Below are 69,499 nucleotides of genomic sequence, written 5' to 3' on the forward strand. Positions count from 1 at the left end.
TGCAGATTGAGATGTACATGGGCATTGAATTTCCAAGATGGATGCTTGATTTGACGCTCTCCCGTCTTGTGTCTGTGACTCTTTCACTGTGTCACAATTGTAGTCACTTGCCTACATTTGGACAGCTGCCCTCTCTCAAGTATCTGAGAGTGAGCAGCATGCACGCAGTGAGATACATAGGCCAAGAGTTCTATGGGGGAAATATGTCCAACAGTGCTTTCCCAAAGTTGCAGAAATTCATCATTGAAGATTTTCCTGTCTTGGAGAAGTGGTTAGAAGCTGAGAAAGCAATGCCACTGCTGCTCAAATTGAAGATTGCATCTGTCCCAAACTTGAAGTTTTTCCCGTTCTCATGCCTACCATCATTGAGGAAATTGAGTTTGGAAGCTTCATGCTTGGGGATGTTGGAGTCCTTACCTGACCTCCCCAACTTAGTTCACTTAAGTATAGGTGGCATTGAAGACCTGATATCACTCCCAAGTGGGCTTGCAAGATTTGAAACTATCAAAGAATTGGTGGTGGAACGGTGTTATATGTTGAGGTCCTTAAATGAAGACATGTTGATAAACCTCACACGATTGGTTGATCTGTCGATTATGGATTGCCCAGACTTGGCATCCCTTCCAAACTGCGTAGGAAGCCTGAGAATGCTTCAGTCATTACAGATAACAAGTTGCCCTGGGTTGAAAGAGAGGTGCTTTAAGGTGGCCGGGAAGGATTGGCACAAGATTGCCCACATACCAAGAATTGTCATCAACGGGCAAGTAATTCAAGGATAGCTTGCAAATTTCTACAATTCGCGTGTAAATACGCATATGTGGAGAAAGGATTGATGATAACAACCATCCTTTTCGTGAAAAGATCAGGTGCAATATGATTGCACAAATATTTGTGCATTAAGCACCTGATCAGCCTTCATCTTGGGGAAAGGCCTGATGGAGGGCGATCGGGTGCTTAATGCACAAAATTTGTGCAATCATATTGCACCCGATCCGGACTCATCCTTTTCTATGTTCTGATCTTGCTATCGTACAAATTATCAGACCATTTACATCCGATTCCCTGTAATGAGCTACCTAATGTTTTGCATTGAATTTCTACTGGATGATTAATAGATATTCTTCTTGACCGTCGCTTGTTTGATGTTCTGCGGCTGCGCGCATTAACATGTCAAATAATAGCATTACCAGAAACCTGGTTATACACCATCCGATCTCGTAGGACCCTCTGTATGGAGAGAGTAACGTTTTAAAGAGTAACTTTGCTTAATTCTACTCGCTTCTTGCTTGAAGAATCAACGTCGTGATCCATAAGGACCGAGGATATCAATGGGGATTTGATGATATGATCCAGGAGTTTACGTTTAATCTCACTGAACTTTCAGAAGGGATCCCCAAGCAGACCCTGGAAATGAACAAGACGAGTCAATCAACAAGACATGATTTCAATCGGTTTTTGGGAACAACTTAATAAGCATAGCAATCTTTTGCCCTGCAATTCAATCGGTTTAAGTTCATCAGATATGCACCATTCTTTCAGAAACATGATCCCCAGATCTCGGACGAAAGCTATTAAGGGAGAGGTCTTGCCGTCTTTTTATTGAACAGCTGCCACCGTATTGCCAATAGTTGTTTGGCAAACGCTCATCTGAGTCAACTCCAGAGCCTAGCAGGCATACGGCCAGTCAGTTGCAAATTCACCAGCACCAAACTAACACAGCTCTGAATTACACAAGCATCGACAATCTGAACCTAAAGGATAGAAACAGATCATTTTTCCCAAATGTGGTATGATACCAAAATGCATAAGCTGGCGGAGTGAAAACAAGATAAAAGAATCTAATACATATAGAGGAGAAACAAATGGTTCTTGTTACAACGTTTTCATTCCCTTCCATAAACCACTCGTATGTCCAATCTCAACACAACAAAATCTAATTGCTTAAAACAAGCTACAGAACTACCAAACAAAAATATCAGTCACTTTGCTGTTTGCTCACTCATTGCTCACTAGGAATGCTTTTGATGATATCAGAGTCACCTGAAACAGAGATGGCACAGAAGTGAGGACCACTACCTTACACCTACAGCAGAATGGGAAAAACATTATGAAACGGTATCCACCTGGATCTGTGATGCTGAGACAGCACACTCGGTAGTATTTACCACATGCTGTACCCAAATCCACATTATCTGAAAAGATTTAAAAAAAGAGTCAAACATGGGATTTTCATCGTCTACAGAGATCAAAGGAAACAATTGGGGCACTAGAGTGACGGTTAATGACATAAATTAGCAACTAGTTGTGAATGCACGTGCATGCACAAGTTCACACACAGGTTATTTAAACAATGTTTCAAAAAGAATACTACGAACAGGAGAGTCAATTCTTTAATGAAGGAAACTAAATAGAACATATGCATTTGATGCAGTCAATACAATGTTAAGAGTTTCCTATGGATAAAATCATGTTCTAAAGTTCATATTTGGTAAGTTGTGGGGCATGTGACACTCATATGTACATGAAAGAGTTCTTAGAGTGACACGGAAAGAGGATTTCCACATTTTATGATCCATAAACATTCTGTTTTCTTTTGTGGTAAAACTTGACGAAAGCAGTATGAGGTGTGCTTCACTGGAAAGAACTTACCATTGGCCATCACATCTAAGACATCTCATACCCTTTCCAATTTCACATTCTATGCAATCTCATTCTGACAGTGTGATAACCAGTACTACTATTTGATGTTACAACATGATCCATGGATCAATGATAACACACTTGCTACTTGCATTTCATTTACTTCTTTTCTTACAAAATGAAGTAAGCCTCTTTCTCATTCACAGCCAAATAACAGATTCAAATACACTATGATACCATAGCTGAGAATGTATGGTTTATCTTTCTCTTAATAAACAGGAGTTCTAGATCAACCATCAGTCATTACACATTAATCATAAAGGAATGAGATCACGAAGCATGAATAACAAACACCATCAAAAGCAACAGTAAGCCATTAAATTGTGGGAGTCCATGAATGCTAATAAGGCATCCTCCCCCTCGCCCACTCCCATCTTTCTATTTAATTATCAACACAAGAAGGATATGCTCTCTGACTATGTTTACAATATCTTACATGTTCATACACAGGGGGAACCATGAGGTCCCTAAGCTTTTCAGAGGCGGTCTTCTTGAACAAAGCTCTATAATAGGAAAACAATATTCTTATTCAGCATGCTTCCTTCACCAGCTTCCTCCACTATCTTGGAAACCATCAATTTTTCAATAGCATCCAAAGATTAAACCAAGCTATACTGCCTGATAATATACCAGTTAAGTCTGGTCAACTTTAAAATTATGTAATCCTAAACCAAACTTACATGGACAGATCTGAACCAAGCTAAACATGTAAAGAACTAAAAATACCACAACCTGTATTCTCGTAAAATCATCTGTTCTACAGAAGCATCAGGGCCTAATACAATAAAATTAATCTCTCTAACAACTTTGGAAGCATTCAGGATTCTGAAAAGGGTCCACAAACACAAAAGAATCAACAAAGTCTTGTTTTGACCACAAGGGAGACCATCTGTTATCAACTTCTTATTCATGCCCAACATTAAGAAGCACAGGACCATACACATAAAGATAAAACCACCAGGTCTACAGATTGACTCTAAGACAGAACTTTTCAGAACATAACAAATAGTCAGTGCAGTAAAAACAGATGTTAGCTTAACCATGACGATCCAATATTAACAAGTCAAAACTACCTAACAGCAACAATGCCAGATTATAGAGGTTCCATTCCACATTACAAATCAAACAATCCCTTCCAGTTTACCACTTTCAGGAACTAAGAGCTACTTACGTGGGAGACATGCAAGATCACTCATATGTGCAAATGCAACTTCAAAGCACAAGATTGCAAAATAACTACAAATTGAACAGAACCCGACAAAATCAGGCACCTTACAGACTCGAAAACAAGACGCAAAAAGCAAAGAAAAATAGATAGTAGAAGCACCAGTGAAAGAATCCTTTTCGTAATAGAGAACACATTGAGCAACAATTAAAACCAAATATCTAGTAAACAGCGATAAACAACTCCATAAAAAAATAACCAACGTAAATTGGGACATGTTGATAAACTTACTCCCATTGAAATGGTGAACCCCAACTTTCGAAAGCATGGCATAGTACTCGATTTCAGACTTCCTGAGAGGCGGGCAGTTGTTCGAAATGATGATCAACTTTGCTGCCATCAACAACACAAAATCATCCTATAAGTTTGGTCCAAGGCAACATAATACTTCTTTTTTTGGATAAACCATCTAGGGTTAGACTAGACAGACTCCTTATCTGAACAAGAACACAAACATAATTTACATGCTAATTATGTCAACATCAGATACACACTGAAAATATATAAACAGCTATGGACTGACTGGATATGTCCACCTATCCAAACCAAATGGTATAACTACGGATATCGCATCCCGTCACAACACAATATCGAACCTCATCCTACTTCTCCGGAAAATAGTTTCTAAAGCCATCGTATTTGCACATTCAAACACGATAATGATAAAACACAAGGGATAATTGGAAACCAAATCAGGACCCAAAAAGACGTAACGAACATAGAGCTTCATCCTCACATAAACCAGATCTGATCAAACTATTCTACGACAGAGATTGAGATTTTTATCAGTCCAGGCCAATTCATTGTTCGCCAAAAAAGAAATAATGAAAACGAGATAATCGCGGAGACTTCGCCCCAGAAACACGAAATAAATCACGATTCTCAGCAGAACAGACACGATCGACGGGTACCTTTAGATCCCCTGAGGGATCTGAGGACGGTCTTGTAGCCGAGGGTGTACTTCCCGCTCTTCATCACGAGAGCGAGACGATTGTTGATGCTCTCGTGGGTCTTCTTCTGAAGAAGAGGAATCGGAAACGCTCGGAATTAGATCGGAAAGAAGGGGAAGGAGAAGGCGAGAGGGAGGGAGAGAGACTCACCGTCTTCTTGGTGGACGCCATCGCTGCCGCTCCTCCGGAACAAACGCTCGAAAACGAAACCCTAGCGAAGGATATCCGACTGGCGCCAAGAAAACCCTAACCCACACGTAATTTAGCTTCATATAAGGAGCCCTGGGGTTTAGCAAACGAAGGGAAATATCAAATATCCCAAAAAAAAACCTGGCTCTTTCCCTTTTAGTACTATACGGTGGTCAGAATTTATTCGAAATTACTGAAGGGTCCCTTGATCGTGTATGGGTCGGATCTTGCTCGACCCGATGTTACATCCGAAAAATACCGGTTACGGGTTCCATTCCGTTCTCAAAATGGAAACAGCGATTCGGATACGATCTGGAAATCTGCCGTGGTCCATTCTGCGAGAACGGATCAACTCCGTTGGCTTCTATGTGAAATGGGTTGAGATAATATATGTTTTGTTGTTTCTATAGATGGATCCAGAAGAGAACCAAATGCTCTTGGATATCTACGATCTGTATCCAACAATGTGTGTGCCGGGCCCAAACTCCAACCGATTTGCATCACTACTATTAGGTCTGTCAACAGGTCGGGTACCGAACCCCCTCAAATAACAAAGCGTCAGGTTCGGGTTCGAATTTTATTGGGGTCACAAAAATGAAATCCCAAACCTGGATTCTTTAATTTTAGAAGTTTACTTTTTACTTAAAATACATATAAAACACTCGGGTCAGCTTGGGTACCCAGCAAAAAGAACTGACTCGGATTAAGTACTCAGAAAAAATCATGTCCCAAAACGGGCCCACATACTGGGTCAATGTTCAGGTCAACCCAAATATTATTCGGGTTAGCACTTTATAAGCCTATATCCGGGAATTCGAGGTTAGGTCGGGTTGAATACCCACTGCAAACCCGACTCATTGAGAGACCTAACCACTATTTTGTATGGTTCCCATATAAAAGTTGGATGGATCGGACTCGGAGTTTGCTTGAGTTCAGTTAAAGCACAAGAAGACACAAGGCTTCTTGATGTGCAGAAATAAGTGAACTTTAAGTATAGGTCAAATGGGGTCCGGACCTAATTGGTCAGGTCCTAGTCTTGGCCAAGTCAGCCCTATTACTATTGTGCCATACTGATTTTGTTACCATGGTATTCCGGTCGGTCAAACTGGTCTTGGGCTCGCGGCTAAGTCCTCTGGTTAGTCTATCAGAAAGAGGGTTTCTTAAAGTTCCTTTTTTTAGCTAGTCCAAGCCAAAACCCTTTATCACGACCTCCTTGCCCACCAGGTTTCTTAAGTTCTAACAGTGAGCTGAACCAACAGAAACGATAATTTCTAAGAATATTGGATCCAGTGGAGTCTCAAATTGAGACCGGCCTGAATTCATGAAGCTCAAACTTGGTGAAGGCCCCAGGGAGGTCTTGCCAAATGTGGTCCATATACGAAGTCCAGATTCGTATAGTTGGACCTTGACCTATGAAGTTCACTAGTTCCTAGTTATCGAACCAAGGATTCTAGTTGGCCTCTACCGGGCTCGAGGCATACTGGTTTCAATGCCAGAAACACCAATATTTTAAGGGTACATGACTATTATGGAGTGTACCCTTCGAGAGGAATATTGAGTTGGGATAATGTTGCATATTTGGTATAGTCGGGTTTGATCCAGGTGGGTTCGGGTCAGGGTCCAGTTTTAAGATTATGGTTGCAATCATATTAACTTGCAATCTCTTTTTTACACCCCAAAATCACATGTAAAAGGACTGATGTGGCCATCTCGTAACTCAGAGGTCACTAAATTAAAGGGTTAATATTTTGTGCTATTGAAGGAACAAAACTATCCAGTATAAATCACCTTATTTTCATGGTTTTTTTTGTAGATTTGATTAGGGGTGGGCATTGAGCCTTGGGAAAACCCTGGCCCACGGCCCCCCCCCGTTAGCTCCATAGGCCTAATCAAGCCGGGCTGGACCAAAAGCCTGGTTAGGGCTGAGCTTGGGCTTAATTTATAGACCCAAGCCCGGCTTGTGGTGGGCTGGCCCGGCTTGTGGCGGGCTGGCCCGGCCCAATGCCCACCCATAGATTTGACCTCATGAATATGATCTACAAGGTTTATTTAGTAGAAAATGGGTTTTGAATAATCTCATCGTAGCATGAATGCAAGTTTTTGAAAGGCTTAAAAAATCAACGGCACACAATGCACTAAAATTTCACGATTGAAAAAATCACATCTTTAATTAGATTGAAATATCCCTAGCAGACAAACCATGCTGAAACACATCTATGTGGTCAGATTTAGTTGATAACACTTGAACCTATGAAGCTCAATAGTTCAGTGAATATTAACCCATGCCTTTTTTTTTTTTTGAGAAGGGAATATTAACCCATACTTAAATTAGTGTTTGCATTTGGTACTAATGAAAGCACAGCTGAAAATCATAGGTCCAAGCTGCATCAATTAAAACCAACCACATAGATGTTGAATATGGTTTTTTTGCTAATGAACAAATCTTGTATCATGTTTTTGCAATGTAAAAATATGATACTTTTAGTCATGAAATTTTGGTAAATTGTGAACCCTTGATTTTTAAAGTCATTCAAAAACTTTTTTACATGTCATAATCACACATGTTTCTAAATTCATATTTAAACAAACCTTGTAGATCGCATCAATAGGTCCAATATTAAAAAAGAAAATCCCAAAAATATGAAAAGAAGGTGATTTCTAGTCAATAGTCCTATACCTTCATTAGGACCAAATATTTGCTCATTAAATTAAACTATAAGAATAGTTCAACAATTGTAAAACCTCAATCCAAAATTCACATTTTGCCATTTATTTATGATAGGGTGAACAAATCCGCCAACAGCATGGAGAACATATTCCCTGACCCAATTAATGCATATATCCACAGTCTGTTTGGCAGTGATGTGAACATTTTCGAACATCATTTGATTTCTTATTTGCCACATTCTCCATGAGACAACCTTGGAAGTCAATATCCATCACTGGCTCCATAATTCTTGTTCAACTGCTTGACACGCAACAATAAATTTTTTGCAGGGCTTAGCAAAAGTGAGTCTTAATGGATGATTTACTCGTGTGCGGGTATGTGTGTGTAAATCTAACTTTAAACCCTTTATATTAACATTAACAACATTCAATTAACTGAAATGACAAAAACACCTTCAAAAGTAGTGAAACTTTTAAAATAAGCACACACAAACAAGAGAGAGAGAGAGAGAGAGAGAGAGAGAGAGAGAGAGAGACTTTTGTGTGTATGTGCATATCATATGTTTGGTATCAATGAGTAGTCTCATTACTCATGCATTTTTTAGTAAATCTGACTGCAAATGGATTTATCATGGTTCAATTATTTTAGAATACTTGATTGAACAAATGAATTTAGATATTAAGCTATATTTTTAGGAAGAACAAAAATGAATGATTCAAATTGCACCAAAATGCAACAATTAAAAGAAACTTTTCACATCCAAATTGTTGGATGAAAAATATGACTTGTACTTAGTGAACCACCCAAACCCATCTGTATGGTCTGATCTACTTAAGAATACATAGCTGGTGAACTTCCACTCTTGGGTCTGTCTTTGACAGAACCAGCAGGGAAGGGCCATGGAGGAAAGAATTTCGGCAAATAAATCTTTTTCCTTTTTCTTGAAATGTTTATTTATATGTTAACTCTTGTTGGAAATTTGTTATTGGAAAAAAAAAGAAACTGTTGTTGGAAATTCTTGGCTTGGATACAGTAAAAAACATAATCATGTATGGGCTAAATAGTTGCATCACATTTTTGGAACGCAGTAAATATAAGATGATATGCCACAGTAAATGTTTGTATTTTGGTAAGTTGCCCAAACCACTACTCAAATTCTCAACTGAAGCAGATAGCCTTGTTTCAAGGATTTGGATCATCTTCGTTCTCCAGAAAAATGAATTTTAAGTCCTCATTGTCTCTGTAAACTTGAACCAGAGCAGCAGCTTTGTATGCAAACATTCCAACCATTGCTGGGGCCAGCTGTGAAAAAAAATGGTACCTTAATTGCGAACATAATTTTGAATAGTTAGAAAACAAAACGATATGCAGTTGATGCAGACATGATGATCAAACCCTAAACAACCCCTTGAAATTAGCATCAATAGCTTGTTTATATAAGGGGGTATAGCATATATAACTCTTACAAACATTCACAAGTACTAGTTTAAAATTATGGGAGCATAAATTTCACATCCAGGAAATATGATCAGAAAAAGTAGGATTGCTACAATCCCTCAAAAGCCCAACCACTTAGACAAGTTGCAGGATCAGCAATCACTTAACATAATAGAGGTGAAAACTCAATGATGTTGAACAAGCAGTTAACAAGTGATAACTGTAATTAAAAGTCTAAACAATCAACTGTTTCTGAGTTGTTTGGTTATATACATTAAAGAAATAAATGAGCATCCTAACAACCATTTCAGACTTTGCAGAAGAAACATAAAATGACGATGCTTCAGAAAGTGTCTGCTCACAAATTATGTTAGCTTTTTTTTCCTTTATTTTTCTTTTATTTTTTTGGCTAAAGAGGGCTAGCAAGAAATTCAGTAAATTTTTACCTGAAAATCAAAGGAATCATTGAAAAAATGGTGCAATATGCCCCAGAGTCCATAAATGGCCACAGGAATCACAAGCCTAGGAGATGACAAGGCCAAGGTGCTTCCATTCAACACTCTTTGAAAGGAATCCTTCAGATCATCACTTCGAATTCCAATCCTGGTCCACATAACCTTGTTATTAAGAAGGTTGAATTTTCAAGATTCAAAATTGTAAATTCATGGAAACGTTTTTTTTTCACCTTTTCAATAGGGAAATCATAGAAAGTTCGCTAGGAAAACAAACAAACTAGAAGTCTAGATCAATGCCACAATACTCACTTCTTGAATTTCTTTTGCATAAAAATCTGGGGCACAGTTTCCCTTGAGATGTTATCCGCATGATTATAGAGGAGCTGAAGATACAAGCAGCTGCAACCCATGGAAATTCCACATTAATAACAGGCGACGTCTAACCAAACCAAGTCTTATTAGTTGACTAAGAAATACTTGGTCATGAAAAGGATTAGATGTCTAGACTACTCATTCTTGAAGATTGACTGCAGCCATTTATTTGCACAACAGAACCAGAATAAGATTGGGGAGCTAAATCCAGCTCAAAGATCCTCAAAATAAATTAATGAAGAATTTTCCACACATACTAATAAGTATAATGTTGGTCAAAAGTCAATAAAAAAATTAGTGTGCTTTCCAAATGACAATCATAATGATACCAATATTTGTTTATTTTTCTTGGCATGCACAAAGAGACAACGATATGTTCTCTTCATCAGAACAATAGGATGCCTATTAACATTATTCATGCTGTAAGGTTTGAACTTTGAACTATTGTGACAATAAAATATCTCTGTGATTCCTTGAAAGAAGCAGAAGAATTTTCCTCTTCAAGATGTTTTAGAAGTTTCCATAAAATGATTAACCAACCTGAAGAGAATTCCTGATGCATAACTGATAGCAGCCTGTTTGCACCAATTGGAAGTTCATTAGTGCACAAGTAATTAAGACATTCATAATGTGTTATCCAAGCATATCCACTCAGCGATATAAAATATAATGATAACAATTCATGATTATATCTATCATGGTTGTGCAAAAAAAAAAGAAAGATGCTAATCCACATTCTTACAAAGGAATGATACCTGGAAAGACAAGGTTAACAAACAATATCCACTGCAAGCAGCTCCTATAACAACAGTTAAAAGCATTAATTCCCGCTTCAGCTGGTCATAAGAGTCAGCACAAGCATCAGTTCCTATTTTTTTTCCCAGTCTATCATACAGACAAGTGCTAAGCATAAGAAAATCAGCTTCTTCTCCAGCCAACACACATGCACACCCACACTTGTTACTTTAGATACAAGAGAACATGAACTCAACAGGTTAGTGAATATGTTTAGTATAAGATGCATTTTCGATTTGTGGCTAAAAAGCTTGTTGGTGCATTTGTGGCTAAGGAGCTTGCTAGTGCAAGGGCAAGTTACATACAGCATCATATTTCAGCAGGCCAAGTCTCTTTCTTCTTTCACTGTCATTCTGCCGTTCCTGTCATCATCAAAATAGGAGTTTTAGTCCACAAGTTTACTGCCATTGGTAAAACATGATTTTTCTAAATATTACAGGCAAATTAAAATATATTCCCGAAAAGGAACAAACAGAGTTGTTTCCATCTTTTTTTCATTTTTTTATTATTGTGATCATAGTTCTGCTACATGATTTTTGTCTAAGGACCAGCTATTGCCGGCTATCAGCCCATTTGTCTAAGAACAAGCTGCCTTTCACACTCTACCATATACATGTTTAATTGTATATTTCAAGAATTCCCCAAATCCAATCAAACAAAGTGAATTAACTCAATACAGAAAAAGTTTGTTCTGTGTGAAGCCATTTTGGTTGTTTGGCCAAAGTTAGTATCTTATAATGAAGAAAATATAATAATAAGAAACATATCATTTAATTAGTTGCAAACATAACAATTTAAATCAAACCTTAACAACTGCTTTCTTGTTGAAAGGTGCAATCATGTCACCTGCAACCCACTCTTGAGTTTTTGTGAGCTTGAGAAATCCACCAACATTTTCATCATTGCTGGCCTGAGAAATCACAAGTTATAACATAAACAAGCAAGCTCAAGAATATTTGCAACAAATAGGACTAAGGAATGTAAGAAAACAACCAAATCAGAGAAATTTATAATTAATACCACTAGACCTTGTCCAAGAAAATATGTAAGCCATAGTTCTATTCGCATTAAACTGACTTTTACAAAATGAAGAAAGAATAAACAAGATATTCGAAGATTGTTCTTTTGAATAGAAAACAGTTCCACTACTTGCAGATATCAACTATTGAACTTCTTATACTAACTCTGCTAACCTCTTGAAATTGTTGACTGTTCTCAGCTGTTACGCTAGCTTCTGATTCATCTGGTCTCAGCACATCCCTGCCCCAGAGTATATCAGAAACTTTTGATATGAAGTCTCCATTCAATTTTCTCTCCCTTAAAAACAATTCCAAAATTTCTTCTGACACAAGGTCACCGCCTGGCAGTGTAAATCGCTTAATCATTTAGACCAAAATCAGAAGATGAATATGCAAAGCCGAACTTACATTTCAAACAGAATACTAGTAGACACAGGATTCTACATTCAAAACACAAAATGCTTTCGGAAATGTGTACATTTAGCTGCTTAATCTTTGTATTTTTTCAGATGGGATCTACTGTTGGTTAAAAATCAATTCTATAACCTAACTGGTTAGGTACCGATGCGACTAGTAAAATTGATGGTTACAAAGTTTTTTTTATAGAAGTTTGCAAAAATATAGTTGGAAATATACAACTGAATCATGTAAATGCATGAAAAAGGCATCCGGCATCTAGAAAATGCAACTGTCAAATACACCAAAAAATTAGTGGAACATTTTTGTTACTTATTTGGCATTTGTGCTTAACTGAGAGATGGTCAAGCACATGACAGAGGAATGTGAAACAACCTTGCCCATTCTAACTAAGTACATTTCGTTTTGACTACATTGTCTTGATTAAAAGATGATGGTATCTGCAAACAGAGCTATCTTTACAATGAGAATTTCATATATACTCTCCGGGCCTGTTTTCAGCATGAAATTTATCATTTCCTTGTGAAGGCCAATCCTCCGCCACCTCGGACTAACATCAGCAAAAAAGGCTAGTGTATAAGTAGCAATTCCCAAATATATTTAGAGGCAAACCCGGCTAGTTCAAGAGATCGGTTCCACATTACCAGAATTATACATCAGACCTATTAACCACTCATTCATTTCCTGATTTTTCTATCAGAAATCGTCGAAGGCATTTTTCTTGTCACTTGAGCATCTTCTTTTTCTTTTTTCTTGGTTCTCATAAATCAGCAAACCGCATTATTGGTTAGTGACATTTACAGCAGCATCACTATTGAAACTTCACAAAACACATAGTGACAGATGGGTTTCATCACGCAACTCATAAAGAAAAAAAAACTAAACCCATCTAGAGAAAGCAGAAATTGTGGAAGAATTATCCATGAATTTGCACCATCTCCAGATCAAATCTATCCCCACCAAATTTTCAGCAATACCAACAAAGCTTTCGTGCCAAAAAATTGAAATAATATCAAAGACAATTGGTGGGCCTCAACCATAACATACAACGGAAATATGGGCACTCAAAAACAGGGAGAGAGAAGCGAGGAATGTAGCGAATGCATACCGGGATCGGAGTTCCTGGCATATGCAAATCTGAGCCATTTCCTCGAAGTTGGTTCGGCATGAAACGATGGGATTCTTGGATTTAGAGGCCTTCTGCTCCCTAGTTCGACAGAGCCAACGTTCAGATGGCCAAACCTGAGACTCCCCATTCACTCCCTCATATGATAATGATAAGAATCACTCTTTTGTTGGTCAGGAGAGCGGACACAGCATCATGTTTGGGATGGTTTCCTTAGCTGATGAGATATGAAGAATGTGAGTGGCAGTGCAGATGGTCCTAGAGCGTCATTCAATCCCCACAAAATATCTATGAACTCTGCCCAAACTCCAAAGTGACCAAAAGTTTAAAACGGCAAAATATCGCCAGCCAAAAACTAGCGAAAATTAGGATTTTTGTTAAAAATTCCATATTTTTTGGCAAAATATCGGCAATAATGAATAAATTAAAACAATGTTAAAACTAAATTTTTATGAAAAAATACAAAAAAGTATTTTAAAAAAATCATGATAAATAGTCGTTTAGAAACATAAATAATGTGTTTAAAATGTGATAGTTATGTTTTTACCAAATCACAAATATCAAGAGAAATTACAGTTTAAAACTTTGGGTAATTTATGGTAATATTAGTTATACTGTCTCTTAAGGAGGATCCAACATTTGGTAACGAAGGGATCCCATAGTTGTTTAGTTGCATCAGATGGTTTGTTAGAATTAATATGCATGATGTATTCATGCAAGCAAATTAAGAGATAAATATAATGTCTTATTATTTAGTTCGTGCATTAGAACAACCAATTAGTGGTAGAAGCGATCATGTAGACAACAAAAAATTAAATGATGATGATGGTGTCAAACAAAAGATGACATGAAAGTCAAACCTTGATATGTTATATAAGCTATATAAGCAATTATTGGACAATAGAATTGAATTTTTTACTAACAAGACATGATTGCATACATTCTCGTTATGTGGATTCTCATAAAAGGAAGAACAATTAAAAATCATTACAATAGACATTTAAAATGGTTGATGAACTACGTAACGAAAAACTTAATGATCGAAAATCTTTTCAGTAGCTAACAACAAAATCAAACGATGAAGACATTATTGCTGGCAAATGTTTAATGATTTAAAGCATTGTCGTGAATTTTTAAAAAATCATGTGATTAGGTATAACTATAAAACAAAATTCTTAAAGAGTTCTCATAATAAAGTGGCTTTTGTATGCAAGAGAAAAAACCTATAAACTATGATTGATTATTTTTGAAAGATCCATAAAAAAGAGAGTATATATGTAGTGGTTCATTTGACAACCTTTGAGTAAAAAAAGTCTATTTCGTGTAGATTGCAGGTGTTATTCGTAAATGCATGCATGATAACTTAAAGATAACGGTAAAAAAAATCATTAAAGACATCAATCACAAGAAAAATATAAAACATAGTTACAAACAAGCATGACGTGGACGAGAATACAAGAAGGAATTGTTATATGGTACATATGAAAAGTCTTTTAAAATGCTTTATGCTTATTTGGATCATTTGATGAAGACAACCCCAAGAATTCTATAAGCCATTGAGACAAATAAGAAAGATTGATTTAAGTGTATATTTTTATCTTTTCTTTCATGCATTAATCTTTTTAAAAGAGTGTCCTTATGGTAGATGACACATTCCTAAGAGAAAAATGCATGAATATATCGTTGTCAATGCATAATATTAATCATTCTGGTATGATGTTTCCTCTGACATTTGCAGTAGTAGATAAGGAATTTAAGAAGTTATGGTCATGATTTCTAGAGTATTTAAAATAATAACTCATAAGCTACAATGAGTTTAGATAGAAAACACAATTGACAAGTATCTCATATAAGCACTCGGGGCTATTGTATATTGTTCTCTAGACATGTTGGATATTGCATAATGCACTTATAAAAAATTTTGCTAAAAAAAATGGTGCACCACTGAGTGCACTTTGGTGGAGCGTAGCTCAAGTTGTTATGCGACAATAGTGTACATATTTTCTTAAAAAAAAAACTAAGAATAAGATCAAGCCGCATATGATTATATTGCCAAGTAATACCCTTTTCTTTGTAATATAACTCACTATTTTATTTGTCAAAAACATGCACTAACAACCATCATATAAAAGAGAGGTCCAACCTATTGCATCATTCACCATCCTTCTCAACAAACATTGAGGCCGCATTAGTTGCAATCACATTACACAAAAGAAATGTGGCGTTGCACTTGATCATTATCCATATGAGCAAAATGCAAAGATGTAAACAAAAGCATTGACAAGTCAACTACTAGATTTTTTTTTTACGGCAGATCAGGTGCAATCACATTGCACACTTTAGTGTGCCGCTTCACCTGATTCACCCTCTTTTGTTGGGCCCTGCAGCTTACATGCTGCACCCTAGAGATAGAGGGCAGTCATGTGCAACAACAAACTCAAAGTGTGCAATGTGATTGCACCTAATCCGCCCTCTTTTTGTGGCTATCCTTGGCCAGCTGGACAATTAAACTCCACTAATAATGGCAGTCGTGGTTCCGATGGACCTAGATTGCCTAGGTTTTCACCTACTTTTATGACCCAGTGAGCTCAATCCTAAGCCTACGCTTAAGCCTAATAATATAAGATAAATAGGGTGCTTTAAGCTCTAACCTAGGCATTGGGCATGTTAAAAGTTTTCTTTGTGCAAATATAAATGTGAGTGAAACACAAGGTTACTAGAACACTATAAGAAGATGAGACATGCTTATTGAGAAACTTACACTGAATTTTTTAAACATTTAGAGCTCCTTTGTTTCATTCCCCACGTAAAAGCGAGACTTTACATGGTAACAGCATCTATTTCTCAAAAAATCTTGAGTTTGATTTGATTAAAAGATTGGTTTACCCAGCAAAGTGTTGAATGGAGTTGCCTAGTTAAAACTTGAGTCTTTGGTTTGAATGAGAGGTCAGTTCACCCAGCAAAGTCTTGCTTGAATCTATTAAATCTTGAAACCAATTGAATTGGAATGCCCAACCATGTTTTCGTGGGACTTACCAATCTTGCTCTACTCGAGGAAACTGCGGTTAAAGTCTTAGTATCATAGGGACCAGCGCGAGAATTGGCTAATGAGATTAAAACCCCAATACTTGATCAGAAAGTTCAGCAGGTGAAGTTTGTGGCCCTCTTTCCAGCCAGGCTGGTCACCGCAAGTTGTCACTGGATTAGAATTAATTGGACAATTTTTCAATAAATATCTGTGAAAGATGTCAACATTTAATCCTATTATAACTACGATTACAGCAGCAGCGAATTAGAATAGCACAAACATGATGTTTGAGTGTAGACGCACTGTTCTGCCCCAAAGCAAGACACATTGATTTCTTAAACCTAAACAAAATAGTCCAGGATAGTAGGTCTCCATACAACACTAAAGCCCATCCCAGTAACAAAGCAACTTTCATGATATTTTTCAAGGTACCCAGGGCATGTTCAACTCTAAGACAAACCTACACTATTGGAAAATGTAACACGTCTTTTATCATATGATAGTAACTTTCTTAACAAAAATAAATTTCAACACCGCCTTTTCTTTTCTTTTGTTTTTTGGTAAGACCACGACTGTCTTCAGTTGCTTGACTATGCATACAACCAATGGGCATGCTATGATTTGGCACTTGCAGATTCATGCATGCGCTCTAATAAACCATGCTTAGAACCAGAAAACAAGCATATATTCTTCCAGACATTTCCTCTTTTCTGACTTTGAGCTTCCATGAACCACATTCCCATCCTACTCGTCTTTTTTTTTTTGGATCATGTTCTTACTCCTGCTTGAGTGATAATTAGAGTGAGAAAATGCATCTAGAATATATAATCTGCAAAACCCTTTTCAGACAACTTGATGATATTTGCACTAAATTCCTTTAAAGTGGGAAATAAAGAAGATAATAGTGACAGGCTTGGCATCATGGACATCCATCCACCACCTTGATAGGGCACATTGTAGAATATTATATACGTTCATCTCTTTCATTTGTATTGATAGGACATTGATAACCTTTCTCATTTGTTCAAGGTACATCTGTTATTTTCCATTAGAAGCCCTAATCAGCACAGAGTTTTACACTCCCTTCAACTTTCACACTCCCCGCTCTTCTGCTCACAATTTTAATTGTTCCAAAGCTTTCAAAAGTAGTAACACAAACATCTGACTCCATAATTGTTCTATTTATTTATGAGAATCAAAATGCACAATCTTTTCTAATGAATCATAATGATGGTAGGATGGTTTATTCATTATACAAACAAATTGCGAAGATGAATCAAAATGGTAGAGAATTTAATCAGCCAGATATGTACATGAATATCATAGCTTGTGGAATCATTATCTCCTCTGAATCAAACTTGAAAGAACTTGTTGTGCTCTGTTGTTAGCCTTCTCTCTTAGGTGATTTCTCCTTCTGATATGCTATTTGTGTTTCCTATATCCACATTCAATGTGCAATTCACCTGAAACAGTTGTTTCCACTCTTGAACATACATGACATGACATTATATTTTGAAAGTAAAATAATAATGTGCCATATGATGATACTAGATACCAAACTTGAAACTATTAAAATTATTACCAGTTTCAAGAACATCATTTGAATGGCAATATCTGTAAACCTCACTTTGCACTCCTCTACTAACCTCAGGTAGAGAAGATGAGATCAACTTATCACCCTGAATATAATGTGAAAACATGGAGATGAACCAAAAGATAAGCTGATTGCAAAGGGAAAATGACAAATGCATCTCACTAGGTTTGGCTGAACTCTTTCCCAGGAACACGACTAATGTGTGTTGGTGAACTGCTGTATTATTTACTGAATGTGCAGAGCTGTCAAAGCAGTACATTGAACAGCTGGAACCTGAGAGGGAAGATTGAAAGCATCTATTAGATACCCTCGTGTTTACAAGTATGGCTTGAACCAAAGAGACTAATGAATCATGATTGTAACAATGTGATTGTATGGGATGGAGACAGTAGGGATTGGCCTGGATCTTCGGGATGCAGGTTTTACTGCATGTTTAGCCAAGTTTGATGTTACATGTCTCTTTACATCCACAAATCCCTCCGAGCTAGTAAATGGCAAAACTCCATGCCTGGTACAAAAGGTACAGGTAATGCAAAATAAATGGTATCATACAGCAGAGGATTCTGCAAGACTATTGAAGAAGAAAAAGGAGAGATGGCAACAACAAAAGACCACTCTAATATTATGGAGCATGCTTCCAAAGTGCAATGACATAAAAGGGTGAGCATAAAACTTTACTTTTGGACAAATATCATAGTGCATATGGCAATACCAAATGAAGGTTGAACAGTAAAAAAGGAAGGAAAATACTATTGAGAATGTAGCAAACATCACAGATCTTTTGCTAAAAATTATTTAAAAAAGCCACACAGAATTTTCTCTTGCACAGCTTTGCCACAAAACCAATACTGTTCCATGGCACTTGGAAGGGTTCTACCTTCTGTTGAACTAATATATAAAACCATACTTTAATGTATTACTCACTCGAGCATAGAGACCGCCTGCTAGAGTTGATAAGTACTAAGGTGTCAAAGGCTAAAGGCTAACAGCAATTGTTGCCAACATGCTACATCCCAATATTTTCAGAAAGCTACCATTTTTTTTTTTTGCATTTAAAAGTTGTACAGAATCTTTTAGGATATTTTGAGTGTTTGTACCTACAGGGGCTCTGCTTGTCTCGTAGGAGCAGCTAGTGCACGTCACCTTGTGTTGGGACGTTGCAAGTTCAAATCCTAATGGTATCGTATAACTGGTAGGGGTCTGCCTAACCCCAGCTTGCCTTTCAAAAAAATATTAATTTTTTGAGTGTTTGTAAGCCAAGATTGTTGTTGTCCATTTGTAGTTGACCAACCTACTAATAGGACTGATTATGCATTTCCTGCCAAGGGTATATATGTAATATGCGTTACTTGTGAAAGGTTAGATTGGTTGATGAAAGACCAAGACCTCTCACTCAAAGACTCCTCTTCTACCTATCATTCTTAGCTCCCTACTCTTCTTCTAATCACCCTTCCAATTACAAGAAGCATCACCAAGACCCTAGACCAACTGGCTGATCGGTAAGGAGTTTTAAGAAGCATATGATCATAGGTTGCATATTATGGTGAAACACTTTTAACAAAAAAGTAATGATATGGATGCCCAAAATATTGTATAACATATTATTGACAATCTAAAATTATAGAGTATAACATAAAATCACAACAATGGTATGATATATAGTAATAGGTTATTGCATAGATGCTTTAACATTGCAGCAACAAACATGCAACAATGCAACTCAAAAAATCAGATGTTAACCATTCTATAGATGCTCCTAAAAGTTCAGTTTATTAACCATTCTATAGATGCATCCAGAAGTTAAGCATGTGATTGTCTTTCTGATGACCTCGCCATGAAGACAGCCAAGGAAGATGCAACCAAGAGAATTCCAATTTTAATAAATTATAGACAACAATATCTCTATATTGGAATGATGAGAAATGAACAAAGTATGGTATTTAGCCAATATCTACAAATTGGAAATGATGACAAAAGAAACGAACAATGGTACCCTTCACAGAACCAGCAACACTGATCTTGAAAGGAGTGCCTGCCAGTCCATGTTGGGCGTCCAATGCCAAACATCAAACCAGAACCTTTGCACCCTGGGCACTTAATAAATCCATTCCTTCTTTCACTGAATACCAATTCAAGAATCTGACAAGCATTGAGGAACACCTTCCACTACAAAACAGTTTAACAGCACCAACATTAGTGGGACTAGGATCACACAACCATGGAGAACTGTTAAAAAGAAAACATCAAGTAGTCACAAACTTGGTCTTATACAAGTCACAGGTATAAATATATGTTATATATCAGCAATCTATTAAAAAGTGGTCCTAGTCATACCAACAGTGAAAAGAGCTTCCTTGTCAATAAGCTCACTCCAATTACAAACCAAACCAAAGAATTATGGCTCAAATTTATAAGAAGCACCATCCTAGCAATATAGATGTCTTCTGCAAGAAGAGCTCATTCTCCAATGAAACATAGAGAACAGTCCATTCATATTTGATACACCACCTGAAGGTGTTGGGCTTGAAACCCTCCTCTCCACTGCACAGCCCATCATAGAAAAAAGGGGATTTCTAAGCTTGTTGGTGCATTGAGATAAAACATTGGCACCATAGAAAACACCTAGCTTAATTTAGCCACCGCCCCAACAACGGAAGGCTGATGTATGCACAAAACTATGAACCTATGGGCTCCATCATCCGCTTCATGGAAGCTTCACATGCCGAGCGACTAATCTATTGAAGGCACCAAATTATATGGAACTATTGAGATGAAAATCATAGGTTTTAGAATTTTTTGTAAATTAAATCTTATGGATGTGATCTACAATGTTTGTTTAATGGGAAATGAGTTTTGAATCATAAGATTGTGACACATAAGCAGGTTTTTTAAGAGCTTTTAAAATTAATGGTCCACAATGCAATGAAATTTTATCATTCAAAAAATCATATTTTGGGATCAAAATAACACGATCCAAGGTTTGATCCTTAGCAAACAAACCTTCCTGAACACATCCATGTGGTCAGATTGAGTTGATAAAGCTTGAACCCAATGTTGTAAGTGTTAATATATATATATATATATATATATATATGTGTGTGTGTGTGTGTGTGTGTGTGTGTGTAGGAATGCACACCGAACCAAGCCGGCTCGGCTCGGGTTCGTCCGCTTTGTAAATGAGTCCAGCTTGAACTGATGTATGAAGCTTGGATGAGCTATCGAGGAATAACTTAAATGGGGAATAAAGATTTGCACCACAAAAGAGAGAAGGAATCACCAACAACACGACAGCGGGATAAGTAAATCGCGTTTCGAAGGAAAAGTTGAGGAAAACCATTAAATATTTTGCGTTCGAAAATAAATCAATGAATCAGAACAATCGAACCAGATGAGAATTAGCGTAAGCAATACGAAGATGAAGGTCAAGAAAAGGGTACCATTTTCTCTAGAGGATCCCAATAACTGCCCGAAATTGCAGAGAGAGAGAAGCGAATTTGGGGTCTTCCAGCTATGAACCCCAAGCGGGCGCATCAAAGTGCGTTTGGATCACACTCCAGAACGACCGAGTTCTTGAACTACAACATCTCCAGCGTGTTCCTGATTCCAAACGCACTTGAAGAGGCCTACAAGGGTTCCGCTCATCTGGTAGGGGCGACTTGTGAATGTTGGCGGGACGTCACAAGTTCGAAACCCACGGAGTTGTACTTTCCGGTGGACAGGAGAGACCTCAAGGGTGGGTTTTACCAACCTAAGGCCAGCCAATGTGCAATCGGTGATGTTTTTTTTCCTTGCTTTTTCCAACAAAAAAAAAAAAAAACGCACTCATGAACAAAAGGCCTTGGCTTGTCAACTTGAGATCGTGAAATAGGGCATTCCGGCTCCTCGATGGGCACTTAAAGTTCTTGAACTTAGTTGTAAAGTTCTTGTAGTGTTCTCTCCAATAACCCTCTTACAGTTTCATATTTTATATTGTAGTGTTCTCTGAAATCTTCAATGGTTTACTTTTTCATTAAGTCAACAAAACAACTTCAAGTTAAACTAAGTTTTTTTTAGAAGATGTAAGTGGGTTGAACTAACCGAGCTTGAAGTGTTCAAGATTGGCTCATTCTTATGGCGAGCCACATCTAATTCTCTCCACTAACCCTCTTACAGTTTCATATTTGATCTTGTAGTGTTCTTTAAAGTCTTTAATGGTTTACTTTTTCATTGTCAACGAAACAACTTTTAGATAAATGTAAGGGTTTTTTTAGAAGACATAAGTAGGGCTGGTAAAAAAAAGTTGAACTCAAGCTTGGTTCATTCTTGTGGAGAGCCAACTCGAGTTTGTGCTCATAATGAGGCCGAGTTTGAGCTAACTTGTCTATAAAAAAAATCATCATTTTAAAGTTAAGATAAGTAAGATTAAAAAAAATACATGTAAAATATGTAGGAACTTGGATGCTCGAATGCAAAATTGTAACGGGGGTGAAGAACACGTTGTTACACTCAAAATCGCCAGGGAGGTCCACACTCTCAACTCCTTCATAGTTTGAATGATTTTCTGTAATTGTAACCGTTATTTTTCTGTGTATGTGTATCGCACAATTTCACTGCATTTATAGTTGTGTAAAGAGTTCAAGTTTGGCATGCTATATAACAAATAGAGTTCTTATTAGGCTCTTATTAAATAAAACTTCTTATGAATTATTCTATGACAGAACTCCAAGAATAAACTACTTTAAAGTCTTTGGGTGTAAATGTTTTATCCTTAACACAAAAGATAGCCTTGATAAATTTGATCATAAATCTGTTGAAGGCATATTCTTAGGATATTCAAGTCATAGTAAAGCATATAGAGTTTTCAATAAGAGTTCAAATACTATTGAAGAATCTATGCATGTCAGTTTTTGTAAATCTATTAATCAATTTGTTCATAAGACTAATAATGATGATGTTGAAAGTATAAATTTATTCTTAGATAACACAACTAAATCTAATGAAGATGATCATCAAAGAACATTTGCCGAAATCAGAGATCAACCTCAAAAGCAGATTTTGGGGGACTTGACCAAGGGGGTTCAAACTAGAGCTCAGCTAGAACGGATTGCAAACATGGCATTCATTTCTCAACTTGAACCAAAGAAGATTGATGAAGCCATCATCGATGAGTTCTGGATGCTAGTCATGACTGAAGAACTTAATCAATTCCAAAGAAATAATGTTTGAGATCTTGTACCAAGACCAAAGGATCATCAGATCATTGGGACAAGATGGATCTTCATAAACAAGCTAGATGAAACATGTAATGTTATAAGAAACAAGGCAAGACTAGTAGCTCAAGGATACAACCAGGAGGAAGGTATTGACTTTGATGAAACATTTGTTCCTGTTGCTAGACTTGAATGTAACATTATATGCAAGATATAATGTTAAAATAGATGATGCATATGAGAAAGTGATGTGATATGTATTACAAAATGTATTTTACTAACTCGAATATGCTTCCTCATCACTTGTTTGACTTTCATATTCTTCTTCTTCCTCTTCATCTTCGTCTTCTTCTTCATTGGGCGGCCATTCACTTGGTATATCATTTAGATTACATTCTTCCATATGTTTGCTATTGGATAATAAAGATGTGGCATGCAGACCATGTGTGACATCGTGACTATAAGAAAAGTCATACATATCATCTGATTGATAGTAATCACCATTTTCAACAATCTTGTCTTCCTGTAATCGATCATACTCGGGGTATAGTTTAGACTTCACCTTGCAAACCGCCCACCATTCATTTATATTTGACTTACTTGCATTCAAATATAAAGTATAGTAAACTTGTTGAGTTTGCGATGTTAATATGAATGGTTCATATGTTCCAAACCTTGATTTATGATTCACCACCACAATGCTTGAGGCTTTGTCGACTCTTGTTGTGGGATCAAACCAATACCACTTGAATAAAGTTACTGTATTATTTATGCCTAAGTAAGTCAACTCCATTATTTCTTCAATAACACAGTAGTAGTCAAGTTCATTTTCACCGTAACTGCTACACTTGACACACACGCCATTATTCATCATTGACTTGTCTACACCGTAGTCTTCTATATGGAATTGATAACCATTTATGATATACCTGTTGTAACATTGCATAACTTTGGTCGGACCATTTTGTAAATTACATATTCCTTGGTCATTAACATCACCATGACAGACCTACAAGCATAAACAATTACTGTAAACACGATCAATTAAGTAACATATTGTTGTTTACACGAAAATAATGCATGTCATTGTCCTTACCAACTCTTTCAACCATGCCCCAAACTTATTTTCACATTCTTTCTGTACTTCTGAATCAGTGAGATATAAAAGTTCTCTTCGCAACTCCAGATTAAATCGTCTGCACTTAACAAATAATTATATCATCGAACCACCTACGTAGAGAACTTAGTGTAATATATTATATATACTTACTCGATGTAGGGGTTGATCTCTAAGTAATTAAAAATGATATAGATTTGTGCTGCGTCTTGCTCTCGATCTTCCAAGAGTCTTGACCGGCAACTGCTAAAGGCATTTCCAAATGGTTTAAATATTGATAGTTTGTCGGCCACAATAACTTGTTGTCCATTATCATTACGAGGTGGGCAAGTGTAACGTGTTGGAATGTGAGACTCAAAGTATATAAATGAAAATTTTGAAATATCTTCTAAAGTGTATGCCTCACAAATTGAACCCTCCACTCTTGCTTTATTTCAAACCTTTTTTTTGAGGTCAAACATGCATCTATCAACAATATACAACTCATAATATAATAAATTCTCAATAGCATTATACCGGAAAATATAAATAAAAATATACCTTTCAAATGGGTACATCCACCGATATTGCACATGATCACCAACCCTAAGTTCGTATGGCAAGTGTATGATCACATGTTCCATAATGTCGAAAGATACTGGCGAAAATAGCTTCTCTAGCTGACAAATAGTAGTGACGACAGAATCATTGAAATTCTTTACCTTAGTTACTACAACTTTTGATGCACACAATGTTCTAAAAAATCGACTCAACTTTGATAATACCCCTTATAGGTTTGTCTAACATATCATGGAATACTAGGGGAATCAACCGTTGCATAATGACATGACAATCATGGCGCTTCAACCCATATAATTGTCCCTCATCTATCTTCACAACCCGAGCAATGTTAAAGACGTATCCATATGGAAATCTCAACTGTCTCAACCACTGACATACCTGCTTTACTTGATCTGATCCAAGCACGTACCTTGCCTTTGGTTTCAGTACTTTGTCATTGTACTCTTGGGGTTCAAATTTTGACCTTTTACACATTACTTTTAAATCCATACGGGCCATTAAAATATCCTTCATTTTCCCTTTGACATTCATTACCGTATAGAACACATTATCAAACACATTTTTCTTCATATGCATCACATCCAAATTATGTCGTATCAATAAGGTCGGCTAATATGACAGTTCTCAAAATATAGATTTCTTTGTCCAATTGTGATCCTTCTCAAATCTAAGGAAAGGCGTCGCACTACGGGCATCTGTCAGTCCATATGTAAAGTATCACAATCGTCTTAAAATCTCTATGCCGGACAACCGTGTAGATAGACCTTCTATTTCAGTTGTGTCTGCTCAAAACACATTCATTTGTCGTCATAACAGATGGTCGCTGGGTAAAATCGATGGTGACAATCAAACCAACACAACTTCCTTCTATGCGTTAATCTAAAAGATTTTATATCTTCCATGCAGTACAAACATGTCAACCTCTCATGTGTGCACCAACCAGATAACATACCATGTGCAGGAAAGTCACTAATTGTTCATAGAACAACAACCTTCATATTGAAGTTTTGTTTCTTGTGAGCATCGTACGTGAGAATACTTTCATCCCATAATATTTTCAATTTATCAACAATGACCTTAAATATACATCAAGATTTTGGCTCGGAGACATCAAATCAAAGATCAATAAAGATAATTAAAGATTTTTACACTTTATACACAAGCTTGAAGAAAGGTTGTATGGGGTGACAAATACCAGTCAACATGAGTATGAGGTTGATCTACCTCTAAATGGATTAAATCCATCTGTACATAAACCAAGCCTAACATTTCTCACTTCCATTGCGAAGGTCTGATGAGTACAGTCAAAGTGCTTCCAAGCTTTCGCATCAACAGGATGCGTAATCTTGTCTTCATCATGTCAAACTTTATTTGCATGTCATTTCATGTGTTTAGCTGTCCTTCAAGACATATACAGTCGTTGCAACCTAGGGGTGAGAAGGAAGTAGCAGAGTGACTTGTATGACACTTTTTTTGACCTCGTGCTAGCATTGTCCCTTGTCTTTGGCTTGAACCGAGGATGCCCACATGACGAACATGATCTGTTGTTTTCTTGATCTTTGAAATACATGCAGTGATTTGGACAAACATTTATCTTTTGACACCCCATACTTAGAGCGTTGACCATAACCTTCGCATGGTAGAAATTTTGTGACAATTTCTCATCTTTGGGCAACATACTCTTCGCAATAAAGCATAAACGATCAAAACATGATTGACTCAAATTATACTCTGACTTCAAATTCAGTAGTTGAAGAACTACAAACAAGATAGTGTGACTCTCGTAACCATTCCACAGTGACTTATCAACATCTCTAAGTAGGTCATAAAATCTACTAGCTGCATCGTTTATTGCTTCTTCCTCTACCTCAGTTGGTACATCACTAGGACCCATAGCAGAACCCAGTTATGGTCCTGCGACATCAAATATCAAATCCACATATGGATTATTGTGCACCACATCCACCCGTGAGTCAAAATTGTTTTAAAATTTTCACCATAAAGCGTCTAATTCTGATAACCATTGACAAAACCTTTCATGTATAGGTGATGTCTAACGCCATGAGGTTCTACAAATCAATTATTCTTACACATCATGCATGGGCACCTGATCCGACCGGTGGGATCCACTGTACTGACACTTGCCATTGCAAATTCAATAAAACCGTTAACACCATCCATATATTCCACTGTACTGACACTTGCCATTGCAAATTCAATAAAACTGTTAACACCATCCATATATTCAAGCGACACCTCATTATCAACTATCCTTCAGTACATGATATTCACGGCTTGCAGCCATTTTGTCTTATGATGTTACATATATTATCTTAATCAGTTAAAAGAGAATCATAATAATGCTATGATGAAGAAAATATCTAATTTATCATGCATTGATGGTGGATGTAATGATTTGATATATATAGATATTACATACACACGATACATTCATTTTAAACATGTTTTCATGATATAATTTCATATGAAATGCATAATCAAATCGAAAATAACTTCATGCAAGCATGGATAGTCATGTCAAACACTGTAATACATTCAATCATTCATACCACAACAATGTCAAACATGTACATGCAACAAACACACTCCAATATCCCGCTAACTACAATCATGACTAGCATGGTCTCCGAACTACAAAAATAAGAGCACTTCTATTCCCATACATTCAAATCATGCTCAACATGATCTTCAAACTCCAACAAAACAATCTTAGATATCCACAACTAAGTGAATATGAACAGAAAAGTGTTGCATCCAAAAAAGTAAATAACATGTGATGCACTTGTATCACTTACTCACCACGAGTATTTACCCAATTTGCATTTTTCTTATTTTTTTTGCATGGTATTTTAAACTGCATGCGATGCTTAGCATTAAGCATCGCGCATTTTGCTCTACAACGCACCTGCAATGCACATTACTTTTGTCGGCAAAAGACAAAGACACAGAGAGAAGCAAAAAAAAGCAAACTGCCGGTCAAAGACAAAGACACAGGCAAGAGGCTTCGCCCCGCCTTGCCTGACGAAAGGGGAACACGACAGGGGGTAGAGCCCCCTCCCCCTGTCGGCAAAAGAACCACTCAGGTATTTGCTCTCCTTGCTCAATAAGAAAAGACAACGGCAGGGAGGCAAAGCCCCTACCAGCCAAAGAAACAAAGCGGACAGGGGGCAGAGGGGCTCTACCCCCTGCCGATTGAAAGAACCAAGGACATAGGGCTCTGTCCCCTGCCGATCGAATGAAACAAAGACGGGGGCTCAACCCCCCACCGAGAAGCAACAACGACAGGGGGCGAAGTCCCCCTGCTAGCCAAAAGAGAACAAAGGCAGGGGGCTGACCCCCCTATCGACTAAACGAAAACAAAGGCAAGATGCGGAGCCCCCTGCCAGCCGACCAAACACAAAGGCAAGGGGTGGACCCCCCTAATGTGTTGCTTAAACAAGGGCAGGGGGGCGGAGCCCCCTGCCGGAAAGGACCAACGGCAGGGGGCGGGGGCCCCTGTCGGAAAGGACCAGCGGCAGGGGGTGGGGGCCCCTGCCACATGTTGGAAAGAGGGACAGGGGGAGGAGCGACGGTACGAGAGGCAGTGAACAGGTGAGCTCACGAGCGTGGTCGCTGGTAGACTTCGACTGAGTTGATGGAACGGGAGGAACAAACGGTGGGTTGCCGGTGGGGTCGCTGAGGGAACAAGGGGAGATGACAGTGATCAAAGAGGGGGTGGCCGACGGTCAGTGGTCGTCGGTGGCAACAGGGAAGAAGGAGACAATGGTGCTGTTCGGAGGGGTGGCCAACGGCTTCTGTCGTTGGCGTTTGCTCGAAGGATGGGAGGCGACAGAGGGGGATGGAGCGAGGGAGGAGAAAGAGAAGTGGATCGATAGAAGATGGGAGCGAGAGCAGTGAGAGAATTTCACGCCCTAGATGAGCCGATTTACATAAAAAAGTAACGACGACTTAGTGACGGATAAATTATGTCTAAAATTTTTGTCGCTAATTAGCGACAAAAAATTCTGTCGCTCATTCGTCGTGAAGTTGCAAAGGAGTTTGAGACAAAATTTTCTATCATTAATTAGCGATGGATTTTGAGATAAAATTTTTTCATCGCTGTTTCCACAACTAATTCTGTTTTTAGGGACGACTAGTTTTCTCTAACTAATCCGTCGCAAATTTATGATAGATTATTTCCGTCGTAAAATTTTCTAGCTAATTAATTTTTTTTTTTTACGTAATTACAATCGTTACTTTCCTGTGTATGTATGTATATGATACCCTTTAAATGCATTTATAGTTATCTAAAGAGTTCAAATTTAGGACACATTTATAAAAGAAATCCTTTCATCTCTCAAACGACAAGTCTTTTTGTATTTGAGTATTGTGACTGTTGAAATAACCCCCATCAGTGACATATAACCTTACAATATATGACTAAAATATATTTGTTAGTAGTCGAGTACCATTTTTCATGTTCAGCTTTTCAAGTCTATTTTAAGAGTTTGAGCAAAACTCTTTAACAACCCCAATATGAGCATCTCGGCTTATTTCCTAATATTAGATGCAAGTATTAAAAATCGAAAACTCTTTGTTGCCACCTTTCAAAATAAGGACGACTTCTCCCAAGAATTTCCCATAGTTTTCATCAGAACCCCATAGACTATAGTGCCTCTGACGTTGCATAACTGGCAGCAAGCTGTGCATGAGCTTGATTTTTGAGTATTTTTAAGAGTATCGCAAGGAAACCAACAATCCAGAGAGAGAGAGAGAATCCAGCGATTGAAGTAGACGAAGGGTGAGTTCTTCTCTCTCTCTCATCTTGGGGTTCCCTCTCCCTTCGTGTTCGATGGCGTCGGAGATGGACGCCGCTCTCTCCGCCGTTTCAGCTCCACCGGACGCTACCACCATGTAATGTCCTTTTCTCCTCTCTCTGGCTTCGCCTTCTTCATTGATTGGTTCCATAGTTGCCATCCATTGACTGGCAGAGAACTAATCGGTTTCTTCATTAGTTGTTCCATTTCTCCTTTTTGGAAATCGAAGGTTTGGCTTCTGTTGGTCGTAGCTTAGAAGGATACGTTCGCTCCCGATCGTTTCCTTTGGCGCTCTTCCTTGGTTAGTTTTATATTCTCCTTGAGAAATGATTCGTCCGTTGTTCTTAGTGGGTGATTGCACAGATTCCTTGGGGACGTCATATGTATCCTGAGCGTGTTTGTATCGTTGATTGGTTCCGATTGAGGGATAGAGTTTCTAGGCATCAGTTTCTTGTTGTTGCCTCGTTTCAGGTGTTGCTGATACTCGAAACCACGATAAACGCTAGAACGTTTGTGGGGCGATGTTTCTTTCCTTTCCCCCCGTTTGGTTTTGCTGTTGGTTGTACCTGAGGCTTTTTTAGATAGGTATTGAGATGGTTTTCTCAAGGTTACCAGACTAGGAAGTGGAACCGGGATCTAGAAGCAAAGTATTTTAAAATTTATAAGAAGTGGGAAGCGAGAAATCAATTTTAAAGCAAAAATAGGAATGGAAAAGGAAATGATATGAGATCGAATGGAAGCGAAATACTAATCGAACGGCGAGAGAATAAAAATTAAAATAAAAGTTAGGATTCTTAAATTTCATGATTTTGTATTGTAAGAATTAAATTCTTCTCAAAATCTACAGTGATGATTGCTAAGTTAGAGAATGTACACAAGAAGTGATTGAGAAGCATGAAAGAAAGCACATGGAAAACATGAAAATAATCATGACAGAAGCGTCGGAAGCGAAGGGCACTGCGCTTCGGAAGTGAATTTCTGAAAAGCATGCTGCCCACCTATCTATGAAGCTTCCGATAACTCCAGGTTTTCTGCCTTTAGGCTGATAAGTTATACCTGAAGAATGCTTGTGTTCATTGTTAAGTGCATCACTGGGGGCCTTGCAATGCCGTCATCCATTAACAACGGTGCCTGATTTGTAAGCACCCCAGAAAGCTGCTTGCTGGTTGAAAAAATTCCTGTTTATTATAATCCTCTCCTGATCTTAAGTGGAAGATCTCTTTGTTGTGATTTGTTGTATTGAAATGCATATTACGAAGAGAACAACTGTTTGATTTCACTTTAAAAGGTAATAACTTTCATGGGGACAAAAGAGCTACATGGAGACTGGACAATGTGAGCCCATGTTTTGCATTTACACATCAGATTGTTTTTTAGGTGCTCCCAGCCCGAGTTACTACGGTATATAGTTTGTGGTTTTTTCTTTCTTCCCTTGCTTTTTCATTGAACCTCCTATTCTTCACATAAATGGTGGCTCTTAGGATGTTTTACGAAGTTTAAAATATTATTCCCGTTGTCTTCAAATTTGAACATGAAAACTGAAGTTTTTTGCAATTTTATAGGTTGCTGACTTTTTCTTCTTTGAATTTGAAATATGGCAATGAGGGTTCTGTTATTATTTTCTTTTGTGAAGATTTGATTAATTTTAGCTGAAATTTCCTGTTTTCAGATTTGACAAGATATTGAAGAAGGAAATTCCAAGTACTGCTGTATACGAGGATGATAAGGTACATTGGTCTTTGCACATTTTCCTGTCATCAAAACAAGGTGGCCTCCATGCATGCCATTAGTGGGAGTCTTGTCAATCTCTCTGCTTTAGTCTCTCTGACACCCCTCTTTTTTTCTTTTTTCGTGGTCAATGAAGTGATCATATTTTAGCATCTGAATCTGCTGTTTTTATGGTGACTGCCACCTTCAAACTACACACTTCCTCATAATCCATCTTATGATATTTGTCACTGAGTCTGAGATCATGACCGTCACAATCCATGGGTGCAATCTACTTTTGAATCGCTAGAAATTACTAGAAAAAGTAAAAACATATTGTTAACATTCAAGTACAGAGATTCTATTTTTATATCTATATTCTATGATGCAACTTTATTTTTGGTAATGTTCCAACAAATTTAGTGGTTGTTTATTACCAGTAAAATCATAAGCAGAGTCTAGCTAAAGCTCATTCCAAGTTTAATTTTGTTAGAATGTTGGGAATTGGTGAGATTTAGATTGATTTTCATGACCTAAGAAGCCTTTTAATCACAAATTCGTCCCTTATTCTCGAATGAAATTTGAACTCCAATATGGATTGAGTGATGTTCTAGGTGGAGCCCTCTCAACAACATTGTGCCTTATTTCACCAAAGGGCTTAATGTGGCTAATTTCATGGTCCTTTGGTGGGAGGTAAGGCCACAATTTTGTAGATGGCTCCACTCAAAACACCCTTCAATATATATATATATATATATATATATATATATATATATATAGGAAAGGGGAACCGTCCTACCAAAGGAAGGTTCAAAATCTACAACCAGTGACGATAAGATGGCTCCCCTTCTCCAATGAGCATCTCATCGATCGAACCTCATATATTTATTCTTTATAATTTATTTAGTAAGAAATATGCTTCACATGAAGACTTTAAGACATATAGGCATATTTTTTGAACGATGGCTCACAATACATTTAAAACTTTACAATGCAAAGTATTGTGGGACATTGATTTTTAGTGCTGTCAAAACACATATAAACATTGAAAATTCACAATCCAAAACATACCGCTCACTAAATGAATGGTAAAAATCCAATATGTAAAGTCCGGTCGATAAAAACCTGATCGTTAGAGAAGGAACACCATTGATTATCATTAGTAGTAGATTTTGGACCTTCTCTTGGTTGGACAATCCCCTTTCCATATACATAATATATATATATATATATATATATATATATATATATATATATATATATATATATATATATATATATATATATATATATAAAGGAAACTGAAATATGCTTACCGGCAAAACATGTTTGCTGGTATGAACTAGGCATTTCCGATGTTTTTTTTTTTTGCAAATCTAACCCAACAAATGCATTCAGCCTAGTCCATTTGCTAGGAACCGATTGTTGGATCATCATAATCGGATCAAGAAATGTGATTTTTTATGCTTGAATATTTATGAAAATTATGAGCCATTGATTTTCTTGCCTTAAAAGATCCTTCTTATACATGGTAATCGGATGATCCAAGAGTCTATTTGATGCAGAGCATCCTGAAGATCCGAGCTTTGAAGATGAATTAGATCCAAATCCAATCCAAGATGCGATCCAGGGCAGATCCAATCGTGCAGGACTATCAGGGTCTAATTGGATCTCTGCCAACCCAGACCCATTTTGATTATCGTGCTACAATATCTGAGATATTTTGCAGCTTTCTTTTCTCAGAGATTGTATTTTTATTATTCGATTCCATTGTGGCATGTGAGGAATCACGTTAAATATACAACAAACAACAACAACTACGCCTTCATCCCAAAACAATTGGGGTCAGCGATATGAACCAAAAAAGAAATTCATTTTGGGTCTTCCACATGAATCCTTTTCCTCCAATCATTTCTATCCAACGCCATGTCCTCGGTGAGGTTCAAAGCATTCATATCCTTTCCTATCATCTCCATCCAAGTCTTCCTAGGCCTACCCCGACCTCTTTTAACTAATATATTTTCCCATTTCTCCAACCTTCTAACTGGAGCATCATTAGGCCTTCGCCGAATATGTCCAAACCACCGTAAACGATTCTCTCGCATCTTATTTTCAATGGGTGCAACACCTACCTTCTTACGTATCTCTTCGTTCCGAATCTTATCTTTTATTGTATTTCCACACATCCATCTAAGCATCCGCATCTCAGCTACGTTAAATATATTTTTATTTTTTTTAGGAGCCGGATTTTACGGATTCGGATAGTTCTGGTGCCCTGTAGGATCTTTTTATGGTACTAGAGGGTGTATGGGAAATGCACGTAGTTTTTATTTTTTCGCATTTGCATTTTTCTAATGCATTTTATGCAGGATCCAATTCACTGTATGTTTTGGATCTGGATCAAGATCCGTTTCCAAAACGAGTCCTAGTTGACACCATTTTGGAGTGGACCATCTTGGACCTCATTCAAAATTCAGCCTTGACTAGTCCAAGTCACATATGGCTGTTGGTCCCTTAATAGCCTTAGCCAAAAATAGTCCAGTCAAATTCCTTTTTTTAGAGCATGGCTTGGGAAGGCCATTTGCCTCTTTAATGTGGCTCTTCCCCATGCTTCAGAGCCTTTATGAGAGGAGGTCGACCAGGGGGGGGGGGATGCTTCTCTTTGACAAAAAAAATCTGGTTTGGTGTGGCTGGTTTTGAGGAAAAACTCTTTTGGGTGAAGGTGGAACCGAATCTCGTTTTTGGTGTGGAAGGTGATCTTTGAGAAGATCGACCTAGAGGTTGCTGTGTAAACGTCGTGGTTCATGATTGCTGATCTTCAAAGAGGCTGTTCGATCTGCTGTTCGTAAAGCTTCGGTTGGTGTCGGTTGTTTCCCAGCGACATCCATTGCTATTGTCATTCGTACCACAAATTCACTGGTTCACTTGTTCCTTCATTCTCATTTTCTCTCTTTTTTTTCATGTGTTTTCTCATTGAAATTTGCTTGTGAGTTGAAGTGATTTATTTGTTGTGTTCGAATGAATGATTAGAAATAGTTTATGTTACGAATTGGTTCTGCTGCTCACAAGAAATTCCCTCTCGTTTGGTTTTTTACATAACTCGGTTTCCTGTCAAACCTTGAGTTCCCGAATCCCGAGTTGTCTGGAATGATTCTAAAGAAACGATCGTATCGACCTCGATATTGATCAGTTTCGGGTGTTCTTTAGCTTCCCGGAAAGCTAAGGCGATTATCTACAACTTTGTAGTTGAGGCTATTTCGTGAATCGACCGTTTGTGTCCCCTAAAAGTGCTGTTAAAGTTTCGGACTGACAAGAATCCACTTTCACTTGGTTGTTTCAGAACACTCCTAGTGGTGTTCAGTATTTTTTAATTATCTGGAGATTCTCTGCATGAAAAATTGTTTTGTTTGATTCTGTAGAAAGCTAGAACCTAGATCTAAAACTTTCATGTTCTGAGTTATCGATGAATCTTTGTTTAGGTGTTTCAAAAATATCAAACTTTGCTGTTGCTGTCGAATAATGGAAAATCTAGTTCTTTATCAATAACTCACACCATTTCCAGAATTCAAAAATTCGTATAGACTCATAGAAAACTCAGAAAAATACAAATATTAGTTTGTTGGAAATGTCTGGATCTGACCTACGTTTTCTCAGTTGGTGGTTTTCGCAAACTTCACTATCTGGCGGGTCAAAAACCCCTTTGAACAGATTGTTCGTGAAGTCCGAAAATCAATGGCGTTCCTTCTCTAACGATTGGGTTTTTATCGATCGGACTTTACATATTGGATTTTTCTTAGTGAGTGATATGTTTTGGATTGTGAATTTTCAATGTTTAGATGTGTTTTTGACGACCCATGATAAAGTTTTAAATGCATTGTGAGCTGTCAATTTTTCACATTTCGAAAAACATGTCTATATGTCGTAAAGTCTTTGTGTAAAGCATATCTCTTACTAAATAAATTATAAAAAACAAATATATGAGGTCCGATCTATGAGATGCTCAAGCATTGGAGAAGGGGAGCTATCTGATCGTCATTGGTTGTAGATTTTGGACCTTCCTTTGGTTGGACAATTCCCCTTTTCATCTCTCTCTTTCTCTCTCTCTCTCTCTCTCTCTCTATATATATATATATATATATATATATATATATATATGGAGGCAAATCTTTTAGTTCTTCAATCCCCTGAGGATAATACTATGGAGGTGCTTTATGTTAGTTTACACCATCAATGGTGTTTTAGGAAATTTAAGGTTCACATGGATGCACTTAGGAATATCTTGTCAAAATCTTCTCTAGAACCTGCGTTGAGAGAAAGAGAAAAAAATAGAGGAAGGGGAACTGCGGCAGTCACGATTTCAATATGAAATCGTGACCTAAACAATATATTAATATATGATGTATAGTCCGGGTCTGGTATAATATCTAGATCCAGAATGAAAAAACAAGGCTATACAAGAACAAGGCTATACAAACTGTACATTAACAATATGGGTCCAGGTCTGTGAACTCGGGTCTGATGTGATAATCAGACCCTAAACACACTTTTTCACCCCCCCTCAAGTTGATCATGGTTTTGAACCATGAACAACTTGCCTTTAAGCTTCCAAAAACGATATTTTGTCAAGCCCTTTGTAAAAATATCTGCAACTTGTCTTTCAGTATTGACAAACTCAGGCTCGATTTCTTTTTCTTCAACCTTTTGTCTCACAAAATGTTGGTCGATCTCAATATGCTTAGTGTGACTGTGATGTACTGGATTGAATGACATATTGAGAGCACTTTGATTGTCACACAGCAAGGTAGACAGAGAGATCGTTTCTCCCACTTCAGTTAGTAAATGCCTGACCCAGGTGACTTCGGTAGTAGCGGCAACCATGGATCTATACTCAGCTTCAATGCTTGATCTAGCAACAACCTTTTGCTTTCTACTACTCCAAGAGACTAAATTTCGTCCAATAAAGACACAATATCCTGACGTAGACTTTCGCTCATTAGGATCTCCTGCCCGGTCTGCATCACAATATACAGTAAGTTCACAACATCCTTGCCAGACAATTGTGAAGAATATATCAACCCATCTCCAATGGTCCCTTTCAGGTATCTGAGTATCCTCTTAACCGCCTCCATATGTCCGGTACGTGGTGCATGCATAAATTGAGACACTTGATTAACTGAATAAACAATATCAGGTCGAGTGAATGTGAGATATTGCAACATCCCTATTAAGCTGCGGTACCTGGTGGGATCCTCACACAGGTCTCCATCATGAGTACTTAATTTTTGGTGGAGCATACTTGGAGTGGCTAAAGGTTTGCAACCTTTCATACCTGCCCTGCTGAGAACATCTATCATATATTTGTGCTGAGTGAGAGTCAAGCCATGAGCCTGGCTATCGACTTCTACGCCAAGGAAATAGCGCAAGGCTCCGAGATCCTTCATCTTAAACCTTTGACCTAATAGTTTTTTACTTCCTTGATGTGACCTTCAGAGTTTCGTGTGATAACTATATCATCAACATAAATTAATAATAGAGTGATCACATTCTGACTTCTAAAAATGAATAATGAGTGATCGAGTAGAGAGCGTGAAAACCCATGCTTTTGAATCTCAAGTGAGAAGCTGTCAAACCAAGAACGAGAGGCTTGTTTTAGGCCATAGATAGCTCTTTTTAGCCTGCACACGTGTTTTGCAATTTTGCTCTTGATATCCAGGGGGTTGTTTCATGTAGACTTCCTCCTTTAAATCCCCATGCAAGAATGCATTCTTTACATCAAGTTGACTCAACTTTCATCCATGTTCAACGACCAAGGAAAGAATAATTCAAATTGTTCCCATTCTCACCACTGGGCTGAAGGTTTCATCATAGTCTTGCCCTGCTTCTTGAGTAAACCCTTTTGCTACCAGTCTTGCCTTGTATCGTTCAATGGTTCCATCTGGTTTATACTTTATTTTGTAGACCCATTTGCACCCAACAACATTTTTGTCAGGTGGTCTGGGAACGATTTTTCAGGTTCCACATTCATGTAAAGCTTGCATTTCATCATTCATGGCTTCTACCCATTTGGTAGAATTGGCTGCCTGATAGTACATGATAGGTTCATCTTCTTTATTCAGGACAGTTAAGAAGGGCTGAAAATCCAAGAAGAAATTGTTATAGCTGACCCACCTATCAATAGGGTGTATTACGCGATTGGATCTCCTGACCTCAAGAGTATGAGAGGAAGTAGATGCAGCTGTTGAGGTGTGATTTGAAAGATCTCACGTTGTCGTTCTCTGTCTAGTATAGCAAATGCCCTTGTATCTACCCGATATGAATGGTATTTCTCCCTCATTCTGAGATTCCGATGTGTCAATAGTCTCAGAGGTTTCTTCTTCCTGCTGTCCACAATCTAGAGAACAGACTTCATTGGAACTAGCAAAAAGTTCGGAATTCAGCCAAGGATAATAAACTTCGGTGATGGTAGGGGACATATCCGTTGTGCCAGCTTTGTGAGCAAAAATTTGTTCATCAAAGATAACATTTCTTGAGATTCGGATACGCCTGTTGATGGAATCATAACACCTATACCCTTTGTAGTCGTCTGCATATCCCACAAATCTACATTTCTGAGCCTTGTCCTGAAACTTGTTTATCAGGGACCGATCAATGTGCACATAACAAACACATCCAAAGACACACAAATCATAATAACTAGGATGAGCTCCAAAAAGACAGTAATAAGGAGAATTATTTTTCAGGACAACCATGAGCAGTCTATTTATCACATATACAGCAGAATGAAAGGCTTCTGTCCACAGATTGATGGGAAGGTTACTGTCATGGAGCATACTCATAGCACTTTCAACGATATGCCTATGTTTTCGCTCAACGATCCCATTTTGTTGAGAAGTGTGTGTGGACAGGACACCCTTCTTCCTATCTCATTATTTTGAAGAAAAGAAATAAAGTTACTAGATGAGAACTTCCCACCTCTATCACATTGGAAGAATTGGATGGACTCAAAGAATTGATTTTTAACTAAGGAAAGAAAATTTTGAAACAAAGGGAAAACTTTCGACTTATTTTTTATGAAATATATCCAGGTGTATCAAGAATAGCTATCGACAAAGATTAGGTAGTATCTGCTTCCAGATCCGGAGGCAACTGGGGCAGGTTCCCATACATCAGAACATATTACCTCAAAAGGTTTTGAAGTTCTCTTATTAATAGAATGAAAAGGCAATACATAACTTTTGCATAAAAGACAATTAGAACACTTCTTATTTTTCTCATCCACATTGAGACTTTCTTTTGGAATGAGATTATTAGAAACAAGTTTCTCAATAAAATGACTCCCATAATGTCCTAATCGACTATGTCATAAGAAAGGCTTATTACATTCAAAAATACTAAAAACATTTGTAGAAGAGGAGGAACACGACTCTAATGAAGTCTTCGAACTCAGGTGAGCAGGGTGGATGGAGTGATATGGATCTTCTTCAAAAACATACATATTGCCTCGTCTCTTTTCTTCAGCGAATGTTTCCTCGTGTGAAGGTCCTTGACCTGCACAGAGAAGGGAGTGAATTCGATTGAAGCATGATTATCATCAACAAGTTTAGAAACAGAGACAATATTTTTCTTGATGTTGGGAGCATGTAGGACATCAGAAAGATCAAGAGTAGAATGTGACATGGGAATGACAGTTTTTCCAATATGGGAAATAGGACGGTGGGATCCATCTCCGGTGACAATTTTGCTTTTGCCAAAATAAGGAATAGGATTAGAGAGTTTACCTGTATCACCAGTCACGTGGGTCGCTGTCCCTGAGTCAACGAACCAAGTGTCTTGATCATTCTGCTTTAATTTCAATTCTGACAAGGCGGATATTAGCAGATCTTTAATCTCTCCACTGTTACTAATACTGGTAGTCTTACTTTTGGGTTCTGCCTGTGGAGCCTTTTCTTTATTTTCTGGATTGTGCCAACAATTCACCTTGATATGCCCCCTTTTGTTACAAAGGAAGCAAGTGGGGATGAATCTTTGTCCCTGAGCATGAATCAACATATTTGGAGTGAGGAGCAATCCACGTCCTCCGTGTCCACTTCGCCCTCGTCCTCAACCGTAAGTCACCCCTGTGGCAAAAACTGCTTGAGAATTTATATGAACATGAGTTTCTTCAGAAAAACCTTTCAAAGTCATTTCATACTGAATTAATTTAGCTCGTAGCTCATCAAAGGTAGGAAGGGCAGGCAAACACAATAGTAAAGTGACGATCATATTGTAGTCGGATCCCAATCCACTCAGAGTCTGTTGTACCATATCACTGTCACTCACGACACATCCTATAACTGCAAGTTGGTCTGTGATAGTCTTCATCTTGTTTAGATATTCCATGATGGTCATGGAATCTTTTCTTAGCATCTGAAATTCCCTTTTGAGAAAAACCATTCTCGCCTGTGAAACTTGTGAATATGTCTGAACCAATTTCTTCTAAAGTTGCAGGGCTGTACAATTGTTGGGAATTGCAACAAGGACCTCTTGAGACAAGGTAGAAGTGATATATGCAACCACTGACTGCTCTTTCCTTTCCCAGTTGAGGTACTCTACATTTTTGACATACACAATTCAACTTACTCCTTTGTCATCTTTTTCTTCTCTCGTAACAAATTCTAGCGGGATTGGAGTGGTTCTATCCAGGTGACCTAAGAGACCTTGGCTCCTTATAAAAGGGATGATTTGTCTCTTCCAAATCAAGAAGTTTGAGGTGGTTAACTTTTCAGAAACGAGTTGATTGAGAAAACTCGAAGAAAGATTTGATGAAGAAGAATGAAGATCCATGAAGAAAGGAATTTTAACAAGAGTATTCACGAATAGCTCAGTCTACAGCCAGAGAGATTTGCTGATCGCCTTTTTTTTTTAATGAGTAACCTCAAAGATTGGAGACCAGAGGCTGTCAGAGAAAAAAAAACTAAGTTTTCCCTTCCACCTTTTATAAGGTTTGATATTTAAGCAATGGGATTTCTCACACGAATAGAGTTTTTTTTGCTGACTATATTTTCAATGTGAATACCACCTGTGGCAGCGAGAAGAAATATGTTGCGAGAGAGGGCACAGTAGGTCAATTACAGAGTAGGTCACACAGTAGGTCTGGACAGTAGTCTGTCGTGTGTTTATTATCACACAGTAGGTCTGGACAACAAATAATAGAAAGTTTGTCACAGAGTAGGTTTGGACAGCAAAAGAGGATTAGTATCTCGGGTCTGACTAAACTTCACGGTCAGATCAGGATATCTAGTCCAAGTGAAAGGAAAAGGGATACACAGGGGAAAATGTGCAGAGGGCACAGATTTGGTGCATTAGATTAAAAACAAAAATGAAGAATCGGTTGGGTTATGAGTTGACCTTAGCGTTTCACGTGAAACAAGTTCCCTCGCTTTTTTTTTGACGCACAGGATTTTCGTGAACCAAGATTCACGTGAACTCCTCACATGTGAACGACTTAGGAATTCACGTGGGGGCGTGAATCCACCAAAAAGGGAACTAGGGAGGAAGAAGAGGAGAAACGAGAGATGAAGATGAAGAAAGAAGAAAACTGAAGAAGAGAAGAAGATAAGAAGATAAGAAATGAAAGAATCCTCAAACCTTTGATCTGTCGCACCTTTTGGAAGCCTCTTCAACCCCTAGATGGATCTAGGCTTTGATACCATGTCAAAATCTTCTCTAGAACCTGCGTTAAGAGAAAGAGAAAAGAATAGAGGATGGGGAGCTGCGGCAGTCACGATTTCAATATGAAATCGTGACCTAAACAATCTATTAATATATGATGTACAGTCCGGGTGTGGTATAATATCCAGAATGAAAAACAAGGCTATACAAACTGTACATTAACAATATGGGTCCGGGTCCGGGTCTGTGAACTCGGGTCTGATGTGATAATCAGACTCTAAACACACTTTTTCATATCTTGCCCTAGTACAAAATTTTATTCCTCCATGTTGTTTAAGCATGTCTGGATTTGCTCATGAATTTTGTTATAATATTTCTGAGTATTGTCTTTTTCTGTTTCTAGGTGGGGGCGATACCATTGTATCCTTTAAAAGAACTCTCTCTCTCTCTCTCTCTATATATATATATATATAACTGAAAGGCGAAAAATCCATCTTCATGACAATTTTATGTTCCTTCTCCAACTACAGAACAATGATCATTAGTGATACCATCTTATATTTATTACTTTTGAACTGTTTCTCATTTCACTGGATGGAACACTGTTCATTACCATCACCATCCTAATATTTATTACTTTTGAAGCATGTCTAATATCCCTGGATGGAACACTGTTTCCTTCACCACCACTTTTGCATTTTAACTATATCTAAAGACTTTTTGTTTCAAGAAATTTCATGCACTATGTTTTCTGTAAGAAATGTTTTCAAAACCACCTTTTTAGTTAATGTTAGTCTTTTGTCTGGTGTCCATTTGTGCTCTTTTTCATAGTAGATCTTGCTATAAATTTTTCATTCTAAAGCATCCTTTGTGCTCTATTGAAAAATATTTTTTTTCCTGAAATACTTTTCTAATATTCCTCTTTGTATCTTCAATGGCACCCATGTCACAGGTCTATGCTTTCAGGGACATATCTCCACAAGCTCCTACTCACATCATAATCATCCCTAAAGTTAAAGATGGATTGACCAGGCTCTCCATGGTATCGTCTTTCCACTATTTAATGCTTAACAATGGTTTATCTACCAGCTGTTTCATTAGTCTGTAGGTGGATTCTGCCATTGGCACTTTCTATTACTCCTAGTCACTTGTGTACTTACAGTGGGTCCTCAAGAAATTTCTACCAACCTATTTTCCATAGTAGTTAGTTCTTGCAGCCAGACTTCGGTTGTCTATCATTGTTTTGGCTTGCTTGCAGGCAGAGGAAAGGCACTGCGAGATTCTTGGCTACCTGCTATACACTGCCAAAGTTATTGCCAAACAGGAAGGTCTTGAAGATGGTTTCAGGGCTGTTATCAACGATGGGCCAAGTGGATGTCTGTATCATATTCCGAATTTAATCTTAATTAATTTTATTATTTGGTTTTCTGGCGCATGCCCTTGGTGATGTAAATTTTCGTTTCTTTTGCAGGTCAATCTGTCTATCATCTTCATGTTCATCTCTTGGGTGGAAGACAGATGAACTGGCCTCCAGGCTAACATAGGTTTATCAGGAAGAATTCAACATGTGTGCACATGTCTTATTAGGAAAACTAATGCATGCTTGTCATCGGCACTCAGTCAAATTAGCCACTTTATTTTGCATGTTTGTCTTTGCCATACTTCGGAATACCTGTGTTTTAAACTTTTGGAAACATTTTGTTGGCAATGGGAGTATTGTTAGTTGCTTGGAGGTGATTGACATTCTTCAATGTCTGAAAAAAAATGACCATTCAATGATGTCTCAGTTTAGTTTCTTTCCAGCCAGACTTATCTCCCCCTGGTTTAGCTGCCCGAGTCCATGAGCTTATATATATATATATATATATATATATATATATATATATATATATATATATATATATATATATATATATATATATATATATATATATATATATATATATATTGTGCTTGATGTCTACTGGTATGCTATAAACATTGCAAAAATTTTGTTACCATTTTGTGCGAGGTATTGCGAATTTGTGGGGATGGGATTTCAACTATAGATGGGTATTTAGTTTCACATTGAAACAAGTTGTAATATCGGGCTTTCATCAAAAAAAAAAAAATTGGCGCATTTTCAGCAAACTGCAGCTCCCAAATGGCGTTATATGGTTTTGAGAGCTGCCGGCATCACCCAAATGTGAGGCAGGTTTTTGGCTTGTATCAACACTAGCCTAATCAGAGAAGAAGGTGGCGTGCAGCCTATGAAGTAATTGATAAGCTTAAGGTAAAACCTAAGATCATGTTTCTTGTTCAATGCAGTCACAAATATATGCCACTATTTTCTGCTAGATAGTATTAATGATGTTAATATTAGTATCCTCATCGGTATCAGTATCAATATAAATGACCACACTTCTGGTTTTTCTTCAACGAATTGTGTGATCATCTGTGGGTTCTTTCTTGCCATCTTCAAAATCAAAATTGGCACAGTTTCTTATTTTGAATCATTTTGATAGTTCTAATCATATTGAACAAAAATTTCAAATGTCTTGCCTGATTTTTTTGAATTTATTTTATTTTATTTTTTACGAGGAGAAACCACCATTGTATTGTTGGGCTGACAGGTTCCATGTTGACTTTGGTGGCATAACCCTATTTCAGTGTCCACAGTGTAATACTCCGCAAGTATTCCCTCCTTATGTTGCTGGTGAGCATATGCCTCGGTATTTTGTAATACCTAAAATTCTTCTAACATGGACTTTGGGCCTCATAATGTTCATTTTAGTGGAGTACACGTATGATGCATTATGTGCTACCAAGTTAGAGGCTTACTAGTTGTATATCTTCCAACAGAATCTTGTATATGCCAAGTCTGGCCTAAATGGATCATGGTTAAGAGATTTTTATTCCAAGATGTATTGGATTGTAAGCCGGTTTCCAAGGATACAAATCCATTAAGCACCATATAAGCTTGTCATATCTAAATTTATGTGTAAAATGCTGCAATGGTATTTTTGTTTCTATCCTTCACTATAACTGACCACTTATCTAACCGGATCCATCATGAGCTCACCAAACAAGGGTCGCCATGACCATTTATCTACCAACAGAAGGCCTCTAAAACAATAAATTCACCAAATTAATGGCATCCCACTTTAGATAGCTCAGACATGCAACTTGTCTTCACCAATAATTTCCTCCTTAAAATGTTCAAATACCCAAATATAGTGCATTAAAAAGAGGAAGATCAATGTACATGTTGCATCACGTCATATTATAATATTTGCATCAATATGTGCCAGGAAATTTCATATTAATATATTCAAATTTGGAAGATAAAAGGTACATAATGCTCTTTACTTTGACAGCTTACAATAAACATCCTCCAACATTTTCCCCACATTTATACTAAATTCAAATCAATCGTTAAATAATACTACATGCATAATCTTCCATAATAACTCCCCCTACTTAGTCCAAACAAAAGTCTAGAAAACAAAAATACAAATCTCCAATGCCTGCTAGCTGCTCGCCACTTCATCAATTAAGAACCACGATAAACTGTCATTCTAGTCTCCTAGATGATAGATCACCGTAAACTATCTAGCATAGACTTGTCAGAGTGCTTCTTCTAATGGTTAATATGAGAGCATATTGGGGTTTGTTCCACCCTATGGTACTTGGCATACTTGCACACGCCATTTTACCTTGGTACTTGTGTCGACACACGTGTTCCCGTGTCAACACATGAACACACCATTTTACCCTTCGTACATATAAGTTTGCATTAAATTTACAATTTATAATTATCTTTTCAGTTTATAACTTTATTTTTTTAGTATATAATATATATTTTAGATATATCATATATATTTAGATTATATTCAATTTATTTTGAATTTATTTTGTATATATAGCCTTGTTCCCTTACCCACATTTTTTTGAAATTACCGTATCGTACCCTCCATACCCATATAGAACCAACATTACGGTGTAAATTACCAAGTTTCATAAGAGGGACAAAAAAACAACAATGATGCAGTTAAATGGTTAGTGTGAAATATGATATCACAAAATAAATGTGCCAATAGATATTGTTAAAATTCTCACAACCTTATAACAAAACTCAAAATTAGAAAAGGTAACTTCCTACAATACCATGCTAATGCAATCCCTACATAATGCATCACAAACCATTGCCTGCATTTCATAGTTGCACCTAATAACAGAAATGAGCGCAATCAATTCTAAATACTCAAAATAGCTTCACTCATAAAACAAGCCTATTGCAGAAGAATTAAGTAAAAATAGCAACCTTAAATATGGAAAGGTAAAAACAACACAATCTCTCTATTTAATAGAGCACAAAACACAATATAATCCCATCTTCTAATAGAGCACAAAAAACAATACTAAAACAACACAATCACAAAAAACAACATATATCTAAACTTAGGTGGATGAAAATATAGAATATTTGTAGCATGAACAAATCTCTTTGTTTTTTCTTCTTCCTCAATTTAAAAAAAAAATGATTCACATGTGAAAAATGACCTTATTTGAAAAAATCGAAGGATTGGCTGAAACAATCATCGATGAAGTGCTGCCTATATGTGTTTCGCCAAAAACAATCACCGAAAATTTTGTCAGGAGGAAAGAGGTTAAGGGAACACTGGTTGGGGACCACAAGAATCCCTAAATTATGCAAAACTAGAGTTTGATGATCACCAGTTTGCGCATAAAAGGTTTTAAGAAACAAAATGACCTATTTAATGCTTGTGAAATTCTCATGATGAAAAGGAATTTCACATCAACTCATGCAAAACTTTGCAATTTTTGCAAACTTTCGCAAACCTTTTAGGAATTTCATGACCTCCAATGCCAAACTCTTGACAAAATTTGCAAGTTAATCACTTATATATACTAAAACAGAATTTCACACGCTAAAATGAAATTGTGCATCACTATAAATCGACAACATGCAAAATGCTTGATGAAATTCGCAAGGATTTTCGCAAGGAGTATAACAATTATCGTAATATAGATGCAAAAATCGTGGGGCTTTTGTGAGAGTTAGGAAGAGCAGCCAATTTTGCAGCATATACTGTGCGAAAGTCGTGATGTTAGTGGAAACATCATGCGAATTTCATTTTAGTGATATTTAGTTAGATCAGGAGAGCGTTGCGACATAACGCACAAAACTTGAGAGATTCGCTCGTTTTAAGGGTAAAAAAGTCTTAAAAAAGTTGAGAACTTACGAATTTAGACATTCGGCATATTTTAAAATTTATGGGGAATTTGGGAAAACATGTCAAATTTATGGCACAGTATGATCAAATTTTTTGTTCGATTATTGTGACCTGAATTCATTTTCTCATATTTTAAAAATTTGGATTATGGATCATATCTAACGGATCATGGATTGAATGAATATTTGTTTGGATTTAATAACCATGGATTGGATCACAAATTGGATCTAATGGATCATGGCTTGGATCGATGGATTTTAAGATCCATAACAAAGAATAGCATATGGGATTCGGATAAAAGGTCCAACTAAAACTGCTTCATTTTTTACCCTTTAAAGGCCAGCATGTCAATATGAGTTCTTTGTTCTTTGGTTCTCAACGGTTGACCTTTTCGGGTCAGGACAAGCGCATTGGGATGGATCTCTAAGTTTGATCCAGACGAGATGCTTATCGGATCGAAAGTGGTCACCATGCTGGGCCGTGTAGATCCAAAGTCCATCAGCACCAAGACCCGTCACAACACCCAACAAGACACAAATTTTTAATATTTATTTATTTTTTTAAATAATCCCTCCCAAGGTGTCAGGTTTTTGGCAATATCCCCGAAATTGGATCTGACTCCGAGGCAGTAGGTTGGGTTGTTTCTTATTTCGGGTTCCCCCTGAAACCCTCAAGAACACCACCGCTGCTGGCTGCGCTCCCACCTTCTCCGGCGACCCCGTAAGGCTCCTCCCCTCCTTTTAAGAAGATGATCTTTCGTTTCATGTCTGAAACCACCACAAAATCTTTAATTTTTGGCTGGAAGGAATTCGCCGGAGAATTCCGGTGAGCAGGAACGAGACCTCCGGCGACCAGCCGTTGCATACCCGTGAAACACTTATTGAGTTGCAGACCCGTGTTTCACGGGTGTGATTTCGAATCAACCCTTGATAATCGAAATCTCACGGGAGCCTGTGATTTGAATCATGCTGATTCGAAATCCTCGTTGAGGGGTTTTAGAATCGTTTTCTCAGGTTCCCCTGAGAAAGCGATTCTTTCGGATGCAACCGAACGTTCCCTAAGAGAGATCATACATTGCCAGAACGAAAGGAAGCAAAGGGAGAACGAAAGGAGAATGAGACCTAAACAGACGGCTCCCCCTTTTCAGGTTCTGACCCGTTTCCGGGCATCTGGAAGACGGAAGCTCTAGGCGTGATCGACCAGGAAGACGTGGGACTCCTTCATCGACTCCAGGAGAGAGAGAGAGGGTTATGGCGGAGGAAGACGAGGAGCCGAGGGATGCGAAGATCGTGAAGACACTGCTGAAGTCGATGGGCATCGAACGGTACGAGCCCAGGGTTGTCCACCAGTTCCTGGAGCTATGGTACAGGTACGTGGCCGACGTCCTCACCGACGCACAGACCTACTCGGAGCACGCCGGCAAGCCTTCCGTTGACTGCGACGACGTCAAGCTCGCCATCCAATCCAAGGTCAACTTCAGCTTCTCGCAGCCGCCCCCGCGAGAGGTAATGCTTCTCTTCCTCTGCGGTCGAGGTAGTCGTCTTTTGTGGGGTTTTTCATTCTCAAGACATCGATATAGGGTTTGCGTTTACAACTAGGGGAAGAACTTCTCTTTTCTTCTTTTCCATTTCTGACGATTGCTTTTGTCGAATCTTCTGTTGAAAAGTTAGGTTAGAACGTTTTCTTTTAATAACGGCATTGAATTTTTGAGAGAGAGAGAGAGAGAGAGAGAGAGAGAGAGAGAGAGAGAGAGAGAGAGAGAGAGAGAGTTGCGACCAATGTTGGATTTGATTCTAAAGGGTGTCATGTATTTCATGCTACCGTTAATTAAAACACTTAAGAGAGGGTGGTCAAATCAAACTGATATTTACTTACATCAAAGAAGAATAAAGAAAAATTAGAGCTTCAACTCTTAGATTTCTAGGTGCCACCACTATCGTCCTCTTTGTTTCCGTTATCATGCACAACAAGGCACTCAAGATTCCAAATGTAAAAAATAAATCAACTCAGGCTCTCCTAGTGACTTGCTTAAAAGACTTGATTTTCAATTAACTTTCTCTTTGTTCGGTATTTGGCCAAAAATCTTACTGTTATGTGATATATAATCATTCACCTAATGCTGTTAGAATAAGGAGGGTTTGTGGTAATGAGCTCTTAATCACTGTCAATCACAAGAACGAGGCATGACATGGAGTCATGGACAGTCTTGGTGCAAGACACGGAATTTTCAAAACTAGGGTATAACAGTTCCTGAGGCAACATGAGTGATAAATTGAAGTGTGATATCCATCTCGAGTTAGGACGGATTTGATTGCAGTATCCAACATGGGTTTGTCTGTGTGCATCAGTGGTCATGGTGTGCCCGATATTTATGTTGGTGCCATGTTGTGTTCGATACGGGGCACATGCAGGCTAAGTGAGACGCATGTCTGACATAGACAGTGTCTTATGTTCATATCCATATTCAATTGTGTTGACATGAGGTACGAGGAAAATGGGCATGTCACTGGCTGTTGTGGGGGGGGGGGGGGGGGGGGGGAGGGGAGGGATTCTTTCTTACACATGGATAATATGTAATTCTTGTTTTGGTGAGTGGTCTAGAGTTGCCTTCTTGTCAGGTGGACCCTTCCAACCACCGAGCAGAACACAAACTTGTAAAGACAATATGAGTCACTTTGGTTTCATATTTGGATATGTGGGTGGATTCACTCTTCTTGGCTTTGAAGCCAATACAGAATGGTGATAATCTGTCATTGAAATCAACCTTGCTAAACTTTTCAGTTTAGCATTCCGGAAAGAGGATGTTTATGCAGCCACCACGTTATTTTAGAAGGTTTCTTTAATTTTTGGGTTATGATGGTGACAGATTGTTTTCTTCTTTATTGGGCTACTGATACAAATGTGCCTTCAACCAATGTTCTATTATCTGGTTAATAAATCATTTATCAATGGTTTTGCAAATTAAGATTTATGAAACCACAAACAGACAATGATACATGCTCAAATTTCTACCTGTAACCTCTAATATTTTTAGTTAGCAAGTTTGTAGATTTTATGATAGCAATTGTGTGCATCATGCCAGCATGTTATTGCTGCCATAACTATAAAGTCAGAGTGCAACAAAGAGGGATGGTTTACATGTGTCAACAGACTTTGTTGTGGATGGTTTTTTAACCACAAAAGTCTCATAGATATCTGCAGGTTAGCAAAGCTTCTGTTGTACTGCTCTTCTAACTGCAACTTCGCTCTCAAATAATCATTTTCCTGGATTGTGCTAAACCTAGATATCAGGTTTTCAAAAGTGCAAAGCATACTTGAATCATTTGCTTCTCTCCAAACCTATTTAAAAATAAATTGCACGTGTGTGTGTGTGTCTAACAGAAACAACATATTTGAGAGGTGAAAGCAACACTATAAAAAACTGACATTTTTAAAGTAGGTCTTGAAACAATCTAAACAACATGATTTAGAATGTTTTCTAGTAGGACTTCTTGACTTAAAACCGTGACCGGGGAGCTCTAGACTAGACCCTAGGTGGGAATTGAGAGAGTGGGTTATGGCGGAGGAAGAGGAGTAGCCGAGGGACGCGAAGATCGTGAAGACACTGCTGAAGTTGATGGTCATCGAACGGTACGAGTTAAAACGTTTTCTTTTAATAATGGCATTGAATTTTTGAGAGAGAGAGGGATATTGCGATCAATGTTGGATTTGATTCTACAGGATGTCATGTATTTCATGCTACCGTTAATTAGAACACTTAAGAGAGGGTGGTCAAATCAAACTGGTATTTACTTACATCAAAGAAGAATAAAGAAGAATTAGAGATTCAACTCTTCGATTTCTAGGTGCCACCAGTATCATCCTCTTATTTGTTTCTGTTATCATGCACAACAAGGCACTCAAGATTCCAAAGGCTTGGCTTTTTTAGCTCATCTATAGTTAACTTTGGAGCTGCCAGTTGCATGGTTGGTGCGCAAACTCTTTTATCCATATACCTTCCTCCCTGAAATGTATCATTAAACTTGCGTAGTTGCCTCGACCCTATTATTGGGAAGGTAAAAATAGATCAACGCCGGCTCTCCTAGTGACTTGCTTAAAACACTTGGTTTTCAATTAACTCTCTTTGTTCGATATTTGGCCAAAAATCTTACTGTTATGTGATATATAATCATTCACCTAATGCTGTTAGAATATGGAGGGTTTGTGGTAATGAGCTCATAATCACTGTCAATCACAAGAACGAGGCATGGCATGGAGTCATGAACATTCTTGGTGCAAGACACTGAAATTTCAAAATTAGGGTATAACAGATCCTGAGCCAACATGAGTGATAAATTGAAGTGTGATATCCATCTTGAGTTAAGACGGATTTGATTGCAGTATCCAACATGGGTTTGTCTGTGTGCATCAGTGGTCATGGTGTGCCCAACATTTATGTTGGTGCCATGTTGTGTACGCGGGGCACATGCAGGCTAAGTGAGACGCATGACTGACATAGACAGTGTCTTATGATAGCATACCATGAGCACTTTATGCTGCTACACGTTTAACAATTTTCTGCTCTGATGATACAGGTGATGGCCTCGGGAATACTTTACCAGTACGACACCAAAAAAGATGTCACATAAGAAAACATTCTAAATCATGTTCTTTAGATTGCTTCAAGACCTACTTTCAAGAGGCCAGTTTTTTATAGTGTTGCTTTCACCTCTCAAATACATTGTCTCTGTTACACACACCTGCAATTCATTTTTAAATAGGTTTGGAAGAGAAGCAAGTGCTTCAAGTATGCTTCCCACTTCTGAAAACCTGATATCTAGGTTCTGCACAATCCAGGAAAATGATTATCTGAAAGCGAAGTTGCAGTATTTTTTTTTTGAAAACTCACCGAGAGCCAGGTCACTAAACGGGCCAGCCTTCCTGTGAGGAAAAACTCTGGGCCGAAGCCACGACCACCCAGTACAACAGAAGTTTTGCTAACCTGCAGAAATCTGTGAATTTTGCGGTTAAAAAACCATCCAAAACAAAGTCTGTTGACACATGTAAACACTCCCTCTTTGTTGCACTCTGACTTTATAGTTATGGCGGCAACAACATGCTGGCATGATCAAGGTTGTTAAATGCGATGAGGCGAAGCGAGGCATTGAGCCTGTTATGAAGCGAGGCGTAAGCCTCGAGGCATTGAAGCGTAAGCTTCATAATCAAAATAATAAAATATATAATATTAATAAAATAATGAAAATTTTAAATAAGAACTACTACATGACAAGCAATGGGAAAAAAGGCATCCAATGATAGATTATCCGAACCACGACATAAATTTCTTCAACCACCAGTAACCTGGGTGAATATAAAAATTAAATATCAACGTCATCAGAAAAAAGGTAAAACCCCGTTCACCTGCCAGAAAGAAGAAACAAAAACACGGCAAGCCCACATTAATAAGAAAAACACTTAAACACAGTTGGAATCAAAGCCGTCTACAAATCGGGAAAGTGCAAAAAAAAAATTTAATTTTTCCTCGTCAAAGTCATAAATTCAACAATATCACCAAACAGACATCGCCTAATTCCACAAAATAAGAATTTCATGGAAGAAATCCTAAAGTTGATACATTCGTCAAATGCTAGGAGCAAGCCATGACACATGCAACTTCCAAAATGCATAAAACCCATAAGAAAAAGAACAGAACAAAGAAATTACACCGAAGGCATTCAAATAGACGAAATTCACTTGATTTCCTTTGTACCGAAACCAAACCCTAAGCAACAACAATAGAGGGGAAACAAGAAAAGCTAACAGCTAGGGAAACTAAAAAAACAAACAAAATCAACAATGTAGATGTCTCCAGGTCCCAATTCCTCACAAACCCCAAAACCGAGTTCTTCATCTTCCTCCCACACAGATCTCATCCCAAACCCCTTCCCAATCACCACAAACCCCTAACCCCGCCCAAATGCAGCTACCACAAACCACGCCAAACCCCCGAAAACAACTAAAAATGGTGCAAAATTTTACCTCCGGAGCACCACAACTCCAGATCCTCCCGATCGGACCTGCAGAGAAACGGCGGCAACCAGAAGACTGACGAGACGAGGTCGGCGAGCCCAAAGACGCCGAAGATGATGACTCGTACGCCTTAGAAGCAAAGCGCGCCTTGATGCGAGGCGTGCACTTCACCCATGTGAAGCGTGCGCTTCGAGCCTGCAAACGCCTCCCTATAGTGCCTCAGTTCTTTGAGCTTGCGCTTCGCCTCTGAGGCGTATGCTTCAGGTATTGAGGCGTTCGCCTCTAACAACATTGGGCATGATGCACACAATTGCTATCCTAAAATCTACAAACTTGCTAACTATAAATATTAGAGGTTCCAGGTAGAAATTCGAGCATGTATCATAGTCTATTTGTGGTTTCATATATCTTATTTTGCAAAACCATTGATATGTGCTTTATTAACTGGCTAATAGAACATTGGTTGAAGGCACATTTGTATCAGTAGCCCAATAAAGAAGAAAACAATCTGTCACCATCATAACCCAAAAATTAAAGAAACCTAAAATAAAGTACTGGCTGCATAAACATCCTCTTTCCAGAATGCTAAGCTGAAAAGTTTAGCAAGGTTGATTTCAATGACAGATTGCCACCATTCTGTATTGGCTTCAAAGCCAAGAAGAGTGTCCAAATATGAAACCAAAGTGACCCGTGTTGTCTTTACAAGTTTGTGTTCTGCTCGGTGGTTGGAAGGGTCCTCCTGACAAGAAGGCAACTCTAGACCACTCACCAGAACAAGAATTACAGATTATCCATGTGTAAACAAGAATCCCTCCCCTCTCTTACAACAGCCAGTGACATGCCCATTTTCCTAGTACCTCATGTCAACACAATTGAATATGTTATGGAAGTTGTTGGTCTTAAAATGTTTTAAATATACTAGCCTTTGGCATTCCTTTTTGTCAAACTTGTGTATGTTGATCAGTTTTGCAGGCATTCCTCCTTGTGCTTTAAATGAAGCAGAACTACTAATATTTGAGCTACATATGTGGATGGTTGTTGAGAATTGACCATCTTTCATTAAGACATCCAGTTGACGAGATGATAAAAACACGACATACTACTCTCCTGATGTTCATAATGCATCCTTTTTTTTTATATATTTACTTGGAGAAACCACCCCCAGTATCAGAGACCTAGCCACGCTGGCTTTGCCTGCCGTACTTACAATCGCTGTCTTGGCTGCGTAAAACTCTGTGGGCTTACCCCTTTCCCCGAGGGAGTTGCCACGCTTCTGCTTCTGCAAGTGGTGACACCCATGAGATTTGAACCTAGACCACCAGCCTAGTGGCCTAGGTCCCATCCCACTATGCCAAACCCGTTTGGGGCTCATAATGCTATCGTACTCATCACAAATATGTGATTTTTTTATTTCTTAAATAAAGTGATATAATTATGTTGCTCTCATCTTAGAACAAATGGTGGGTTCTGTTATGCTATTACATATTTTTGCTCAAAGAAGGTAGGCGTTGCACCCATTGAAAATAAGATGAGAGAGAATCGTTTACGGTGGTTTGGACATATTCGGTGAAGGCCTAATGATGCTCCAGTTAGAAGGATGGAGAAATGGGAAAATATATTAGTTAAAAGAGGTCGGGGTAGGCCTAGGAAGACTTGGATGGAGATGATAGGAAAGGATATGAATGCTTTGAACCTCACCGAGGACATGACATTGGATAGAAATGATTGGAGGAGAAGGATTCGTGTGGAAGACCCAGAATGATTTTCTTTGTTGGTTCATATCGCCGACCCCAATTGTTTTGGGATGAAGGCGTAGTTGTTGTTGTTGTTGTATGTATTCTTGCAATGTCTGTTATTCAAACCCATGAAGGAGAAGACTGGTTGTTAATCTGGTTTAATTTCTCAGGTCCTCCTTGAGTTGGCCAGGAACAGGAACAAGATCCCTTTGCCAAAATTCATTCCAGGGCCAGGCATTCCCTTGCCTCCTGAACAAGACACTCTAATCAGTCCAAACTACCAACTTGCACTTCCCAGAAGGCAGTCCAAGCAGGTTATTGAAGAGACAGAAGAAGAAGAAGATGATGCAGAAAAAATCAATGCTACCAATCCGAATATCCCACAGGACCAAATGATGGAACAGCAACAATCTCATCAGAAAGTCTCCTTTCCTCTTGCTGGTAAACGCCTTAATTGAACCTTGTCTCTTGTGGTTGTAGGTTTTGTTTTCCTTTTAAATAGATTTGTAACGGACAAGAAGGGACAGAAAATCTCTGGAGACGTGCTCTTTTTGCTTTTTATGGCATAATATATGATTATATCCACTATCCCCTACATTCATTGTACAATCTTCCTCTTTTGATATCTTATGCAAATAAGGGAATTATGGTTTTATGAAGTAATACCAATTCTCTGTATGCAGACAAGAAAAAAGAAAAGAATATGCATTCTTTGAGGAATGAATTGCTGATACATTTTGGAGTCACAATTGGAGACCCAAGGTTACACAGGAGATCAATTAGCCCACACCTAGCCCGTACATTTCCCATACACCCCCACCTGTACACTGTATACGTGCCTATATTTGAAAATCTATACAAAAGAAAAGTAACAAGGGTGGTCATATACTTCCCGCCATTCCCTTCCTGCTAAAAGATTCCTATCAAACATGTGACGCATTTCTTCTCTACATTCTGTCAAAGATTTATCGGGTATCGATGGAGTCGTCTCCACGACATCCCCCATCTTCAACTTACCATCAGGCAGTCCGTTCAGGTTCTCCAACTGCTCCTTCCATGTGGAGATCGATCCCAGTCGGTTGGTTAATGGAGAGAAGATCTGCAAAGTTTCCTTAACGAACCTTTGTTGCTTGGAGAACGGATGCGCATCCATTGTCATCATGTTATGCAGTCTGTCAGCCAGTTTTAGTATAACAGCCCTTGCGCCCACCATGGCAAGGGACAATACTGTGTGCAGCCGATCTGCCTCCACGGTCCTGCTAGCAGTATTACTTTCACGGGCAAGCTTGCTCAAGTGGCTTAGCCTTGACACCTGCACATACAACATAGCAAATAAGGAACAAACAACTTGATGCATGTGGACAATTGGACTTAAATTCCTACAGCAATAGAACTTAAATTCCAACTATCTAGTTTACATGGCAGCTGAAATTGTGTTATTATGTGTTTACAGTGCAATGACTACCACTCCAGGTACCTTGAAGACCAAACAACTCTAGAATACTTCTCATGAAATCAGGAACAAAATTTAATTATCCACTTTCTCATACAATCATGCGTTTAAGACTCAAAAATAGTTTGTACGTGTGTGTTTTCAAGACATAATCTGACTTTATGCATGTGGACAATTGGAACACATTAGAAAGAAACCTTCGAGAACAAGTAGGTAAAGTGGAAAGGGAAGCCAAAAGAGAATAAGAAGGGTCCAACCAATCCATGGGGGCCACCTTGACCAAGCCAAATAAAAGGCATTCCGGGAAGCGAAGCAACTAAGCAAGTGCATCTGACGCCAAAAGATACCTTCCTATCTAAACAGTGACACAAAGAAAAAGGAAAACAGTTTTGAAAATTTGTTTTTACAATTAAAAAACTGAAAAATAATAAAAAAAGTCAAACTAAAGAAAGGAAGAGACGGTCAAGCAAAAATTCTCAATGAAACAAAAAATGCAGCCAAAACGAAGCTCCCCGTGCATTGTAAAAGAAACTAACAAACAAATCAAAATTAATTGTTTCACGACGAAATTCAAAATTTTCAAATTTCAATCTATCAACTAGAACAAGCTAAAATATAAACTTGGTGGACGCTATCCTGACCTATGGAGCCCTCACAATCTGTCAACACGTGCTCATCGGTAAGAATGCCTTGAACGTCCTACCAGATCTATTTTCTTTGCACTTTTGCAAGTACTGACGGGTTACTCTGATGCCGTTCATCGCATCAGCATCCCAAATACCATGGATGGATTCTACGCCTTCTAGATGGGTCCCACATTTTTTTTCCAGAGCCGTTGATGCCCTGTATGAACGGCATCTAAGTTTTTCAAGAATGAAGGGCTGAAAAAATAGCTCCTCCATCCTCCATCCTCCATGGTATTTGGTATGCATGATGCGATGATCACGGACGGGTGCTCTGACGTGACAATGCCGCAGAGCCATTTGTATAAGAAATGCAAAGGCTGAAGTATTTAGAAACATTTATTGCATGAACAAGAAGAGAAGATTAGCATATAATCATGTAATGAAGTCTAAGCGGGGTCCTGTGTCAAGCTGAAGGCACAGGTTCGAATCCCTCTGCCACATGGGGGCGGGCTTTAGAGAATTCTGGTAGGAGTCTGCCTAACCCCAGCTTGCCTTTCAAAAAAAAAAAAAAAGGTGCTGAAGTCTAAACATAAATTCTATTAATCACACCTTAAGGGCCTCTATGTGCCTGTAAAAATAAAGAATGCTTGCATTAGATATCAGAACGATCATTGCTTCGGCCGCGATAATCGTTGTGATTGTGCGTGTGGAGCAGGGATTCAGCCACCACCAAAAACCAGAAAAAAAACTGTCACCGGGAGTTGTGGAGTCGTGTCCGACGGCACAAATCCACCCCAACAAGGAGAAAGCCCTCTCAAAGGAGGGAAGAGGAGGACCGTCGGAGGTTTGGCGAGTTCGGGGAAGAGAAGCACAATGCTCCTGGACATCACTGTCCGTCCCTGGTTATGAGATCTTGGGCTAGTATTGTGGAAGGAATTCAGGCTCCTAAAGCATCAATAGTTCAGGTTGGAAATTCGTTTCGTCGTTTTCCCGGGGGTATCAGTTTGCATTTCAAGGCCTTCGATCTCTCTGGAAATTTGCGGCTTCGATTAAATTTTTCGCGATGAATCGAGGTATTTTCATCATAAAATTGTTGGACGCTCATTGGTTGCCCAGCATGGAACTAAAATTGCAGGCCTCGGACCGTAAACCGCTCTGGATTGTCGATGGAATGTTGGGCACAAGACAAGACATGTTGGAGGGCAGTGTCAAATATCAGCAGGGGCACCTCCTAGAGGTGGATGGCTTTACGCACGCAATGGAAGCGAGGGGCTTTTGCCCGTATTTGTGTAGCTGTCCCTTTAAACGTTTCTCCGAAGCCGAAGATTGAGATTGCTATATTGAATCGTCGAAAATCGTGTATGAGACGAAGATTAGATTTTGTAACCAGTGCGGGCACACCAATCACTCCCTTGCTACGTGCCCGATGCGTATTTCAGAAGACAACCCATTGGTAGATCGACAACCCAGCAATGAATGGCAGCAAACTAAGATTCATCGCCGTTCGCAGTTCCAAATGAACCAGAATAGGCCACCTCCCTGGTCCAACAGATACGCTGCTCTCTCGGAATCCGAACGGGTGGTTAGTATTTATTCTCAGACGCCTGAAACCATTCCTTAGAATGGTTTAGTAGATAAAAAATCAGAGAAAGAACAGGGAATCGGGAAGAAAAAATTGAAGCACATCCCATCTTTCATGAGTCATGAATCTCGGCGTATTCTTGGAAAAGAACAAGTGGAGGTCGAGCAATCGGAAATCTTATATATATATATATATATATATATATATATATATATATATATATATATATATAGAGAGAGAGAGAGAGAGAGAGAGAGAGAGAGAGAGAGAGGATGGTTAAATTTTCCAAGAAAAAACTAAATCAAATTTTAAAAAGCTAGTAACATATGCACCTTAAGCAATAATTAGAAAATTTTAGAAACCTTGGCAATAACTCAAGCAAGATACAATAGCAGCACACGGAATGTAATTTAAAATCATTTTTTAAGAATTTTTAGTTTAAACAACCATAACCATAAAAACAACATATTTTCCAAGGAAACATAAATTCTGAATTCATCACTAAAATCTAAGAGACAAGCACATGTTAGACATAAAATATGAATAAGATATAAACAATCTTGCAATAATATCCCAAAAAGGTATGGTAAATATTTCAAATAAAGATATAATTCATTAATAAATTAAATGTAAGAACTCAAAAGAACTCACAATAAATGAGAAATTAATTAAATTAATAACAAAATGTAAAATAAGCAACATTAAACAAATTCAAATACTCTTAACATATATATCCACCATGCAACTAAAGGATACTTATAATCATTCTCACAACCCAATAGGATTCATGCACAAGAAGCCGCACACATAATTTTATTAATGTGGGAATGTACATAAAATGCACATAAAATTTTTAATTGATAACCATTTTCCATATAATGACAAATGGGAAGATTAGAAAATAAATGGAGAGTTTTTTAAAAATCTCAAATATAACAAATCATAATAGAAAAAATGATATTTGCAAATCACAACACTAGTTTGCTCAACACAAGCAATATATCACCTCTTTGGTCTTCAACTCAACATCCTCAAAATTCAAGTATATTAGCGCATAAGACAAGAGATCAAACACAAATCTTGGCAATAACTAAACCAGTGATCATGCACCAACAATATCGGCTATTTAAACTAACAATAAATACCAACTACAACCACAAGGGGTGCACATCCCTCACCTTATAAATGGTTGTAAAACTACAATCAACACCATCAGCTTCAACGGGTCCCAATAATTCACCACAGATAAAACAAAATCTCTTATAAAAAAAAATCACTCAAATAAGAAGAAAAAATAAAAAATAAGATAAATAAAAATACTATAATGGAAATAATCTAATGTCAATAAGCAAGAAAATTTAAAACAATATTAAAATCAAATCTATAAATTTTGCAATAATATGATATTTAATCCATAACAAGCAATATAATCACAAGCATATAAGAGTTGAGTCATCTTTGATAAAAATCAATATGAGCAACCAATAAATAAAAAGGGCCAAATAAGCAACTCAGTGATACAATTCACTTATAGAACCAAAGGTTAAATAATTATCAATCAGAGCAAAAAACAGGTGCCAATGCTACATTCATAAACCGAGAATCTAAACTGACAAAATATAGAGGTGAACACATAACTCACCCTAACAAACATCTTTGACTCTATAATATCGAGGTGAATACAACTCACATCGAAAATGCCGAATAAAATAAAGGATGCATTGAATAACAAAGATGGACCAAGCCAAAACAAAGAGGCAAATAGAAAAACCTTGAAAAACATATTTCAAGGATAAAAGAAACAAGAATCGATTTGACAAATGTTTCAAATCAAGTGAAATAACAAGAGTTTGAATCTTCAAATAAATTTAGTAAAAACAAACAATAAATGCAATAATATGTCAAGATAAAATGCCGACCAAAGAGAGTCTTCAACTACAAACAAGAATGTCCACCAATAGATACAAAAGTGAACCACAAAAGGCACACTCACAAAACCCACAAAGGACACACAAAAAAGACTCTCATAATTAACAAATTAATATTTTATTAATATCAAGTATACAAAAAATATAATACTTAAATCCCATGTGAGGTGACACTGTAAAACTACATGCAAGGTCTCCAAGGAATAACACAATCACAAGGCTCTAAGAGCGCCCTCACAAAACCCTTTTTCAATATATATATATATATATATATATATATATATATATATATATATATATATATATATATATATATATATATAATGATTACGATGCACTAAGCATGTAGGGCTGAAATCATTTAAGTAAAATAAGTGCACTCACAATAAACATGCCTTCTTATTGCAATTTGCAGGTATAGCCCCAAAAATCCTACTAGCATGTTCTTCATAGATCTAAGTTTATACGTTGAAAAAAAGGCCCAAAAATCTTATTAGCATGTTCTTCATAGATCTAAGTTTATACGTTGAAAAAATGGAAATCTTTAATAAACTTGTATATAAATAAGCATGCTATTAGCTGAGGCTGCAAATATTCTCAAACTCTAAGAGGATTGACATTCACCACAAACTCCCCTCCCTTCTAACCTAAAAAAAACAAGCATTCTAAGTGATGAAATCAACTCATTCACTTCCTCCATGAACTATATATTAAAAAACAAAGCATTCCATCTTAAATGTTCTTATAAGCAGAATCCATAACTCATAAACAATACTCCATCAAAACCCAACTTCATCTTCTTTTTCCCCATATGGAAGCGTTTGAAATTGGATGCACAACTTACTCACAAAAGCGGGATAAGTTAGGAAATTGCATCATGCTCCACATTTTCCAGTTTATCCAAAGTGGGTGAATTCGAGCAACCGTGGAAGTGTTTTTCATCACTACAAGCGTCAATTGAAAGCATCATGAGAAAGAGACTTATGTTGAGTTATATTTCGGAGCTTTAGTATATACAATTTAGCACATATAATAATAACATCCACCCATTGAATGCATGAAATCAAAGAATAAAGTGTTGGAACGATGTGGCCCTTCACATCATGAAGGGTGAACCATTGCGTCTCATGCGAAAAGTCGCAATGGTTCACCATCTATGACTATATATATTCATGATGCGTACAATGAGTGTGCATCACTTGCATAACATTTATCAAACATAAATTCATCTAGAACCGGTCACAGCTCACAATTGTCGAGTGCCTGACTTTCTTTTGTGTTCTTTCGACGACTCCCCAACATTGGGTTATGGGCCCACTTCACTGGGTTTCCGCCGCGTCTCTGCTCGCCGGACGCCGCTGCCCGCTTCCTTCCCACCATGATCGACCGCCAGCCTTTTCCGTCAGTTTTCTTTTCCTGTAAAAAAAAAGGAAAACTGTGAGAGAGGGAGGACCGGCCGGTCCTCCCCATCTCTCTACCGAAAATGGAAAAGGGAACTGGAGGGCCATTGGGGCATTCTCGGATCTCTTCAAGGTAGCAGGGAAGGCCGGAATGCCCCCCGCCCACCTGAGAAGGTCGCCGGATGCCGGGGGCGTCCGACGATGGTAAAAGAACGGGGGGAAGGGGTCCAACCGCCGTCAGGCGGTTGGGCCCTGATGGAAGGCCGGGACCGACCTTCCCCGACCCTGATTTTATCGGGGTCATACAGGGGAGGCTGGACCAGGTCGGGTGTCGTGAGACCCGACTCGTGGAGATAACCCCCCCTCTTACCCTTGCGGGTGGGAAGCCATACCGGATCGGGTCTGGAGACCTGATCTGGTGGGTCTATCCGATTCCCCAGACCCGGTTCAAACCTTTAGGAACCGAGTCAGATCTATTAAGATCCATTTTTTTAGGGTTTTGAGACCGATTTGTAGCTCTCTGAAACCAGTTCCATGTTATGCAGACCGGTTCAGAGTTTAAGGTGACCGGTTCATATGGTTTAAGATCCGATACATAGTTTTTTCTAACCGGTTCCTTCCAGTTCGGCAGTGTATTTGGCCGGCTCTAGTACTTTTAAGACTGGTTCATTAATCTTTTGTGTTTCTATCATGAAATTATCATGTTTTCAAATCATTTTCTTATCAAAATTTTTATATCATTTTCATATTTGATACTATTCTTTCATGTATCAAATTTGCATGATTAATCTTAATCGTATACATGTTTATGCATGCATCATGTAATGGCTTATAATAATACATGCATGTCAACTATCTAATCATGTATACATATGGGGCAATATTGACATTTAAGAGCAACAAAGAACTCTAGTCGATGTATATTTAAAACCACCAAACTGGTCAAATGTTTGTTGATCATGAGACTTTGGATTACAAATTTTGAATAGTTCAATATTGAATTTGTACTTGTACTTACCTGGAAAAGGTAGATAATGTAGTGGTCTTATGTTTGCCTTTTCCCACTTATTGTCTTGTATAAACACATTTATTTATTAGTATCTTTTGTCTTATATCTCTTCAGTGCCTAGTTCTGTTATCATTGATGAATCAATCAATATTCCTTTTCTTCATGGCTCAAATTTTAGTGATTGAAAAGAAACAATACTTTTTACTTTAGGGTACATGAACTTAGATCTGGCATTGCGTAAAGATGAACCTTCTGCCCTCAATGATCAAAGCTCGCCTGAGAAAAAAGTAGCTTATAATAAGTGGGAGCATTCAAACCATCTTACCCATTTTCTCTTGCAATCTAAGGTTGCTAAGAATATTTGATGTGCTATTCCTATTTGTAGAATAGTGAAAGAATTCTTGAGGGCTATTGAAGAGCAATTCATCAGCTCAAACAAGGCTCGAGCGAGTACTTTAATGTCTAAGTTAATGTCTATAAAATATTTGGAAGGGGGTAATATTCAACAATACATTTTGGAAATAAGAAACATAGCAACAGAGTTGAATGAAATGAAAGTAACCATTTCTGATTCCTTCTTAGTGCACCTAATTATGACTTCACTGCCTATAGAGTATGGTCCTTTCAAAATCTATTACAACACACATAATGATGAATGAACATTTAATGACCTGTTGTTCAAATGTGTTGAAGAGGAAGAAAGATTGAAAGGAGAGAATGTGCAAAGTGCATATATGGCTTCTCATCATGATCTAAACAAACTTAGCGTGAAAAAAATGCATTCAAGAAAAAATGCATTCAATTACGGAAAAAGGCAATCCTCAAGCAAATGTCAAAACTCAAACAAATGTCTCTTCCATCAAATGTTTCTTTTGTAAAAAGAAGGGACATAAAAAGATGGATTGCGTGAAGTACAAGAAATAGTTAAAAAAGAAAAATAATTTGTTATTAGTCTCTCATGATTGTAATTTAATATATATTCCAATGTATAGATGGTGGATTGATTCTGGTACCACTGTTCATATTGTCAATACCTTGTAGGCCTTTCTAAACAAAAAGAAACCAACAGAACATGAAAGAAGCATCTTCTCAAGAAATAAGATGCATTCACATGTGAAGGTTGTTGGAACTTGCAGGATTGTTTTAGACACTGAGTTTATTTTGGATCTATTCGATACAATTTATGTACCGTTCTATAGTAGAAATCTCATCTCTATTTTAAGACTTGACAAATTTGGCTTTTGTTTCAAAATTGAAAATGCAAAATTACTTATTTATAATGATTCTATTAAGATAGGTTCTGCATCTATGTGTGATGGTTTATACAAATTAAAGACTAAGATCCAAATCCAAGAGTCTTTATCTTCTTAAAATATTATGATAGGTAATAAACGCGGCATTGTTAATGAACAAGTATATGCTTTGGCATCGTAGACTCAAACATATCTCAAAAGAGAGAGTACAAAGACTTGTAAAAGAAGAGATTCTTAGATCTCTTGATTTTACAGATTCAGAACCATGTATAGATTGCATTAAGGCTAAGCAAACTAATACATACAAAAAAGATGCCAAAAGATGTAGCTCAATATTGGAAATAATTCATACGGATGTGTGTGGTCCTTTTACCCCATGTTACATGGGTGAAAAGTTTTTCGTCACCTTCATTGATGACTATTCTTGTTATATGTATCTTTACCTTTTATTTGAAAAATCTGAAGTCTATAAAGTTTTTAAAGACTTCAAGAAAAAGATAAAAACAAAGTGGAAAAACTATTAAAATAGTTAGATCAGATAGATGTGGTGAATATTATGGGCGATTTACAGAAATGGGTCAAAGGGAAGGACCATTAGTTAGGTTTTTAAAGGAAGAAGGCATAATACCTCAATACTCTATGCTTGATAGCGCTTACCAAAATAGCGTAGCCGAAAGAAAAAACCGTACGCTTAAGAAAATGGTACGAGCAATATTGAATTACTCGACTCTTCTCGTAACCTTGTGGAGTGAAGCCTTGAGGACCGCTGCGCATATTTTGAATAAAGTTCCTACTAAAGCAGTTCAAAAAACTCCATATGAGTCATGGACAAATAAGAAACCATCTTTTTCATATATGCATGTATGGGGTTATCCCGTTGAGGCTAAACTGTATAATCCTCATATAAAATATTTTGATCCCAGAACAACTAGTGGATTTTTTATTGGTTATCCAGAAAGGTCAAAATGTTATAGGTTTTATTATCCATCTCATACACCACAAATAGTAGAAACTGATAAAAAGCTAGATTCTTAGAAGATGGTTCTGTTGGTATGAGTGCATTTCAAGACCTCAACTTCAAGGCACACAAATTCAAGAACAAACTCTTGTAGCACCTGTATGGAGATCCACAAGGATAAGAAAATCTGTTATTCATCCAGACTATATGGTGTATTTATAAGAACCCAATGATTTCATAGATATTGATAATGATCCCATTACATTTATGAAAGCTGTAGAAAACAAGCAATCCATAGCTTGGATAAATGCCATTAAAGAAGAGCTAGACTTTATGGCAAAGAATAAAGTGTGAAACCTTGTTCCTTTACCTAAAGGAGTCAAACATATTGGTTCAAAATGGGTTTTCAAAACCAAAAGAGACTCCAAAATCCAAATTGGTAGGTATAAGGTAAGGTTGGTTGCAAAAAGATCCACTCAAATGGAGGGCATTGACTATAATGAAACATACTCTCCCATTTCGTCTAAAGAGTCAATGAGAATTATCTTGGCCTTAATAGCTCATTTTGATTTAAAGTTACATCAAATGGATGCAAAAATAACTTTTCTCAATGAAGATCTTGATAAAAAGGTTTATATGGAACAACCTTAAGGTTTTTCTGAAGGTAACTCAAATAAATTAGTGTGCAAGTTGAATAAATCCATTTATGGACAAAAACAAGCTTCCCAACGATGGTATATCAAATTTACCAAAGTCATATTGACTTTTAGGTTTATAGAAAATATCATTTATCGATGCATATACCTCGAGATTAGTGGGAGCAAATTCATAATCTTAATGTTGTATGTTGATGACATTCTACTTGCGATAAATGATATCGTGTTACTAACCGAAACAAAAGATTTTCTTTCCAAACATTTTGAAATGAAAGACATGGGATAGGCCGCTTATGTTCTTAGCATCAAGATTAGTTGAGACACCAAAAAGAATCTTGGGACTCTCCCAAAGAGCTTATATTAATAAAATTCTCAAAAGATATGGAATGAAGAATTGTTCTCCTTGATCTGCACCCATAGTAAAAGGGGACAAATTAAGTTTGAAAGATTGTCCATAAAATGAGATTGAGAAGGCACACATAATCAACATTCCATATGCATCGATAGTTGGCAGCTTGCAATACGCACAAACTTATACTAGGCCCGACATTTCTTTTGTTGTTGGTGTACTTGAAAGATTTCAATCCAATCTAGGCATCGCTCATTGGAAAGTTGCAAAGAAAGTCATGTGCTATTTATAATGGACAAAAGATTATATGTTGACATATCGAAAAGTGGACCACCTAGAAGTCGTTGGATATTCAGATGCTGATTTAGGAGGATGTCTCGATAGTAAAAAATCTACTACGAGATATATTTTCCTATTAGCAGGTGGTGCCATATCATGGAGAAGTGAAAAACAGTCCATAATTTCAGCTCATACCATAGAAGCAGAATTTATTGCTTTATATGAGACATCTGCGCATGTTATATGGTCAAGAAACTTCATTTCTGGTCTTAAGGTGGTAGAATCTATTGAGAGACCACTTAAGATTTATTGTGATAATGAAACCACAATATCTTTTTCTAACAATAACAAAAGTACTACTTCATGCAAGCCCATGAAATTAAAGTACTTTGTTGTTAAGGAAAGGATTGCGAATCATTTAGTGTATATTGATGATATTGGTACAAGAGAAATGATTTCAGATCCTCTTACTAAAGGACTAGCACCAGGATTGTATTCCAAACATGTAATGAGGATGAGATTATTGAATTCTCTTGGAATGATGTGACCCTTCACATCATGAAGGGTGAACCATTGCGTCTCAAGCGAAAAGTCGCAATGGTTCACCATTTATGACTATATATATGCATGATGCGTATGATGAGTGTGGATCACTTACATAACATTTATCAAACATAAATTCATCTAGAACCGGTCACTGCTCAACATTGTGAGTGCATGTGCTCATCAATTGGCAACAATCAGCTGAGGAGAGCGATTCGTCTGATGAACTCCAGCATCAATGGTGGCTTCAGGTATGATAATCCGCTTTCTTTTGTGTTCTTCCGACAACTCCCCAACATAAAGAATATATGCAAAGGAATAACTTAAATGGGGAATAAAGATTTGCACCACAAAATAGAGAAGGAATCACCAACAACACGACAGCGGGATAAGTAAATCACGTTTAGAAGGAGAAGTTGAGGGAAAACCATTAAATATTTTTCGTTGAAAAATAAATCAATGAATCAGAACAACCGAACCAGATGATAATTAGGGTAAGAAATACGAAGACTAAGGTCAAGAAAAGGGTACCATTTTCTCTAGAGGATCCCAATAACAGCCTGAAATTGCAAAAAGAGAGAGAGAGAGAGAGAGAGAGAGAGAGAGAGAGAGAGAGAGAGAGAGATGGGAATATGGGATCTTCCAGCTATGAATTCCAACAAACTGGCAAATCAAAGTGCGTTTGGATCACGCTCCAGAACGACTGAGTTCCTGAACTACATCATATCCATCGTGTTCCTGCTCCATCTGATTCGCCTAAAGGGCTCCACTCATCAGGTAGGAGCGACTTGTAAATGTCATCAAGTTGAGGGGACATCACAAGTTTGAAACCCATAGGTGGCGTCCCTTGCCGTTAAGTCCAAGCTGGGTGTACTTTCCCGTGGGCTGAGGAGACCTCAAAGGTTTTACCAACCGGAGGCCAGCCAATGTGCGGTGGGTGATCAGCTTTTTTTCTTGAATTATCCAAAAACAAAAACAAACAAAACGCACTCTTGAAGATTGAACAAAGGCCTTTGCTGCCATCTTGAGTCCATGAAATAGGTTATTCCTGCTCCCAGTGGTACTTAAGTTAATCACTCGATGTCAAGCGTTTGGTTGCTAGAGATGGCAGTTAAAGCCACTACGGTCGTAATGCCCTAACCTAAGCATGCCTAGGGGTTGGGTTTGACCCGGACCTGACCTGAACCAAGCCCTATAAAGTCATGGTTTGGTGATAAAAGGAGGTTCGATTAAAATTCAGGTTGAACCCGAAAGATCCAATTAATATACGAAACCAGATGTAATTTGTGAAATTTCATATCAAAACCCCGTTCCACCTGTGATTCCATTAAGATCCATAAATTTTTCAACGTGGAAGAAGATAAATATAATTATTTGACTCAAAATCAGATCCACGTTCGGATCCATTGGGTCCAAACCAGATCCAACCGGTTGACACCCTTATAAGCAGCTCATGAACTGGATCACTTTGCTCGTATGGCGTTTGTCTTGTCTTGAACACCACCTTCCCTGCTTATCAAACGTGGGACAGCGCCCAGGTAGAGGCCAGTCAGTACCTTCACAGGTGGTGTTCAAGACAAGATAAAGCGTTGAATAAAGAAGCACTTAACGGGCATTAATCAAATGCACCCTTGGCCTTGAATCTTGGATTATCGATTTATCATCCTAGCCCGATGAAGCCGTATGGGAATGTAGCCAACTAAAAGCTTACTTGGATCCAGATCCAAGGACAACAATGGATATTTACAATGCATTCAGATTAACCCTATATATAGGGATGGCAGTGAACTGGGGTGGGAGATAAGGTGTCCATTCTCACCCTGTCTCAAAATTTTGCCTTTCATCTCTGCTTTCATTCTTACACGGCTTTGGATTTTAGTCTCTCCATTTCATCTAGGTAGTGGCCCTATATGGTTTTGAGAGTTACCGGCATCACCCATATGTGAGTTAGGTTTTTGGCTTGTATCGACCCTACCCAAATCAGAGCAGAAGGTGACATCGCAGCCTATGAAGTAATTGCTATGCAAAAGTGAAAACATATGGGTGATGCCGGTAACTCTCAAAACCATATAGGGCCACTACCTAGATGAAATGGAGAGACTAAAATCCAAAGCCGTGTAAGAATGAAAGCAGAGATGAAAGGCAAAATTTTGAGCAAACAATATTCTAGGTAAAATATTCCGATATTCTGAAATTATCACCATTTTGATAATATCGCAATATTATCAATTATTGTTACTGTTTTTATTTATTATTTTACATCTTATTTATTTTGTATTATATAAATATGATATTTTCTTACTTATTTTTATTTTTTAAAGCCCCAAGATTTTCATGAGATTTTTTCAAGATTTTATCACAAAACCTATAATATCGCGAGAAATAGCCTGGCTTAAGATATAGCCGATACCGATATTTATGACTATAATATGTAGTGAGTGCGGCCATATGGGTGATGGCCTAATAGCAAATGCGCTATCAAGTTAAAATATTGCATTTGCCCTTGGTGATGCCATGTGACATAAGTAGCTATTGAAGCCTACTGCCATATTGGCTACTATCACCCCCATTCCACCATGGACACGCCCAAAAGGGCACGGGACACAATCTCCAGCAAATTTAGGCGAGGTGTGGTTCATACCTACCATCTGAATGTTGTAGAGTGACTTTGCTCTGAAGATTTAGTAGGTAAAATTCTTAAGTTGGACCTAGAATACTACCAGATCTAGATGTTGGTGTGGACTCAGTACCTACAATCTCAATGGTATTCAATAGGTAAATTCTTGGTGCAGTAAGCACCACATATTTGCATCATTGGTATCACACCATAAGGAATATCTTTGATAAAAAACAAGACACCACAAAATAATAGACGTGTTGGCATGTCATTGACAATATATAATTACCTTGTTTTAATGCCACCGAATCAAGGCTGCATTTTTCAAAGGGGTGAGGTTCAACTCCGTTATTATTTGACCAGGCATTGTGTTGAATTTTCTAGCTAGCATTATTAATGCATTTTCTCCCCCAATACTCTAGTCACCATAGCCCGACCATACAAACAATTAATTTTCTTTCTTTCTTCTCATAAATTGTCTCTATTTCCCTTGACTTTGATATATCAAGAAAATGAATAACGCATTATTCTCCTTGACATTTATTTTAGCCCACCAGCTGATCTTAGGAAAACCACAAATCGCAGGGTCACACTGAGGACGCAAGGCGACAATATGCTCCCACGTCCAGGCCTACAACAACAATATATTAGTAAGACTATACCATTCAACGATCTTAGTCTACAACTACTAAATATGTCATAAACAATTACTTAGACAAATGGTCAAAACCCTCCGACGAATTTTGTACCCTTACTCGCACGGTAAAGTTGACTGTATAAGTGTGCGAGCATAGCAACACCCCATGCATACTTGTCGACTTCATCTAAGTCTTCCAAGAAATGCAGC

General features: G+C 37.8%; 5 protein-coding genes and 1 long non-coding RNA gene across 8 annotated transcripts in view; 3 read left to right on the top strand and 3 right to left on the bottom strand.

Moving 5' to 3' along the window:
• Positions 1 to 1,127, top strand: part of LOC149810569 (disease resistance protein RGA2-like) — a 3,603-nt gene extending 2,476 nt beyond the window's left edge. The window contains exon 1 of the mRNA XM_089994199.1: positions 1 to 1,127. This exon is cut by the window's left edge and continues 2,476 nt beyond it. Coding sequence (XP_089850325.1) covers positions 1 to 779 — 779 coding nt within the window. The 3' untranslated portion in view covers positions 780 to 1,127.
• Positions 1,128 to 1,818: 691 nt separating this feature from the next.
• LOC149810570 (large ribosomal subunit protein eL30-like) lies at positions 1,819 to 5,161 on the bottom strand. The gene is made up of 5 exons (XM_089994200.1): positions 5,026 to 5,161; positions 4,837 to 4,942; positions 4,157 to 4,258; positions 2,124 to 2,192; positions 1,819 to 2,040 (listed from the first exon to the last, which is right to left on the bottom strand). Exons 1-5 carry the CDS (start codon positions 5,044 to 5,046, stop codon positions 2,000 to 2,002), a joined length of 339 nt encoding a protein of 112 aa, XP_089850326.1. The 5' UTR covers positions 5,047 to 5,161; the 3' UTR covers positions 1,819 to 1,999.
• Positions 5,162 to 8,806: 3,645 nt separating this feature from the next.
• On the bottom strand, positions 8,807 to 13,606 carry LOC149810571 (uncharacterized). Of its 2 annotated transcripts, XM_089994196.1 has the most exons (9): positions 13,336 to 13,606; positions 11,985 to 12,151; positions 11,597 to 11,701; positions 11,097 to 11,153; positions 10,752 to 10,832; positions 10,537 to 10,571; positions 9,934 to 10,023; positions 9,616 to 9,772; positions 8,807 to 9,034 (listed from the first exon to the last, which is right to left on the bottom strand). In XM_089994196.1, exons 1-9 carry the CDS (start codon positions 13,481 to 13,483, stop codon positions 8,915 to 8,917), a joined length of 960 nt encoding a protein of 319 aa, XP_089850322.1. In that variant the 5' UTR covers positions 13,484 to 13,606; the 3' UTR covers positions 8,807 to 8,914. The 2 variants fall into 2 exon arrangements, with proteins under 2 accessions (XP_089850322.1, XP_089850323.1); XM_089994197.1 differs by lacking the exon at positions 10,752 to 10,832.
• A 3,943-nt stretch (positions 13,607 to 17,549) lies between these two features.
• LOC149810572 (uncharacterized) lies at positions 17,550 to 21,928 on the bottom strand. 2 transcript variants are annotated; one of them, XR_016429155.1, is made up of 5 exons: positions 21,413 to 21,928; positions 19,969 to 20,141; positions 18,138 to 18,483; positions 17,964 to 18,060; positions 17,550 to 17,844 (listed from the first exon to the last, which is right to left on the bottom strand). It is a non-coding gene; the product is annotated as an uncharacterized LOC149810572 (long non-coding RNA). The 2 variants fall into 2 exon arrangements; XR_016429154.1 differs by having other exon boundaries at positions 17,964 to 18,483.
• A 7,675-nt stretch (positions 21,929 to 29,603) lies between these two features.
• On the top strand, positions 29,604 to 42,823 carry LOC149810573 (14 kDa zinc-binding protein-like). The gene is made up of 5 exons (XM_089994195.1): positions 29,604 to 29,756; positions 31,329 to 31,386; positions 41,970 to 42,059; positions 42,276 to 42,393; positions 42,489 to 42,823. The coding sequence occupies exons 1-5, from the start codon at positions 29,695 to 29,697 to the stop codon at positions 42,554 to 42,556; spliced, it is 396 nt and encodes a 131-aa protein (XP_089850321.1). The 5' UTR covers positions 29,604 to 29,694; the 3' UTR covers positions 42,557 to 42,823.
• A 4,033-nt stretch (positions 42,824 to 46,856) lies between these two features.
• LOC149810574 (transcription initiation factor TFIID subunit 9-like) lies at positions 46,857 to 55,332 on the top strand. Its single transcript, XM_089994198.1, has 3 exons — positions 46,857 to 46,974; positions 47,402 to 47,759; positions 54,170 to 55,332. The coding sequence occupies exons 2-3, from the start codon at positions 47,505 to 47,507 to the stop codon at positions 54,455 to 54,457; spliced, it is 543 nt and encodes a 180-aa protein (XP_089850324.1). The 5' UTR covers positions 46,857 to 46,974; positions 47,402 to 47,504; the 3' UTR covers positions 54,458 to 55,332.
• Positions 55,333 to 69,499: the final 14,167 nt, after the last annotated feature.

The sequence above is a fragment of the Nuphar pumila genome, unplaced genomic scaffold, assembly GCF_984573655.1.
Source record: "Nuphar pumila unplaced genomic scaffold, dmNupPumi1.hap1.1 HAP1_SCAFFOLD_287, whole genome shotgun sequence".
Lineage (NCBI taxonomy): Eukaryota > Viridiplantae > Streptophyta > Magnoliopsida > Nymphaeales > Nymphaeaceae > Nuphar > Nuphar pumila.

What these genes read in the sequence shown, in the direction of transcription:
- LOC149810570 (XM_089994200.1), bottom strand. Translation starts at nt 5,046, where the DNA reads ATGGCGTCCACCAAGAAGACG. An exon ending in TGGCGTCCACCAAGAAGACG is followed by an intron (nt 4,943 to 5,025) that starts GTGAGTCTCTCT and finishes CCTCTTCTTCAG; the next exon opens with AAGAAGACCCACGAGAGCAT. An exon ending in ATCCCTCAGGGGATCTAAAG is followed by an intron (nt 4,259 to 4,836) that starts GTACCCGTCGAT and finishes TGTTGATGGCAG; the next exon opens with CAAAGTTGATCATCATTTCG.
- LOC149810574 (XM_089994198.1), top strand. Translation starts at nt 47,505, where the DNA reads ATGGCGGAGGAAGACGAGGAGCCGAGGGATGCGAAGATCGTGAAGACA. An exon ending in CGCAGCCGCCCCCGCGAGAG is followed by an intron (nt 47,760 to 54,169) that starts GTAATGCTTCTC and finishes TTAATTTCTCAG; the next exon opens with GTCCTCCTTGAGTTGGCCAG.
- LOC149810571 (XM_089994196.1), bottom strand. Translation starts at nt 13,483, where the DNA reads ATGGGGAGTCTCAGGTTTGGCCATCTGAACGTTGGCTCTGTCGAACTA. An exon ending in GCCTGCTGAAATATGATGCT is followed by an intron (nt 10,833 to 11,096) that starts GTATGTAACTTG and finishes TCTTATGACCAG; the next exon opens with CTGAAGCGGGAATTAATGCT. An exon ending in TGTTAACCTTGTCTTTCCAG is followed by an intron (nt 10,572 to 10,751) that starts GTATCATTCCTT and finishes TGGTGCAAACAG; the next exon opens with GCTGCTATCAGTTATGCATC.
- LOC149810573 (XM_089994195.1), top strand. Translation starts at nt 29,695, where the DNA reads ATGGCGTCGGAGATGGACGCCGCTCTCTCCGCCGTTTCAGCTCCACCG. An exon ending in CCACCGGACGCTACCACCAT is followed by an intron (nt 29,757 to 31,328) that starts GTAATGTCCTTT and finishes TCCTGTTTTCAG; the next exon opens with ATTTGACAAGATATTGAAGA. An exon ending in CTGTATACGAGGATGATAAG is followed by an intron (nt 31,387 to 41,969) that starts GTACATTGGTCT and finishes CCCATGTCACAG; the next exon opens with GTCTATGCTTTCAGGGACAT.